The 62,353-nt window shown below is 32.1% G+C and overlaps 3 protein-coding genes across 3 annotated transcripts; 2 read left to right on the plus strand and 1 right to left on the minus strand.

Annotated features, from left to right (window-relative positions):
• Positions 1-11,916: 11,916 nt before the first annotated feature.
• LOC139491373 (four-domain proteases inhibitor-like) lies at positions 11,917-30,300 on the minus strand. The gene is made up of 6 exons (XM_071279015.1): positions 30,185-30,300; positions 16,564-16,648; positions 14,377-14,508; positions 13,734-13,865; positions 12,555-12,677; positions 11,917-12,056 (listed from the first exon to the last, which is right to left on the minus strand). Exons 1-6 carry the CDS (start codon positions 30,261-30,263, stop codon positions 12,008-12,010), a joined length of 600 nt encoding a protein of 199 aa, XP_071135116.1. The 5' UTR covers positions 30,264-30,300; the 3' UTR covers positions 11,917-12,007.
• Positions 19,671-25,507, plus strand: LOC139491348 (uncharacterized). Its single transcript, XM_071278979.1, has 2 exons — positions 19,671-20,848; positions 24,122-25,507. Exons 1-2 carry the CDS (start codon positions 20,605-20,607, stop codon positions 24,721-24,723), a joined length of 846 nt encoding a protein of 281 aa, XP_071135080.1. The 5' UTR covers positions 19,671-20,604; the 3' UTR covers positions 24,724-25,507.
• Positions 30,301-36,249: 5,949 nt separating the features above from the next.
• LOC139491372 (serine protease inhibitor dipetalogastin-like) lies at positions 36,250-59,970 on the plus strand. The gene is made up of 17 exons (XM_071279014.1): positions 36,250-36,385; positions 38,451-38,537; positions 41,671-41,691; positions 42,858-42,878; positions 43,757-43,774; positions 44,553-44,570; positions 45,320-45,337; positions 45,482-45,499; positions 46,210-46,224; positions 46,716-46,797; positions 48,302-48,424; positions 48,634-48,765; positions 49,934-50,065; positions 50,996-51,127; positions 53,590-53,712; positions 59,131-59,190; positions 59,924-59,970. The coding sequence occupies exons 2-16, from the start codon at positions 38,480-38,482 to the stop codon at positions 59,183-59,185; spliced, it is 966 nt and encodes a 321-aa protein (XP_071135115.1). The 5' UTR covers positions 36,250-36,385; positions 38,451-38,479; the 3' UTR covers positions 59,186-59,190; positions 59,924-59,970.
• The last annotated feature ends 2,383 nt before the right edge of the window (positions 59,971-62,353 follow it).

Below are 62,353 nucleotides of genomic sequence, written 5' to 3' on the forward strand. Positions count from 1 at the left end.
TAAAATCTATGAATGGTTGGCACTGATTTAAATTAGTGTCTCCTTCACGACAGTCTTGAACATTAAAACTAAATATAAAAAAGACACTGCTAGATTAGTGTTTGGTACAGGTTGGCTGTCACAGTTCAACAAAGAAACCTACTAGAAAAAAACCCAGAGAACTCTCTATGTCAGAAAACACTGTCAAACATTCAAATATGCTATCCACACTGATTTGTGTCCACACTTGTATGCTTAAAAAAAAACTTTTTGTCTTTAAAAACACAAAGTCGAATAGAGGTACGCGACGACGATTTCTGAACGAAATTAACGGCATATATTATATATTATTTGATATGTAGTTTATTTAAAGTTTTTTTTTAATAAAAACTACTTCGTTCAAGAGATAGGGACCGAAATGTATGAGTTAGGAGCAACTTTTTTTCGAATACTTTTATTTGTTAAAAGAGGTGGATTATACTTAAAGAAGAACAAAAAACACAACATAAGTCGAAGAAAAAAATAAACAAAAACATGACAAATAACACATAAAAACGACAAAAAGACCAACAAACATCTGCAAATCACTACACACATACCAAAGACTGACCAACACATTAATGTCCTTGTTGTATGTATAGTACGGTGACAAGTAAGATAAATTAAAAAAATTAATGGACCGAAATACCTCACGGCTAATTTTGGTCTCATTTTGAAGATAAATATAATACCCTTCGATTAAGGCATTTCGTAGATACCAAAGTGGTGCAGATTTTTTATAATTGCGATCAAAAGGTAAAAAGGGGGGATTTTAAAAAATCAATTTGTTTGGAAATTTTTGACAATTTCTCGGTAGTCCCTCATGATAACTGAGAACAAATTTTCAATGGAAGCAAGCTCTGGGGATGCTGCACAAATTCAGCTTGTAATATTTATGCCAGATTGACATTGATAAGTGATGTTTTCCCCCCGCAATTTCTTAATTTGTAAAATGTCATTTCTTAATTTGTACCATGTATTTTATCAGTACAGAAAAATGACTGAAATTTTCAGTACTGAAAAGTGACTGAAATTTTAAGTACTGAAATGTGACTGAAATTTTAAGTACTGAAAAAATGACCGAATATGCAATTTATCACACGGTCTTGCTTGCTTGTAGATATTTCATATTTTTATACTTCAAGTTAAAATGCCATATTTTGATTGACGTCCATTATCACTGGACTAGTATATACATATTTGTTTAGGGGCCAGCTGAAGGACGCCTACGTGTGCGGGAGTTTTTCGCAGTATTGAAGACCTATTGGTGGCCTTCGGCTGTTGTCTGCTCTATAGTCGGGTTGTTGTCACTTTGACACATTCCCCATTTCTATTCTTAATTTTGTAGCATCATATGTGGTTATTTAAACAAGAAACATGATCATATTATAATAATTTAAAGTATGCCTGGACTTATAGATAGATGTCATTAGTCCCAGATCATGTAATAAAGTAGGTATTATAAAAATACAGTAGCATTTTAATGCTGAATATATATATGTTTATATATATAACAATGCCCTTTTTTTGGAAAAAGGGTAGGGGGCAAGGCTTTTTTAAAACATATTAATGGTGCGCGTTTTTTGTTCTTCGGTAGTGAGCCAGACGAAGTCCATTTCTGTTTTTGCATGGCTCTCTTCTTGCTCTCTTCCATCTTTTATTTTTTGGTAGATTGTTAAGACGACAGAGACACATAACAAACATATAGTGTCGTTTAGCCTAAATGATATTAATGAATTTATGAATGCAGATATATTAGAATGTGAGCTGTGTTATAAACGTTATTATGGTATGACAGCCTTAACTAGTATGACATCCATGTAGGAGATAAGCTGAATAGATATAAGAACTACACCGTCGGACAATAACAGTTAAGGGACAATTATTTAATATTCTAGGGAAGGGATTTTGATTGATTGGTGTTTATCGCTACCTTCAACACTATTGGGCTATTCTGTAGTGGTCAGTTTTAATTCATAGATGAAGGATGGGGAAGGGAAGAGATGGCATTATTATTCATTTTTTATCTGTCGCTAATCATGCCTGTTTTGCAGCTTTTACCAGGCAACCATATTCATATATGAAATCCTTCTGCACCCACCCCAACAAATAAATAAATATCAAATGGTTTTCCACTTATTTAACACAAATTTAAATTGCTTGATTGTTTGTTGGTCATTTGTAACGCCGAGTGACAAATAGTTCGTGCTTAGAAGTCAGGTATCTAATATAAAAACGAAGAGATGGGATATGATTGCTAATAAGACAACTATCCAACGGAGTTCAATATGAAGTGGATATAAGCAACTATAGACAATCGTAAGGCCTTCAACAATGACAAAAACCTGATAATGTAAAGTCGTCTATAAAAGGCCCGACATGAAAAGTGTGAGCATTTGAAACGAAAAAACGAACAGCCTCATTATACATAACAAAACAATTTACAAAATATCAAATATGAGTCGAGACATGAACCAACGACAACCACTTGTCTCTGTTTCAAGACGGTGAATTTTTGAGAGAATATAAATTCTCCCTAATCGTGCATCTCTTAATTTTTGACCATTTGTTAAAAATTTAAATGACATTTTGTCGATTATGCGTCGTATAATAATTTAACATACTCAATGACCTGGGTTTTCAGTTCAGCCATGTAAAATGAATCTAATTGGCAGTAATGTTGAGTATTTAGTTGTCTTGTGACTTCTGTTATGTAGTCTAGCCTGTCTAAAATAACACATTTGAATTTTTATCTGCCTTTTTTATTACTATTGTTTCATCATTTTTCAAATTGCGTAGCGCAAGTAAGATTGTTTTTTACATTTCTTTTTATTGGTAGAAAAGACAATTCAAGCTTGGTTAAATCTATATAATTTTCCAACGTATGGCACGTAGAGGGAGGTTTTGCTACGAAATGGATGAAGGTCAGTTTTTTCTTGACTCAACATATACCTACATCGTATTTTTCTAGCAAATTCATTGTAGTCTTTCAGAATAGACATTTTCGCGTTTTTGCTTGATGGTGTTGGTATAAATTTCAAGCCTTTCTCCAACAGAATATATTCCTGATTTGACAATCTGCGTTTTGATAGATTAATTACTTGCTTTTCCGCATGTGCAGTCCTTTGCTGCATATTGTATTCATTCCGTTCTTTTTTATTGTAGAATCAGAATTTTTGCTTTTTAGCATTTCTATTAAAACGAAGTGCCTTTTTTGGGGTTCACATTGGGTGATTCTCTTAGCTACGTGCCTTTGTTAAACTCACATTGGGTGGCTGAAGAATTTTTAGGTTTAAACATGTTATAAACCTTGAAAGAAGATCCGTCCCCATTCACGTGGGTTGATAGGCGGGGATAAGATAGCAGTGAGAAATTGTCCATGATGATGATGTGTAAATTAGTCATTTTGTTTTGTGGAATTTTTCAAAGAATTTCAGGCCATCAAGTATTTTTAACTCAAGGCTAAAAGCTTTGTCCACCGGAAATAAATTAACACTGTATCCCATCAAACAGGAAATGCGGATCGTTCTCAATGCAGAAAACGATTATCGGTAAGGTGCAGTAGGACAGCCGTCTTTAAATACATTTTGTTATGGGATGCGTGGTTGCATGGGTGTTTTATTATAACAAAATCTGAGCTATCACCCTCTCAGCTATGTAATATTTATAAACTGTTGTCTTTTTACAAGTAGTTCATTTAAAAATTGTTTACGAGTTGGTCGAATCTTTAATATGTTAAATAGTAAAAAGTATAAGCGATTAAAACAAAAAATAAGACTATGACTATACATGATTCTATGCACAAACGTGTATGCAATAACTTATATAGAATACAATTACATTTATGGGACGTCATTCTTAATTGCAGATCTTTCATCATATATGTAAATTTTTTCCAACATTGACTTTTAACCTAGACAAAAATAAAGGACACCTTCTATTATGGTCAGCTGTTGATGGATTTTCCTTTCTTTGTTGTGCCGTTGTGTTTTAATCTAATTGATATTAACTCTTTAAGAAATACAAACAAAAATCAGTGTTAAAACTCTGTTGGAATCGATCTATCTCATCATTCATTCTAAAAGATGTGTAATGCTGAGCAGATTTCAAAGATGAAGAGTTCATTGATTGACAGTACAAGTAGATGAAAAACGAAGGTAACTACAACTTGCACTTATAAAAACAGCTGATTCAAACACCACTCATCTTTTGTGAGTTATAAAATGTCCAAAGATGTTTCATCGCATAGAAATACAACTTTGGAATTTTACAAGTACAAATACACATCGATAGCGGTCAAATTAAACTCTGAGGAAGAACCGAAGTGAAGGGAGGGACATAACATAATTTTATTAAAAGTTTATATCACTAAAAGTGCGAGGCATATAAATGTTGAAAATATTCCGCAAGGCCCATTATTTAGGCTTTGAAAAACATAGTAGAGCATAGGCACTTTCCATTCTATGATATTATGTTTTACGCAACTTTATAGCACAAGTGCCACAGTTTTAGCCGTAAAAGGAGTTCTTATAGGAAATTACTTTGTCTATATTTACCGAATTGCAACCTAACGAGCTTTATTCAAACCTCAATATTGATTCAATAATTCAAGATGATAAGTGTAACACACATTATTGCTTGGATGGAACGAAGAATGCAAATTAACCCTTCATCATTGAATTTGTTTAACAATTGTTTACTTTTAGTACAATTAACGGATATTGTTTCGTTATTTCTTAAGGGCATATCCAACAGTTTATTTCTTACGGTGAGATTTTTTTTCCCTTTGTGATATATAGGCTATGTTTACCTGCTTAAATCAAATATGTAATAAAAAATATATACCTTCATGTGCTACTTTTTGAGTAAAATGACGTCGAAGTTTCAGATATTGGTTCAAAATTCGGATTTGTGGACGTATTTTTCCTCCCGACAGAAATGCATAACTTTTTTGTTTTAAAAGATAAACACACACTGTTTTTGTTAAATTATTCATAATTTCTCTTTTATATAAGTATCCTATGCAGTATATCTATCAAATTTAAAAAATTGCATCGTTGAATTTTTCATAAAATTTGGTACAAATAGTCTTCTTACGTAATTAAACCGTATGGCATTTTAAAACAGAGGGGTCCATGAACTCGTTTAAAAGTTAAATCAGTTTAAGTGATAAAAATCCGTAAAAAAATGCCTCTTTTCCCGATATGTCACAGTTTGACGTCGCGAAAATAATATTTTACGTTAACAACAACATAACCTCACCCGTAACTGTAACATATGCCCTTAAACATTTATACTAACTTCATATCAAACTATGGTATGAACTATTGCATATTTCACTGATGATCATTAAAGTCTATTGAAATATTTGAATTTATCGCTATTTTGTGCATTTTTCTTTTGATCTTTTTTTGTGATAATTTTCATATCATGCTTCTTGCTTGAGATGGAAAAATTATCGCTAGAAACTAAGGAGGCCACGTGGCGTTGCTAACGAAATTGACATAAAATTGACAACGTCGTCATAGGTAAAATAGCGATAAACAGATTATCATTGGTCATCTCAACTCGATTGCTTTTCTCACTTTCGCTGTACCAGCTCAAGCGAGAAAACCAATCTCGTTGAGATGATCAACGATAATCTATAAATATAAGTGAGTTATAGAACGTATAGACGTTACGCACGATATTGCGTCCCAATTGGTAACGTCAAAATTTGACGTTTTACGTCTGTAATCTGTATACATTGTTCGTTTTGTTTGTAATCATTTTTGGTCGATATGGATACTTCAAAGTCTTGAATATGTATGAAATATTTCCTACTGGTAGTTACGCAAGCAAAAATCAGGGGCGGATCCAGCCATTTTAAAAAGGGGGGTTCCTAACCCAGGACAAAGGGGGGGGGGGGGGTTCCAATTACATGTCCCCTTTCAAATGCATTGATCGTCAAAAAAAAGGGGGGGTTCCAACCCCCGGAACCCCCCCTCTGGATCCGCGCCTGAAAAATAGACAATACAAAATAGGTATTCAAATTTTTCTCATTTAATGTCGGGAGCATTTTTAGAAGTATCTAATTCATTGTCGTAGAAGGACAGTTTTTCGACTCCACATTCCTTGCAAGACCGATTTAAACACTTTGCGTCCGGTGCAGTCTTATTGCATAAAGTATCAGCACATATGTCATTTAAATGTTCAAAAACTGTACCTCTATGTGCTGCCGACAACAACATGTATTGCGATGTTACGAAAAACGGCTTGTAACTTTCAAACAAACGTTGTGATATTTTAAAATATGGGTATTTTGCTTGAAACTCTAAAAATACTTCAGTTTGGTTTTTTCTCCTTTTGAAATTTTTTCCCCGCTGACCGAAGCCGATATTACATGCATAGCATTACGTGCATCGTAATTTCTTTTCTGTTTTGTTTCATGTATAAATCCCTTCATGTTTTCTAAGACCTTTTCAGAGAGAGATGAACTCTGTCGTTTTAAAGATTGTTTTGCTGTTGGTGTTGTATTTTTCTTTATATATAATGTAACTTTTATTTTTCTGCTCTTTTCTTTTTAGTTTCTTCATCTCTTTACAATATTCAATTCTCTCTGTCTCGGACAAACAATTTTTCTGTTCTGCAATTAATATTTTACCTATTTATTGACAAATTGCCATATGTTTTTTTTTCTTTTTAGATAATTATTCATTTTCTATTTGATTATAACTACTATTATATATTACAGTTCTTATCGTGGTTTCTATGATTCTATCTATTTTCGAAATTTGTAATTTGGTTATTTTGTTTTGTCCTCTTATCTTAAAACATGAAATCGAACCGTACTTTTTATTTAAAAGCAATGAAATATCGTTCATATATCACGAACTGCTTTCAATTTCGATGGCCTAGAAGGGTGATTGGCCTACTGAGTTCATATAAAGTGATAAAAAGCCTGGCGATTATAAGATACGCTCGTGGCGAGATTTGTTCGACTCCGATCATAATCGACAGTTATTGCAAATATTTTAACTTAAGGTAGCCTGATGTCCGGCTTCTCCTACCTATGATGACAGGTCAATAAAATACAACAAATGTCGTTCATACATGTAGTGGTGTTTAACACCAAAACAAAGAACAAACTTCTAGAAATAATTTGAAAACACATATATGTATAGCGTCCCGAATCGAAAACGTTCAAAACGTAAGAAAATTGTTCAGTGGACAAACTTGCAAGACATTTGATTTGTTAAAAAACGAAGTCATTTCGACTTAACAGCTTATCAAAAAGTATGTTATCGTAATGTGGGGTGAAAGCACAATTACGCAAAAGCACTATTTTGTATGCTATAAATTGAATATTTAATATAATGACGTTGAAACTGACAGTCTTTTGGTAAAAAGCGGCGAAATTCGACATTGGACAATCTTGCAAGACATTTTCCCGAAGCCAATGCGTTTTTACTTGTGGTGCGAGTGCTGTTAAATTCCGGATTTAAAATGGTCTATCTAAGCACTTTTGTAGGAATAATTTCTGAAAACAAAATTTTATATCATCTGATATTTTAAAAGACGATGACTTTTGATAACTTACCATTTTCCGAAACCTGACCATAGCGAAGATTATTCATTTTTGAAAAACATAGCTTTGACCATTCTATCAACACAAAAAACAGCAATGACTTCATAAATCATATATAACGTTTATCATTCATGCGAATTTTCGCGGATTTTAAACTCTTTCTTAGACCTCGAAAATTCCCGCAAAAGTTATTTTGCGAATAATTTGTTACGTCTGACACGCATATTTTTGACGTTTTGGCAATATTTGTATCATTATTTGAAACTATTACGAAAAGTTAAAGAATATTATTTTATATTTTTGGAAACAGTAATACTTGCCTAATCTTTGGATATAAATTTCATAAAGCTGAACTAATTAGATTTCATAGAAGAGCTATTTATCAAATTGCTCTGTCGCATTTCACGGCATTGACGCAATAACGTGCTTAACGTCATACCAATTTCGCATAAAAACGCTTTAACTAAAATGAATTCTGACGTCAGTGTTTAACAGTTTTAATAGTTCAGTTTTTTTAGCTTATTATTGTAAAAAGATCTTTTTTTTTTACTTCTTCCTTATTGTTTAAGGAGCTAACTAATAATATTTTTTTATAACTTCAACCGTAATTATAAACTACAGAGTAGAAGAAATGATAGGCAGTACTTACAATTTTCAAGTACAATGATTATTTCAAGTTACTTCCGCGTTTTCACCTACTGGGTATATGCATAAAGATTTTTGCAAATCTGCATAAAATTCCAACGAAATGTAAAGCAAATATTAAACTTTAAAATTTCCATTGTAGCATTTTGCATTTGTCTTATGTACATCCGCCATTACCATCATAAGACGTATGCACTAATTAAAACGTAAACATTAATTTGACAGACACTGAAAGAGACATCTAACAAAGCGTGATAAATCATACATAATTGAACTTGGAATAACTATAGTATTTAACATGCCTTTGAAATTATAAATGCGACGTGTTTAAAACAGGGTTATCTCCCATGTACTAGGAAAAACTCTATATAATTGATTCTTACCATTGCAATTATCTCCGGGCAAACACAACAAATATCTAACAATTGTATGACAAAGTGCTCGTTTTGTCACCGACCATTGCAAATCTGTTTTATATATTCCCTATAATAGGAGACATATTGACGAGCTTTCGAGCAAACATTAATTTGGCCAAACAATGAAAAAAGATGATTAACAAAGTCGCCAGATAATTCATGCTTGAATGTACTTAGCATATGTATTTTACCATGTCATTGTAAATGTATAAAGGACATGTTTCAGGGTTATCTTCCATCTACTGAAAACATTTCGCAACTTAAAATTATAAATGCTTAATACGTTCCCCGCAATTTCTCTATCAACTCCGGCTTCCTCAATTCAATAAAGCTGAAAGAAGCGTCAAGCACTATAAAAAAACAGTAAGTCAATCGAAGAATATTATTTGCGTTTGGTCAAATTCTTAAGGGTAGCGTATCACACTCGAGTGTAGTAGATCGTAACCCCGGTTGGGTTCAACCTAATATTTCACAATAGATAAATGCTGCTTTTCTGTTAAGCAATCGGCATGAAAGAATAGGGCAAATAATAGTCTTAAGAATAATGTGTGTGGATAGTGGGAAATGTCTTATAGCGGTCTTATAGCGGTCGCGAACTAAAACTTTTAAATGCGGCTTAGCGTGTCGGCCTATGATATAGGTATGTTACAAAAACATATCCTATTTCGGAATATACAATAGAGAATAGGAACGGGAATGTGTGAAAGAGATGAAAACCCATCCAAAGAACAGAAAACAAGCAAACGCTACCAATGGATGTTAAACACAGCGAATAGTACCGCAACCTGATGGGCTGTAGTTGAAGCACAACTTGGGAAATACAAATATACAAAGCGGCCAAATTGTTAATCAAAATAATGTCTGCTTTAACTGTATACATTACATTTGGGTCCTCAATGATTTTCAACGTCGTATTTTATTTGACCATCTTAAACTGTTTGATTTGTACATCACTGATGAATCAATTGAAGTTTTGAAAACGAAACGCTCGTCTGGTGTACACAGTTTAAATCCTGGTATCTATGATTAGTTTATATCCTGCGTCTCCCGTATATTGATGAGTTCAACTACCATCAAATGTTACAGTCGCATGGATATGTTAATTCATAATATTGGAATGTTTTTTGACTGGACTGACTTTTTTAGGTTGATGTAACACTGATGTTTACAATAAAACCATCAAGAATGTCCCTATGGTTACTGCTGCCTCCACTAGTTAACCTAAGTTATTTCTTATTTTTTAACGGTGGTTGATGCCTAAAGTAAAGTTATCTGAATGTAACTGTTGGTAAACGTTTGACTTTTTGGCCATGGTATCGCTGCTTTGCCAGGGAAGTTATCGATTTTATTTCTTGAATAACTTTCTTTGCAATTTACACAATCATTCAATCATCTTTTGATGCTGTTATCGGTTTTTATGAAATAAACCACGAAGCGTATTGCCGTCTATTTAAAAATCTGATTTTCAAGCATGCATACCATTTTGTCTTTAATTCAAATAAAGTAATATCCTGACTTCTGCTTAAACAAATTAACATACATTTAATTGCAAATTTTAGCCTACTAGTTGCTTGAAGTTGTGACTTTGAAAATGTTCTGATCTGATATTTCATTTATGTTTTCAGTATCTAAAAGTAATTTTCACCAAGGTTCTAAAGTAATCTTCAGTTCTTCAGCTTTCATTTGGTAATATCATTTTACGTATACGAAATGAAAGCTATACCTGAGTTATAAGGAAGACTAACTAAGTTTTTTTATAAACCAGACTACTGTTATAGATTCACGAGGAAGGAGTTATAAGTTTTGCAGTCTCCTTCCCGAATTGGTTAACTGATACGATGTGCTTATGTCTCAACTCACTAGCGACATGTGTTTATGTTTTTAGATATTTAGATACACAAATATAACAGTTTAGTCGTCTGATATGGGGGTTTTACGTTTGTTTCTGTTACTGATAGTTACATTTTAAAATGTATGAATCACCCAATATTGCTCCTTTTGAGGTTCATATAATTCTTCAGTGTCTGTGTAATTACCTTAATTTGTTTTCCTCATCGAACACGACATTGGAACATCGGTAGAGTTCTTCCGCCTTAAATTGACACAGACATGAAGTCATATTTATTCCCTTAATTTTTCAGATGTGCCCTTGTTTTTCCACATAATTATTATGACTGGTCTGATATTTTTAGTTTGCATAAAAGTAATAATAAGTTCATAATCGTGTAGAATGTATTGATTTTATATTTACTAAATTTCTAAATTTGAAGTTTTCAAAACATTCCTTTTGGACAAAATGTGAATTTGATAACAATTACAAACATTTTTGCGCCTGTCCCAAGTCAGGAGCCTGTGGCCTTTTTAGTCTTGTATTATTTTAATTTTAGTTTCTTGTGTACAATTTGGAAAATAGTATTGCGTTCATTATCACTGGACTAGTATATATTTGTTTAGGGCCCAGCTGAGGGACGCCTCCGGGTGCGGGAATTTCTCGCTACATTGAAGACATGTTGGTGACCCTCTGCTGTTGTTTTTTATTTAGTCGGGTTGTTGTCTCTTTGACACATTCCCCATTTCCATTCTCAATTTTATTGGATGATCAACTTAATGTCTACAAAACTTTTATAGCTTTGGATAAGGAGATAGCTTTGGATAGCCAATTGATATCTCGATCATTCGCAAACAATACGTCATATTTACTGAAAATGACCTTAGCATTTTTTAACCGACTTCTACAGCCTCCGAATATTATATCTGGTTTATTGTGTGCATCTTGAATATATCTGAATATGCTACCATAAAATCTCGACAGCTTGTTTCTTTTAGGTAATATAAAAACTCTTGCGGCATCGTTGAATTGTGTCTCCGAGGCAAATAAAGCAGGCTGGTTATGATTTTTAAATTCTATAATTCGGTTGAATGTCTTGTCGTGAATCTGTCGTTTGACACGGTAATGACTGCTGTATCCCTATTTTGACAATTATGTCTGTTTTGTTCACGCATCGTTAAAAATATAATGGAATTTGATGCAACTTTCGTAAAAGTGAGAGGTTTAGCGCTATAAAAACAGGTTCAATCCACCATTTCCAACATTCGAAAATGCCTGTACCAAGTCAGGAATATGACAGTTGTTGTCAATGCATTCGTTTGGTGTGTTTTATCACATGCTTTTGCCATTTGATTATGGACTTTCCGTTTTGAATTTTCGTCGGAGTTCAATATTTTTGTGATTTTACTTTTTATCATTGAAATGAAAATAAAGAGAATCCATTATGTGTAAATTAAAGCACGCTTTTATTTTATTATTAACCTTATTACCAATAGAGTGTACACAAATTCATTATATAATTTCTTTTTGTTTCTACCATCTTTGACATGGACAATTAGGAATACAAGACACATCCACATTTCTGGAACGAAAATACAAATATATGAATATATTTTCACAAAAACAATTTGTTTTTATCGTCTGACTTTTTTAAAATAATTTATGTAAAACTGTAAAATATTAATATACAAAATATGAGTTAAAACTGCACTATCATATGCCCATTACAAAACACTATTAGATAATAAAAAAAGTCGGCGTTCTAATCAATCAGCTAAACTGTCAAACTACCGATGAGTGTTGACGTTAGACACTTAGAGTTAATATTCAAACTCCCAAACATAATCAGGCATCTTACACAAAATAGAAATTTAGTAAAATAAAACTGCATGAATCCGTAAACTTTGAAATGTGAACAAATGTTTTTTTTATATAAAGACTATATAATCATTTTCTATTTTATCTGGTTGCCCTTAATTTGGTGGAGTGCATGGGAAATTATCATAATAAACAAAGATTCGACAAACTACAAAACTTTGGTTTATGTGTAAATGTGGTGCAATCACGCTCTCATACTTACGCACATTTAGCAAAGCACATGTTTTTGTACTGTTTGTTATCAGCACCACACACTGGAAATGGTAGATTTGGGCACTTGCATGCTTCACATGGGCAAGGTTTGTCACATTTAATGGTCATACCTCTTAAATTGAAAGCAATTTATGTGTAATTAGAGGTGAATAAATAAATAATCATAACAGCAACAGACTTTCGAAACAAAAACAAAAACCATAAACAAAGCAAAGATACCATGCTTAAAATTGAGTACACCAGATGCGCTTTTCGTCTACAAAACTAATCATAGAGTTAAATCCATCAATCGTGTACTATTTAAACTTATGATAACTACTGCAGAATGATAATAAGCTTGCCATATGATGTCCTAGTTTCAGTAATGAAGTCAAAGATAAAAAGGTCATACATTCATTTTTTTCGGAATTTTTTTGCATTGGTTTCTGTTTACTAGTATATCTAGATCAATAAAGCTTATGTGTCGCTATACCTATACAAATAAGAACAGAACATCCACCTTTAAAGTAAAATAGAATACAATTGGCTTCAAAATTTTGAGAACAACAATATTTATTGACGGTATAAAAGTCAGAAATGGATTTTTGGTGGTATAACACACCTTGACATGTCTGGATTCTTCAAACTAGGAAGTCTCGACTGTCGGCTGTTGTCTTTCATTTGAACATTCTTGACACCCTTTCCCAACTTTGTTGAATTATACGGCAAGAAAAATGTATAACTGATCAGCGTTAAACTTCCATATTAAAACTAACTTATTGTGATAACTGACTCCTCAACAAAAAATACTTCAGTTTAAAACCACCGATTCATAGCCTTATTTCTTTCTATGTTAAATTCTGTTATTTCAAGCATTAATGGCTACTTTACAGGCAATTTGATAGTACAAAAACAGGAACTTCTGATCTGAACAGCGGGCCAAATGTGCCCTCCTATAAAAATGTCATATTCTTCTTTATTATTCGAATAAACCTTTCAACAAAAAGTCTACAGTGTTCCCAAGTCCCGAAGCTTTCATTTAATGCCATGACAAATATACACATATGCGTAGGAACTATTTTGTTTAAAATATGTACCACTTTCTTGTATATTCTTTCCGATCGGGCCTGAATTAGTGGTTCTATACCATAAATGTTTATGCTTCATTTAAATAAGTGTATATACTTACGCACATCTAGCTAAACATTCGTTGTTGTAGGTTGTTCCGTCGCTTCCACACACTGGTTTATAATTGTCTTTACAAAAGGATTTGCAAGATGTCTCGCATGGACATCGATTTTGACACTTCACTGTAGCAAATCTGAAATAGTTAAACGTGTATTCGTTAGTATAAAAAGACATTCACTGTTTGATAATTTAGAAAACCAGCTTTGTACATGTATGTGATATATGAAAGAGTTTTGTACTGTCACCTAATATTATAATTACAGTGTAACCTGTCTTATCCAACACACTGAGGGACAAGACAAAAATGTCAGATAAAGTAGGGTGTCGAAATGCTCAATTTTGTCTGCAAAACTAGGCATATGTTGGGACCATGAAAATATGTCGGTTAAAGCAGGATACTCAGGTTTCGGATTAGGCAGGTTACACTGTAGTATACACATTGTTTAATAGATATAAATGAATTAGTCATTTGTAGATGCCAATTGGGGTCAAAATATATTTACGAAAACTGACTGAAAATTGAGTGCTTGTTCTGTGGGAAATAACTCAACATAGTCAGGACAAAAATTGAATTGAGGTAGTAAAGATATTATAAATATATAATCGTTTTTTTTTTCTTTTTTATCTACAAAATTTATACTTACGCACATCTTGCATAGCATTCATTAAAAAATGTTTTTCCATCTCTATCACAAACTGGTTGGTAAGTATTTGAGCATGATGATGTACAAGATGATTTACAGGGGCATTTCTTATTACACTCTATTCTTGTATTTCTGAAAATAAGTGAATAATAATATATAAAAATTATCCGTTGAGAGGTTTTTTTCCTTAGTTTGAAACTGATTCCAACTCCTTCAAGCAAATCTCCTTTTTTGAATGATGTTGATCTGTTGAAATCCCTGTTCTTGCTGCCAGGCATAGATGACCTTGTCGTATTTGGCTTAACTTTTTGAAATTTTGGGTCATCAATGCTCTTCAACTTTGTATTTATTTGGCTTTTTAACTATTTTGATCTGAGTGTCACTGATGAGCCTTATGTAGACGAAACGCGCGTCTGTCATTTTAAATTGTAAGCCTGGTACCTTTGATAACTATTTAAGCGTGTTAACATCTGTATATATTTCTGGCTTTTAAATAGAGAATAATAAATGGCAAAATCCGTGTCATATGTCGTGTCATCCCGAGACACCGATATCAGCCCAAGGGCCTTTAGGGGACAATTATAGTATATACATATTTCGGAATGACACGATGTTTCATAATTTTAGTGTCAACTTTATATGTTTTGCATAAGTTAAAGTAAACAATTTGTCACTCAATATCTCTTTTAAAACAATAAATGAAAAATAGAAAAGATATCTGATGTCAGTAGGAAATCAAAATAAAACTCATATCACCATTGACAAAAGAAAAATATAAAGACAACAGTCATATAACATTCAATTTAAAATACTCCTGAATAAAAAAAAAATGACAAGGCATTGGTCGGGAATATAAACTTGGATTAAATTGTTTGCTCTAAAATAATCGGCTTATCTAAATTTACATCATTCATGTTATTCCTGTTAAAATACGTTTATACGTCATATTTGTGAAGGGGATTAGGAAGTTGTTTTACTTTTATCCTAGTATTTACCAAATCAATAACCCATTTGCAATTGTAGAGGTCTAACCTTAACACGTAAACAAATGTTTGAAATGTATAGAATAAGAGCGATGGAGTTTTTTCAAGACAAAAATATCATAATATCAGACAAAGCAGAACGTCCTAAGGGAAACAGACAAAGACAGGAATATGTATGATTTTGCATTACATATGAAATAAGACTAATATTTAAAAAAAACATTTTTGAAATAGATCAAATCATTTCTGAAAAATTGTTTACAAATAAAGCAATGATAACATTTTGATATATTCAAAGCTATTGATTTCCTTCTTTTACTTAAGTGCTGGATATCTTCCTAACTGAATGGACTAATTTTCTTTATCACATATTTGTTACGAATACGTTGGGTTTTGCATATGCAATAACCTCAAAATTGCCCGGGGCAAAAAAAACTATATTGATATTGTGCCCTAATTCAAAATGACGTCACGTCATTGCGTCCTTGACGACACTCTTGTGATACAAAGTTTAAAATTTAACCTGTTATGTTTCATTAAATTGGTATAATTGAACTTTGTGTCTCTATTCTGCAGAACTTAGATATGTGATAAATAGATTATAACATGTCTTTTCCATATTGGCCCTGGTATCATCCCTCGACCCATATCGGCCCTCGGCTAAAGCCTCGAGGCCGATATGGGAGTCTCGGGATGATACCAGGGCCAATATGGAAAAGGCCATGTTATAATCTATACTTCTATGTTTGCAATGTATTTGTTCCTTGAAGCGAATTTATTGCTTAAATGAAAGGCAAAGTTGACCTTTGATGGATTTGACCATTTTTTTCCCGCCATTTCGTAGTCAAAAAGATCTTCAACTGTTCCCATACATCCTTGGATTTCAAATATTCGACTTTGGGCTTTCCGGATGAAGGTAAAACTTGAAAAGCTCGTTGGACGCATGCAAATGATAACGTGTAGTTTTCATGTTTTGTAGGTAATCATGTTACTGATATAGGCATTCACGAAATCAGAAAACTAAACGCTATAAGATTTATTGTGGGAAATCTATCGAGTATAGTTTTCTCTGTCCTTATTCGTTACTCATGCTATATAACTTGTTATTTCAAATGAGGAAGCAGATAAAAAAAAATAAAAAAGGGAGAAAAACAGAACAGAGGACGAGTACCAAGTATTTTAAAAATAACATTAGATTACTTACGCTCTTCTTGCAAAGCAGGCATTACGGTATGAGTTGCCATCTTCACCGCAAACAAATTTCACCGATGATGGACATGTTAATGGAGCTTAAATATATATATATCAAACTCATAAAGCATATATTGCGGTCTGTTAATAAGAGTAAGATAACCATTTTGTTTTACAGCTGTTTGACTACCTTCAATATATGTAAAAATCATGCATGCCTTTGTGATTTGGATTGTCTTAGCTTTCCGTCAAAGACGACCCCGCATTAAAAAAAAATATCCGGTTCCGGCCTTAGTATGTGTTGACCGTCTTCAAAGATTATCATATCAGATAAACAAGTGTAGAGGGATTCGCATAAAGATAGATACATCTGGCAAAACCGTTTCAAGCACCGAATAATCTGACTTAAGGGGGTACAGAACACCTAAGAAAAAATAACTCTTACTCATAGTCTGATTCATTGCTGCGTTTTAAAATTATGTACAATATGCAAGCGTTTAAAAGATCATGATCAGAATGTTATCATGTTATAATGATACATTATTGCTAAGACCAGCTGTACACCCTTTGTTATTAATTTAATCCTTAAAAATCATTTAAAGTTAATCATTTTCAATAAAAGAATCTTCAATGAGACATAATATGGGGACGTAGTCCCCAATAACAGTAGAAAATTCAATAAAAAAAAAAAATTCGGGAAAATTTCCCGAATTTTTCATTGTACTAATGAACTCAAAATCGTTCAATTTTTTTTATGTCATATTTTGAAATCCCAGACCTGCGCAGAAATGTACAATGTACTTCCTTTTTCCGGTCTCGTTTGTATGAATCTTTGAGTAAAATATATATTTGTCAGTCTAGTATATATAAATAGCAAGGAACGCAATACCAATTTCATTTTTAATAATTCCTTGAAATGAAAAAACGTTACCTGATGATAGCGTTTCTTTGTTTATATTGCATATGACGTCATAACTTGAATAACGTCACAACTTAAATCCCTAACAACAGAACCAAAATCGGAAACGTTACGGTATTTCCGTGTCTTGTTTTAACAAATATTTAAAAGTTACAAAAATAATTCATACAGACTTCGTCCCCATTTAAAGGTAATGCCTGCCTCATATATGGGAAATTTCAAAGTGAAATAAATTTACCAAAAGAAAACAAGGACGTTTGAAAAGGAGGGAAGCAGAAAGAGAAGGGACCATAACTGTTTTCGTTTTTTACTTGGCAATGCCTACATGTAGGTCTTAAATAAAATGAGATAAAGTGCAAAAAGTCTAAGGATGCTACCATTTGAAATTAAGAGGGGGGGGGGGGGGGGGGGGGGTAGGATTTATAAAACTTTGTCCTGCATTTTTTTTTATAGTTGAACTCATCATTATATTGTCCTGCATTTTTTTTTTTCATTCTATACGGACCTGTAATTTTCATTAGTTTTACTGAAATTGTTTTCATAAATTGTCATCCTGTTATGCTAAATTACTGATCCTGCCTTTGTTTGTTCCAAAGCCTGTCTTGCCTTTTTCAAATTTCATCCAAGCCCCCCTCCTCAAATGAGGGTGGATATGACCTTTATCGGGACTCCGGGATAGAGTGTTTCTAATGTTAAGATTTAGGGATTGACCCTTTCGAGATCCGAAATTCTATTTTCGGATATCGGGATGTCGGGATTTAAATTTATCTTAATTCGGGACCTCCGGATTTCATGTTTTTAAGCCGGGATTTCGGAATCAGGACCCCGGGCTCCTACCCTCCTCTCAAATGGTAGCTCCCTCCGACAATAAAATTTTAACCAAATAAATAAGAATCCCTGGACAATTACACAATCTTATGTTTGTAGATCTTCTTATCAACTTGATTAAATCAAAACTGAATTGACTTCTCATACTTTTTTTTTTGTTAAACGAAACTGGTATTTTTAAATAAAATACACTATGGCCTTAGTAATACATGTAGTAATGTAAAAAAAGATAACGAATTCTTCATGATTTTATAATTGCTGTCATATTATTTAAAGTGCAATTGAATATTTTTTGAATGATTTATATTCATGTAAAAAGTTTGAAGATACCCAGAGGGATACTCAACCACTAGTCCAAATAATTATGACGTTTGGCAAGGCTATTTTAATTTTTTTCTGTGAGGAAGGCGTCCTAGTCCAAATAATTATGCAGTCATTCCCAAAAAATGGGTACAATTACAAAATTTCCACAAAATGCAAGCTTAACATATGTCACAGATAATCTTTTTTGTGTGCTAAGTGATTAATATGTATACTAAAATAAAATTAAATTCTTTTGTGATGTATATCGTAAATATATTTGTGTGATTTTCTATTCAATATACGGAAATCACACGAATTCCGAATGTCGCCAAGAAAAACTCCAAATATCGGTGTGAATTAAAATACTTTATTTCATCTAAATCATGATTAGATTTGCTTTTTTTATTTGACACTATATTGATTTTTATCCACAAAAATATTTTAGAATCAAACGTTATAATATACACTTTGATTTACCCATTAAACCAATGTCGCCGATAAACGTATAACCTACCGTAACGTATCTTTAGGTACAGTCAAAACATATTTATATGATTGGAAATCATGCCCAATGTGACTTTAAGCAAAGTTGATACATCAAATTTCAAAATCCTGCCTTTAACTTTTATTGCAATGAAACGAAAAATAAAAAAAAATCTTCTCTTTCTCTTTTTTTCGATTGTCGCATATAAGAATCCAACCTACGTAACGCGTATTTTGGAACGCACTAACCAAGAACTTATCAAAATGATGATTATTTCATTGAAAGCACCCATAAAGCTTCTCAATAATCAGTTTTGAGAAAGCAACTCAACAATATTGTTACATATTTCCATGTATAATGTAAATAAAACTAACCTCCGTTTAAATTACCTCCGTGACGCAGTTATTTACAGTTAAGTTGTCAGACTTTTTTATCAATATCAGCGGCTGTCGACACTGCCGAAAGTCATTTTTGTAGCAGACATCATTTATTATAAAGAAAACAGACAAACAAAATACAGATTTTGAGAAAAAAATTGTTGTTTTGAGAAAGGTAGGTTAACTTGTTTTTTCCCTATTATTAAGATTTAATCATTAAGCATTAAATCAATTTAATAAATTAAGATTATCGTCTGCTAAACTTGAGTTATCTTTTCTTTAATTTTGAAGGACTTGAGCGTCTTTCATTTACCTACATAATTTCATAAGCGGTTTTCCCGCTTTTATTTGGTATAAAATTGCATGCTTTTCGTGATTTGTTCATTGCGTGATTTGAACTGAAGGAACACAAAAGGATAGGCTGATTCAGACATAAGATAAGTACATATGTTTTATTGATAAATAGATATAGTTATTGCAGTTGAATTTTCTGAATGATTTTATTTCTGTATTTTGTTAAGAATAATTTTATTTTATTTTAAAGTTGTTATTGCAATAGTTTGATTCTTAATTCAATGTATCGCGTACTTGGATAGCATTTATACGAAGTACATGTAGACTATTATTTAATAGTTACATTTGTGCACACATATATTAATCATTGAATAGCATTTAAATAGCTTTTAAATTAAAATGCTTTGATACAGATGATATATTTGTTTTGATTGTAATGTATGAGCGATATTCTTTAAACAGGTAATTACATGTTTGTAGTGTAAGCCGTATTAACATTTACATGTCCGCTAATGTTTAATTTGATACACGTTCATCTTTTATAAGTTATTAATTTGCGGATAATTAAATCAGCTTGGTAATTTAACTTGCTGTTTATAACGACGTTTTATTTGGTTAAAAAGAACATTGCACTTGTTTTAATTGTGTTTACTTACAAACTTCAGTTGTTTAATGCATTCAAATGTATTAATGTTATTGAAGACAACGTAGTGGGTTATATGTGGTATTTAATTTATCTAAATTGAATGATTATTAAGAACCTGAAATTATATTTTGAAATATGATTAAGTCTTTTAATACTTGATGTATGTATCTAATCTGTTTTTATAATTATAATAGTGTATAACAATGCCAAGGGGTAGAGGCAGACGTCGTCGGCAGGACCCGGTTGTAGGAGGTCGAGAACTTCGTATTAGAAGGGCTCCTATGGAACAACAGCAACCACCAGTTAGGAATGAGAGAAGGCGTCCCCAAGTTGAGGTTGATGAAGATGCCCCTGTAGTAAGAAGACGGAGGGTTGATGAACCTCAATTAGTTGCCTTGCAACCAGATGTAGAATTGCAGGAGAATGAACCTCAATTAGCTGCCTTAGGTGAGGTTATTGATGTTTTTGATGAACCTCTAATGATGCCTGGTTTTAATGAGGTTGATGTATTTATAAGTCAAAAGCTTAAGGATAAGATTTGGAATTTTGAATATATTGATTTGTCCCTTATGCATCGCAACAATTTCAACAGTCAAACAAATGAAAACACCATTGGCATTAATGACGGTATGCTGGTAATACAAAACAAAGTTAAGAATAACCTTACTATTACTTCTGTTGAGAATTGGACTGATTGTTTTATTGCTTATGCCCAGGTCCTTATTGAAAGGCATCCTTGAAAAGCAAGTGAACTTTTCTCATATATGTCCATAATAAGGGGTGCAGCGACTGATCACCCTGTTGCAAAATGGTATTCTTATGACCAACAATTTCGTTTGAGAGTATCAAGGGATCATACAAAAAAATGGTCATCCATAGACGGTTTTTTGTGGTTGCGTATTTTAACTAACAATTCTCAAAAACAACAGCAGGCTAATGTTGGTTATAAATGTTATGATTTTAATTTTAAAGGTTTTTGCAATAAACGCAATTGCCAATACAGACATGCATGTCTCAAATGTGGTTTTAATCATCCTGCTTTACGATGTCGTCGCTATATGGACAATGAAGGTAATACTGGTCCATCTAGGTTTAAGAGAAATAACATTACACCTTTCGTAAACAACTCTGATAATAGACAAAACCCAAAAGGTGGTTTTAACAAGAGATAATTTACAATTTTTCAGAACTACATCCAGACCAGTTTAATATTTGGGCCTTAGGAAAGTCTCCGGTTAATGTAAATGAACTATCTAAGCTTCTGGAACTATATCATGATAAGCAAAGCGCTGTTGAACTTTTGAATGGATTTAAATATGGTTTTAAAATTCATTACGAAGGTCCTAGACATTCATGTGAATATAGAAATTTGTTGTCTGTTTTGAAAAACCCTATTGAAGCTCAAAAGAAGTTAAATAATGAGATATCATTAGGTCGAATGGCAGGCCCATTCAAACATAAACCTATTTCAAATCTTCGGTGCTCTCCTATTGGTTTAGTTCCTAAGAAAACTGGTGGACTTAGATTGATAACTCATTTGTCTTACCCACCAAATGAAAGTATCAATGATTTTATTGATACTCAGTTTACCAAGGTCACTTATTCATCATTTGACAATGCAGTCAAAATTGTTAAACGAATGGGGAAATCGGCTTTAATGGCAAAAATGGATATTAAATCCGCATTTCCTTTACTTAAATGTTATCCTGGTGATTTTGATTTACTTGGCATCAAACTAAATGGTCTTTACTATATCCAAAAAACAATGCCCATGGGATGTTCTATTAGTTGTGCTACATTTGAAAAATTTTCAACCTTTTTACATTGGTCAGTTAAAAATAAAACGCATTCTGAAAATTTGGATCATTATCTTGATGATTTTATATTTGTTGGAGAAGCTTATAAAGATGACTGTCTTTTTCTTATGACTGCATTTTCAAATGTTTGTTCAAGCTTGGAAGTTCCTATAGCAAATGAAAAAACTGAAGGTCCTTGCACAAAACTAGAGTATTTAGGTTTGTTAATTGATTCAGATGAGATGTTGGTTAGAATACCAGATGATAAAATTGAAAAACTTAAAGATCAGATAAATTGGGTATTGGAAAAAAGAAAAATTACTCTGAAAGAAATGCAGTCTTTAACGGGTTCGTTGGCTTTTTGTGCAAGGGCTCTTCCCTCTGGTAGAGCATTTTTGAGGCGTTTATATGGTTCTTTTAAAAATGTTAAAAAACCTCATCATTTTATAAGATTGACCAAAGGAATACGAGATGATTTGCAAATGTGGCAATATTTTCTTAAAGAATTTAATGGCTATACATATATCCAAGATTTAGACTGGGTTTCAAATGCTGATTTACATTTGTATACAGACAGTGCAGGTGGTCATTCACTGGGTTGTGCAGCTTATTTAAATGGGTCATGGGCAATTTTACAATGGCCATATAATTGGGGCAAAGTTTTATTAAGTGACATTACTTATTTGGAAATTATACCTATTGCTTTGGCCATCTATTTATGGAAAGAAAGGTTTACGAATAAGAAGATAATTTTTCATTGTGATAATATGGCTGTTGTTGCAATTTTAAATTCAAAATCTTCAAAAAATGACAGGGTTATGTTTTTGTTGAGAAAAATAGTTTTGTGGACATTATTATTCAATTTTCAAATTAAAGCGTTGCATATTTTTTCAAAAGATAATTTTATTGCTGATGCTTTATCTCGTGGACAGATGAAGAAGTTCAGAGAAGTAACGAGCAACGCCGACCCGACGCCACAGACAATTCCACAAGAATTCTTAGATCTTTTGATGTAGAAGCTTCAAAATTGTTGAATTATTCAATTTCTCAAAGTACCAGAAATGTTTATGAAAATGCATTGCATTCGTTCAATATGTTCAGGGTGGAATATTCTATTCCCCTTAGTTGGCCACCAAGTAACAGACAAATTATTCGTTATATTGGTTTTTTGTCACTAAATCATTATTCATCATCTACAATTAGATCATATATATCTGGAATAAGTTACAAATTAAAAATTCAAGGGAATGAAGATTTAACTAAATCTTTTATCATTCAGAAACTTTTGGGTGGTTGTGATAGACTTTACAAGTCTAAAGATCTTCGGGAACCTTTGACTATTGATATTTTGATTAGATTAAATGTGGCTTTGAGGCACGTGTGCTCTTCAAGATATGAAACAATATTGTTTCAAACAGCATTTAACTTAGCTTTTGCTGCTTTTTTACGTGTGAGTGAATTTGCCATTACAACGAATGTTATGCTAGAGCATGTTTTACATAGGCGGGATGTTTATATTGACCATGTAAAAAATCAGCTGTTTGTTACGATAAAATTTTCAAAAACTGATCAAAAAGGGAGATCCACTACTTTAGTTGTGGAAACAAATGAATCAAATGAGATTTGTCCTCTACAAAGTTTGAAAGCCTTTTTGCAAATTAGACCTGGAAATGATGGTCCTCTTTTTTGCCATATAAATGGGAAATCATTGACAAGATTTCAGTTTCAGACTGTTTTAAACAAAGGACTCAAGTTTTTGAGTTTAAACACATCTAGATTTAATACGCATTCGTTCAGAATAGGAGCAGCGACGTCAGCCTTTATGTCTGGTAAAACTGAAAATCAGATTAAAACCATGGGTCGCTGGATGTCGTCATCATTTCAGCGCTACATTAGAATTCCTAATATTTAATTTTGCTTTCAGCAAAAAATGACATTTGGATCATTGGTTCATCTTTGGTAAAAAAGGCATCTGAACACACTCAAACTAGAGCAACTGGTATTGATCTGGGTCTGGAAAAACTTGGTTACAGTATTGTGTGGATAGGTCATTCAGGAATGTTATGGGACATGGTTCCTTCTATTATAACTGCATTGTTGAATTGGAGACCGCCACCTTCAATAATTCTTATTCATTGCGGTGGTAATGATTTATGTAACATTCAAAATGGTAAACTTTTATATAATATTAAGGACACTTTACGTCAGTTAATGTCATCGTTACCAAACACAACTGTTATTTGGTCATACATTTTGCCAAGGCGAATTTGGAGGAATGCCATGAATAAAAAGGCAATAGAACGGTCTAGAGCCCGTGTAAATAGGGGTGTTAGATCTTACCTACACAAAGTTGGGGGCAAGGCTATTAAACATACTGATTTTGATGATATCCATCCAACTCTTTTTGCTGATGATGGCGTACATCTGTCTTATATTGGCAATGACATATTTATTAATGCTATTCAGTCAGCATTAGAGTTGTTCATTAAGTATCCAAACAGATTTTTATATCCAGTTGAACTTTAAACTGTTTTAAGTTGTAAGCCATCGTGCATGTACTCATGAAGTTGTATGTCAGTTGAATAATTTATTCAGTTGTTAAAAGCATGTATCAAGTTGAAAGCTCTGTTGAAGATACAACAATTTTGTTGTTAGTTGTAAATACATAGTGAATAATTTTTTGTTGTTGTGCAAGTTGTTTATACTGTTGTACAGTAAAGTTGATTACTTCGTTGAACTGTTGTATAGTATAGTTGATAAACTTCGTTGAACTGTTGTAAGTATAGTTGATATACTTCGTTGAACTGTTGTATAGTATAGTTGATATACTTCGTTGAACTGTTGTATAGTATAGTTGATATACTTCGTTGAACTGTTGTAAGTATAGTTGATATACTTCGTTGAACTGTTGTATAGTATAGTTGATATACTTCGTTGAACTGTTGTACAGTATAGTTGATATACTTCATTGAACTGATGTTTAGTTTTTGAACTCTGTTTAACTTGAGATGTTTGTTCAAAACCTAGGTTTTTTCATTTGTTTTGTGTGTTAAATTTTTTTGTCATGGATTGATAAATTTTGTTGGCGATGCTTACAAACAAGTTTGTTAGCATTTGGCTGAATTTATTACAGTTGGCGTCTGGTAGCCCAGTTGCCATTTGGAGAAAACATATGATGGTTGCCCTTCAATGTTTTAATCTTGGACATTAATGAGACATTGTCGATGAATGCAAATTCATAGGCCGGTTGATAAATAGTTGTACTGTCCTAATAAATCCATGACAAAAAATTGCCAAAAATTCAAACTTACTATTTGTTGTTTTTTATTATGATTATTATTTAGTTTGTCTTACAATTTATCTTCATTTGTATAACGAAGGTAATCTGGAGTCATTGGAAATATTACGAGTGATTTCAATGAATTTGGGTTATCTTTTATCTGGTATATCGAATTCCTAAATCTATATCTTTGGTTTCTTTCGAATATTTAATAAGTGAGCAACATTATAACGTTATATCAGCCATTTTCTTAGATTTAAAATAATCTACAACACAACTTGTGTAATTACGACGACAATCATAACTTTAACAGCGGTTTATGGCAAACATTTTCAAGATGATTTAGGACTCATCAATGTAACGGAGGTTATGCAAATAAAAAAAATCTAAAGATGCATGTAAACACGATCATACCAATTGAAATTCTTGTACATTGTTATAGATACCAAATCAGTTCATCAATTATCACTAATAAAAATCAAAAGGTGATGTCAATCATAGACGACATCATTGATTTACGTTACGGAGGATAGAAATTTAAGGAAAAAAAGTTTGTTTTTTTCTCTAACAGGACTTTACTCTTTTTAGATAACGATTTACTAAGAAAAATGTTTAATTCTGTTGTCTTGTTTGTCATTTAATTCCAATATTTACATTCATTTATATGTTTGCTGTTGGTAAGAACTGGAATTGTCCGTTATGGAGGTTTTAAATGTCGTTACGAAGGATAGAAATTTTCGAAATGAAACTATTTTGACTCCAAAACTTCATAGTTGAGTATAATACATACATTATGGTGTGAAGGAAGATGACATTATCTGTATAGAGCTAATACAATTAAGTTGAACAGTATTCGGTTTAGGTAAAACATATTTTTGAGTGAAAGTTCATGAATCGTTACGGAGATTTTGACAAGAACAAGTCCATTTGACTAAAAGAAACATATAACTTGAGAGAAAACAGTTTTTTAGTTTGTAATGTCAATAAATTGTTTAGAAAAGCTAGCATTAAAGAGTTAAGTGTTACTATGTATCAGCATTCAGATACTGGTTTGATATCAACCTCCGTAACAAAGATGGGGGTGTGGATTAATACAAGCATAAAAAATACATACAAGTGATTCAAAACATAAATAATAGGGTTTTTCCTGAAAAGCTGTATTATGAAACTAAAATATTATACAGCATAACATTTCACTAGTTTAAATTTATTACTAAATAAGTTGTGAAAACTACTTATTTGAATTATTTTTTAAACACTATATTAATTCAGACCTTAAAATTGGTATTTGCTTTCAATATATACAGAATAATACGTATAAATCAGTTTGCTATGGTGGTAAATGTATCCCATTTCACATAAGCCTGGATGTAAATCTTGTGTTTTTCTCTAATGCAATTTTTAAGATGACTTTATACAACACTAACCTCCGATACGTTCATACTTACCTTGTCTTACAAAAAATGCTAAAACTAGAAAACAACTAAAATGGTGTAAGTAAAAATTTAAAAAAATGACAGACTAGATATAGACACAGAAGAAAACAACACTCTCTCTCTGCTCAGTTGAAATTTATTTTTTAACAGTGTCTACATTCGAATTGTACCCATTTTTTGGGAATGACTGTATGACGTCTTGAAAGGCTATTATAATTTTTTTCTTTGACGCCTTACGTCGATGTAAGGCGTCAAAGAAAAAAATTATAATAGCCTTTCAAGACGTCATAATTATTTGGACTAGAAGGCGTCCAAGAAAAAGAAAAAAATAGCCGTCCCAGACGTCATAATTATTTGGACTACTCAACCACCAGTGCATCATTAAAATGTCACGGAACAAGGCAAAAAGAAGAAAAAAAACATCTCATTCAGTCCAAAAAAAACTACACATATTTTTGCTTTCTTAATGCATCTAAAAAAAACTTTATCTTTCTAGTATCTTTTTCCAACCTTTATCGTGACATGTGTAGAAAATTAACGGGTGTCTTCTATTCCGTCCGCAATTTTAGGGAAAGTAAAGTCTATATTTAGAATCATAGTTGAAACTGAAACTACACATGTATGATATAAATAGAACATGCTATTTTCGATTTATCAAACTTCAATTTTGAAGGGATAGCAAAATTTGTTATTTTCTTTTGTTGTTCCATTGTCATGTTTGTGTATCTTTCGGATTTTTTTTTATCAAGTGCAATTGTGAAATAAATATAAAAAAGAAAGTGTGATGTTATTGCAAGTGACAAGTGAAAATGTTTATTTTCAAGTCTCAATTCAAGATTATTACCGAATAGAGTAATCATTTTCTATCATAATAAGGGGCCCAAAAATAATGTGAAGCTTGTAACTGCCGTGCTTTTAACTAAAAATCAGTTGTATCTAATTGTCATATTTATAAACCTCTGCAGAAATACTAAAAAATGGTCTATGTTTAACGAACTTGATTTAACAGTATAAGGATTTTGCACAGTCAGCTCTATTTCATCCCTCATAAGCCGTAATTTCTTTGCACCAATGGTTTTGACGTTATTTTTTTAATCGTATATGTTTGAATCTGGCCAAACGACCAATAAATTGAAATCTTGCTCATGTAAAGCATCTGCCAACTTTAAAGCTTTTGCCTATGTATCATGTGTACTTTTGGTGTGTCATGCTTTTAATTTCAACAGCTCGTATCTCAAATCAAAAATCAATTACATCTTTTTGTTTCCCCTGCAACTGATTGTCGGTTTGGGGCGGGGGGATTTTTTTTTACCCCTGTCCGTCTGTCCCTTTATTGGTATATATATAGTTATTTGGCATAACTCCTCCTATTGTTTGATTCCTAGAAATTTTTCACTTCGCTGTCTGTTGAGTATTTATTTAAGTACGTACACTGCGCTTCAATAGAAACGATTCCCTTTTCAAACAATTCTATGTGACTACATGTCCATTATGTATTCCGTGTGCATTGAATGGCTTGAAATGTCATAAAATGTGTCCATATTGTTGTATGGTCGATTAAAGCTTTTGTTATATGATTTTTTTTAAATAAATATGAATTCATAACTACATGAAAGTTATGGCCTGTACAAGTGTTTCTTACCAAAAAACACATATATCGTTCTTGAGGTCAAAGTTCAAGGTCATATGAAGGTCAAAATTTTAAGAAGGCACACCACCTCATGGTGATACATCCACATGCCAAAGATGTAAGGCCTAGATCAAAAGGCAAAGAAGTTACGGCCTACATGGTTGTGTTTTTTACGGAAAAACACCCATAAAGTTGACCTTGAGGTCACATTTGAAGGTCACACAAAAGTCATCATGATGCAAGACACTTAACCCTGTGATGATACATTCACATGCCATATAACTAAGGCCTAGTTCAAAAGACAAACAAAATAATGGCCATTATGTACTTTTTGAATAGATTTTGCTCTTATTTAATGAACCAATTTGAGGGTGGGGCCTAATTTAAACTTAAATTCCAAAAATTCTAACGGTTAAATTTTTAAAAAAATTTGCACGAACAACCGACTAGTATAGCACTCCAAATGCTTAGTTTTACGAAAAAATTAAACGACACATTTTTTTTCAAAAAAAATATTCTTCTTCAAATACTAGTTATATATATAGAAGCACATCATTCACTTTTAGGGGCTAATTCTGATACCCCCTATTAAAGTTCTGGCAAATGTTTTTAACCGGAATAAAAAACTTACAAGAAGGGGGTATCAGTGAACTAACATTCTCCTCAGCTATCATTATTAGCTATGCTATTGTCAATTTAGGATTAAATTATTTTATTTTTTACAAATTCAACCCTATACCCATATTTCAGAAACTTCCAATTTTGGCCGATACTAGTATGTAAAAGATGCCATATTTGAATTGCCAAATCTTTTAAACCTATGGTTCAAATCTTTTAAAATTTTTACAAGATGTTTAGGTTGGCCTAGTTTATCAATGAAAAAATTTTAGAAAAATTAAACGACAGGAATATTTTGGGGTATAGTGTTGGGTACCCCCTTAATAACATTGTAAAAGTAATTCATATAAATTTTGATGATAGGTCACTTAATAGAAGAAGAATGTGATTAAAGTATACCATTGTTTAAAAAAAGGCAATCGGAATTTCAATATAGATTTCACTTTTGTACTGTTTAAATTTCCTACTCCGAAAATATGTTTTAGGTTAATACTGATATTGATGTCAATTATATATAACAGAAAATTGAGGAAATGAGACAAATATTCATCAGAGAAAAAAATGGAGTATAAGAAAAGAAATTATAAGACAAATATAGCTTCAACAATGATGAAAATCCATAAGGTATTTTCGGCTATACGAAGGGTTGTTATTAGAGTATAAAAATGAATGATTTACATATAAGCAAATTCAGTATTCTATGCAGCTTGTTTTTTATGATTGTGACCCAATTATTCTTTAATGAAGTGCTATCAGATATTGCTTTTCGTTGCTGTTTTGTGGGCTTTGGTTTTGTTCCATTGATGTCTTAGGGACATTCAAATTTCATTCATAGTAGGTTGTCACCGCGAACACAAAGAAATGAGAAGAAAAGATTATGCCACTTTTCTATCTCGTGATGAATTTGTTCAATATCCAGCCATACTTAAAAACATTTTTTTTTATAAATTTGGGTGGTTTTTTTTGTTAATCATGCGGAACGTTCTGTGCAGATTATAGTAAAGGAACAAACTATCTACTCACGTGGCCAACGAAGTTGAGCTGATATATTTACAAAACATAAACACAGAATTAACATGACGGCACACGGGTTATTCATCATTATAGATAAATCAGTTCCTACAAAAGAATTTAAAATAAACCGTATGATCAAAGAAAATCGCTTCTTGCACAAATTATGCATTTGAAACAAATATGCAGCTACACATACCTCGTAGAGTGAGAACATATGTAAACCGTTAGGATTTGCATTGTATGTTTGATGATATCGAGTAAAAACATATGGATTTACATGAAATTTGAATACATTTTTAAGATGTTGCAAAACTTTTCCTTTGTTTTCAAATTAAGAAGGGTCAAACATTTCTTATGTTAATTGAACATGTTGAAGACGTCTATCATAACAATGTATTCAATGAAATAGATTTAAAACTTTCGGTCATCAAATTGTTATGAAGACGTTAATTAAACTCATCATAGATACCAGGACTAAATTTTGTATATACGCCAGACACGCGTTTTGTCTACAAAAGACCCATCAATGACGCTCGAATCCAAAAAAGTTAAAAAGGCCAAATAAAGTACAAAGTTGAAGAGCATTTAGGACCAAAATTCCTAAAAGTTTTGCCAAATCTAGCTAAGGTAATGTATCCTCTAATTAAGTGCCCGACCTACCTATTAACTTATTGTATTAATAAAGTGAAGTTATTAATCAATACAATTGGTTTTCTGTCAATTTAAAAGCATATTCAATTGACCCTTAATAAATTCACAATACGTCCGTTTATATACCTCATTGACACATTACTAGTTCAAAATGTGCATGTAAACACAATCTTGACTAGGATTGTCTTCTTAAATCGAGATCTCCCAACAACCTTTGGATGAATAGAACCTGAGATCGAAACCACGAAAGTTAGATTTTAACCATTACGAATTGACCTGAGCGTCACTGTTGAGTCTTATGTAAAAGAAAAGCACATCTAGCGTATTTTATTATAAGCCTGGTACCTTTAATAACTATTGGATGACACTTTTTGTCTGAGCTCAATTTATAACAGATACGTTTAAACGGTAATTTCAATGAAGATATCCGAACAGTTATCTATCCTGAAAAAGTTCTGAGAGTATGTCACTTCCCTTAGCCTTGTTGACTTATATTGGATATTGTATACCATGTCGACTAGCCATGTATCGATCAGTTATGTAACTACATCTATCTAGGTTCGTCTCTTATTTGGTATATTTCAAATTAGTCAAAGCGTTTGGAACAACATGGTCAACAAACTATGTCTTATTTACAATAAATTTGTTAATGAATTTTTTATGTAGCTAACAAGTAAAATCACAAAAATACTGAACTTAGAGGAAAATCAATTCGGAAAGTCCATAATCACATGGCAAAATCAAATAATAAAACGCATCAAAAACGAATGGACAAGAACTGTCATATTCCTGACTTGGTACAGGCATTTTCAAATGTAGAAAATGGTAAATTAAACCTGGTTTTATAGCGCTAACCCTCTCACTTTGATGACAGTCTATTGTTTTCACTAAACTTTGTTAATTCAGTACAACACTTTCTCCCGTTGAACTAATCTAGACAGTGAAATTGTATTCCATCCTCCCTTTTATCCTCAAGTATTGAGGAGTTGAACTGCAAACCTTCTGAAATTATTATTTTGACAGAAAACATATCATTCACTGAATAAAGTTAGATGGACATAACATATATATCAAATACTTATAAGACTTAAGATACCTACTGTTGAAATCGGTACAAGTGGCCGTCCTTAACCTGCGTGTTGTGAGCTATTAGCTGTATCAACTGAAATTTATTGCTAAGTTGAACACGTCGGCGTATTCAATTATAATCCTAGTACCTTTGACAACTATTAAATAGCTGTACGAATTACATAATAGATGATTAAAGTGTAATTGATGAGAACAAAAGCATATCGCTTTCTATGGAATAGACATAAATTAAACTTTCTTACCTGCTTAAATCAAAAAGTAATTTTGTATGCAAAAAAAAGGTCCAAGAACTTCCTGTATTGATTGTTTGATTTATAAAGCCGATTTAAACATTTGCTAAACGTAAATCATTTTTATATGCAGATTTAACCATAAAAGGTCTACATATATTTATTATATATAAAAACTAGTAAGAATAATTTAGTGATCATAGAAGAGATCAATAGAAGCAAAAGTTTTACATAAAGAAAATAAGTGAGTGTATGTCATTGTTCCTTGCTATCATAGGAATCTTTCATGATTAACAGATTTTTCTTCTATATATTTTGTTTCTGTAAGATTATCATCAACACTTTGGTTACACATATACATTTGCATCAATCTTCTTTCACCGATTTTTTTATCATATTTTATTTACCCTAGACCTAGGTCGTTAGTGACTTGATACATGGACACATCGTTTCGGTTAATCAATTTATGATGGTGACAGCAAAACTTATAACTCCTTCTTCGTGTATCTGTTAAAGCAGTTTTGTGCATATATCAGACACAGTATTATTTAATCGAGGAGAAAAGTATTGATGCAAAAACTTTGTTGGAAGTAAGCTATAGCATTTTCAAGGGCACTATGTCTTTTATAGGTTAACATCTATATTTCGATTAGATGGTTTCAATTATGACAAATACGGGCAATTCGGAAACCGTAATCGAAAGACGAATAACGCTTTGTTTGATGACCTCGGTTTCCATTGATCCTTTTCTGGTTGTTTTTTTTAATTATATTTTAAGCAAATAACATTCTTAATAAAGTCAATAAAACTTGTACAATTATTAATTTAATATGTTCAAATACTAGCAGGATACATACCTCTGGGCATCACTGGGCAAATTGCAGTTGATTATGTAGTTTGGTCTAACAACTAAAATGTACATGTAGGTGACAAGGACACATTCCTCTTTGTGATATAGCATCTCATATGGAAGCATTAAAACGTGATTATTCAAAATAAACCTTTTAAGACAACAATAAACACAACGCGTATATTGATTGATTGCTCTATGATTTTATCAATGAAAACTCGATAACTACCACTAGCAAACCGCTTTTGATATTAAAAGGAAAGATATAGGTATTTAAAGACTAAAAAATACAAATGCAATTTTTAACAACAAGCAATCGTCAACAAAGTAAAAGAAATAATGAATAATTTAAACGATTTTTGAAATATAAAATAGAGGATATGGTATGATTGCTAATTATAAAACTCTCCACAATAAACCAATGACACAGAAATTAACAGCTATAGGTCACTGTATCGCCTTCAACAATGAGCAAAGCCTGTACCACATAGTCAGCTATAATAGACCCTGAAATCACAAATGTAACACAGCAATACACGACAAACACTGAATTAAAGGCTCCTAACTTAGGACAGTCACATACATACAGAATGTGGTGGGTTTAAACATGTTAGCGGGATCCCAACCATTCCACCTAATTTGGGACAGTGGTGATACAGTATAACATAAGACCAAAATAAATGTTTTACTAGTAGTTGAAAAAAGATTAACTCATCAGATGGATACAAAAAGAAATACATTTGATAAAAGGAAGTTTGCTTGTAAACATTTAAACAACTACATTCCGAATGTGTCAGAAAACCTTTAATGACCATTGATTTATGTATGCCTTTTTTGTTTCCTTGTGTTGTTGTAGAATAAACCAGTTAGCTGGTAGTTCTCTGTGTTATTGGTCCACATTTTGTTATCCTAGTGCCTGTAATATCTTCTATACAAATACAAATGATATCGGATATGTTCCTTACGTCGTAACTACAATCCCCTTCCCTTTCATGAATATGACCTACCGAATTAGACTATTTACCGGATTTGTAATCACATAAGCAACACGACGGGTGCCACATGTGGAGCAGGATCTGCTTACCCTTCCGGAGCACCTGAGATCACCCCTAGTTTTTGGTGGGGTTCGTGTTGTTTATTCTTTAGTTTTCTATGTTGTGTCATGTGTAATATTGTTTTTCTGTTAGTCTTTTTCATTTTTAGCCATGGCGTTGTCAGTTTGTTTTTAGAGTTTGACTGTCCCTTTGGTATCTTTCGTCCCTCTTCTATACGTTTCGTTAATGGAAAGTTGTAGCATTGGTATCTCTCATTTTTATTGTTGTAAGAAGGGTTTTGAGGAGGGTAATAAAAGGTATGTTTTGTTAAGAAATCTTTGGTAAACCAGTTCTGTAGGTTATATGTGTCGATTTTTAGGAAAAAGGCAGTTGTTATCTTATAGTTCGTTTCTGTTTGTGTTGCATTGCCGTTTGATTTTTTTAACTTCAGTGTTTCTGTTGTTTCATTATTTTCCCCTTATAGTTGGTGTGTTTCCATCGGTTTTAGTCTGTAACCCGGATTTGTTTTTGTTTCAATCGAATAATGACTTACGAACAGCGGTATACTACTGATGCTTTTACTTTAATATCAATATTTCCAAATAGACTAGTCATAGATACCAGGATGTAGAGGATTGCTGTTTACAAGGAATATATTATTGTACAAATGCTTGCTCCGTTTTTTATCGATTGAGACGACACCAAATGTGACTCATAATCAAATTAGTACTTACCATGATTTGGCCCTGCTTACCTCTGTGAAGCACATAAATCACCCCCATAGAGTTTCTTGTTGTTCAGTCGATCGTTATCTATGTCTTAAACACATCTGTAGGATTTTTGTTTTCGTTGTTTTGTCTGTTTTTCCTCGACATATAAGATTTCAAAGTCCTCTTTGTATCTTTCTCTTTTTATTTCTAATAGAATAATACATATTTTTTTACAAAATACATTAATTGAATGATTTTAAAGTAACCGGTTGCGTCTTCTTCTAGTAAAGGCTGCTGCTTAATATATTAAATCAGTTCACAGATCAACTCGCAGGCCCTGTGTTAATTGAAAAATTATGAAACAAAATTAAAGTAGACTTATTTCGAAACATTTTAGGCAAATCCATTGTATATCTTTCTTCTTTTGTACGCATAATATTATTGACCGTCAATAAAATTTGAATTCACAGACTATTATGCAATATTCCTTACTGCACTTCATGTTTTTAAATATTTGTATATCTTTCATGTCTGCAGACAAGATTCAAATATATACACGATCTCAAGCGTTGCGATAAAAAAAAAATTCCGTTTGTCGACATGCAAACTTTCATACTCCAGTGGTTGGTGCAATGTATATTTGTCTAAGAACTAAGTCTTATCGTAGATTATGGCAGATGCATTTTTATTGATATAGGATAAAGCAATAATGATTGATCGAAAACGGAATCAGACTTCTTTTAATTGAGTTTTGTGTGCGTACTACTATTTGTTTGGTTTTTTTTCGATATTGAATAGAGGTGTAGTGGAAGGGATAAAATTTCACAAAACATATTTAACCACAACGCATTTTTGCACCTGTCCCAAGTAAGGAGCCTCTGGCCTAAGTTAGTCTTGTATGATTTTTAATTTTCGTTCATTTATATGATTTGGTGTTTAGTTATGACGTTCAATTTCACATCACTAGTATACATTTTTGTTTTTGTGCAAGCTGAAGCGTAGTGCGCGATTTTCTCGCTGTGTTGAAGACCAATGAGTGTCTTTCGGCTGTTTTCTTCACTTTAGTCGAGCTGTTGTCTCTATGGCACATTCCCCATTTACATTCTCAATTGTATTGGCTACTATTTTAAGGTCCTGTTTAGTGATGATAGCTCTTCAACAGTCAGTTCTAATACATCGTTTGCTTTCAATATTCAGCACTGAGTATTTCATGGTAAATAAATAAATTGCGCTCCGGTCGCATGCAATTTATTTTCAATGTATCGTTTTTATTTTTTGTTATGGGTTGAACTTTAAAAATTGGGAACACATATCATAATTATATTGCTTGACTTAGAATGTTAAACAGACCTAAGAATGAGCTGCACTTATGTCTTTACATTTAATCTAAAACGATTAACTTATATTTTGAACTTCCGCATTAAAATGCAACTACTCATAATCTTCTCTGAAAAACTAATATTATTAATAAAATATATATTTATAAAAACGTAAACGCCAGATGTAAATACTTAACAAGAATCATGCAAAGCTAGATCCGTTCGCTTGTATAACAATTTAGAATTACAATGGGAGAATTTTGAACGAATGTTTACACAAGTCTGAGCTTTATGTAAAACAGTTGCAGGGAAAAGCATCTTTCTGAGGTAGGCTGTTGTGAATGTAAATATTAGTGTTCAACCTGCATTTCACTGTACACATGCCACACAATTAAAGTTAAAGTAAAATTTAAAGTGAACTACACAGCTACTTTAGTACAAGTAATCTTGATGTACAGTTCGAAAGATGCATAGACAGCTTTACAGTAGTTATCAAAGGTACCAGGATTATAATTTAGGACGCCAGACGCGCGTTTCGTCTATATAAGACCCATCAGTAACGCTCAAATCGAAATAGTTATAAAGCCATACAAGTACGAAGTGGAAGATGTACATTTGATATGCATCTTACCAACTATTAAACCAAGAGTTCCAAATGGTGAAGTTGAAATCATCCCTTCGTAAATTTTATGGACGCCATGCGAGTTGGTTGACCGTTATGGAATAACCGTTTCACAAATGCTATCGGATATGTTCCTTACGTCGTAACTACAATTCCCTTCCCTTTCATGAATGTGACCTACCAAATTAGACTATTTACCGGATTTGTTATCACATAAGCAACACGACGAGTGCCACATGTGGAGCAGGATCTGCTTACCCTTCCCGAGCACCTGAGATCACCCCTAGTTTTTGGTGGGGTTCGTGTTGTTTATTCTTTAGTTTTCTATGTTGTGTCATGTGTACTATTGTTTGTCTGTTTGTCTTTTTCATTTTTAGCCATGACGTTGTCAGTTTATTTTAGATTTATGAGTTTGACTGTCCCTTTGGTATCTTTCGTCCCTCTTTTACCAACTGTACATCAATAAAATTGAGAAAGGAAATGGGGAATGTGTCAAAGCGACAACAACCCGGCCATAGAGCAGACAACATATTACTTGTACTAAAGTAGCTGTGTATAATAGATTAGAGATTCGTCTACTAAATATAAAAAATGGAGACGAAAGTAAACAAGGCTTCGAGTCTTAAATTGAGAATATATATCATAGAAAAGGTAATAGAAGTGTTAAAACTCAAGATTTAAAAATAGTCAATGACGATTAATATCTATTCTGCAAGATAAAGCCTAGAAGGTATCTATTAAAACGGATGAATTTAAAGCTGTGTCTTAGTTTATCTTGAATATTATTATCTCAGTACTTATGTTATATCAGTACTAATATATTAATAGAATAAATGTTCGATTTTCCCTTTATTGTCCTCTCGATATGTTGTTGGCCATTGTAACCTTAATTTTTTGCAGATGTTTACCGAAAACTTGTTATAATATATTTAACGGGTTTGATCTTTGTTGATTGTTTTAAAGACATACACTAGGTTGGTGGAACGTAGGTTTTCGTCTTTTTCCTATATTAAGAAATCGGCAGCAAATATTAATAAAAGTTACATATAGATATTCAATTTTGCATGGTATGGTTGTTCTAAATATCTTAATTATATTATGTCGCAACGATTAATAATATTTGTATTAATGTTGTAACATTTGTCAATTTGGTCGAAGTAATATTCAATCATTTCTTATATTGGTATTGGTTTTGCATAAACTTTACTTTATATTGTATTTATTTTTCAAAGCTGATTATAAAGATTGTATATGTATATGAAAGTACCTTTTATGCATTTACTTATATGATTGGAAAATTAGCATGTGCATATTTATCATAAAGTTTGAATATACAGAGATTGAGTTGGGATCAAATGAGACAGCAAACCAACAACACAAAATAATTATTGAATGCCATATTGCCTATTATATGTAGAGTCTGTGATAATTTAATCTAATTAATTAATTTAATTGATACTCTATTTTACTAGGCAAATAAGGTCTCCTTTCATGTAAAGATATATAACGCATTACGCTAAACTTTTCAGAATTTCAAGAGCCTCAAAATAATTCATATGTTTCAATAGGTGGTAAGATCCAGGTTTTTTTTTGTTTAAGCAGTAACTCTTCGCACTAGTATGTAGTTGGCCTGTTCTTTTTAATTATAGCAAGTGTAGCATGAAATATTGCTCGTTGGTTTAAACCCCATATATCCTTTCATTCCTATGCATAGCTTTGTTTTGATAGTTAAAAATGTATTATAATTCATAAATACATGTCATTTTGCAGGCCGTTATAACTAGCAGTAACATAACATTATGTATTGTATTGGTTTAATTCTGCTTATCAGCTGTAGATTTGTGCTTTCACAGAACGGTAAGTATTGGTCATTTATTAAGCTATTATACATTGTAAGTGTTGCTTATGAACTTTTTCATATTTAATAAGCATTATTGGCTTTTCTTTAAGATAGATTATCGGCTGCTTAGAAGCAGACAGTATAAAAACATAATTTAAGATATTTGCCGTTCACAACGGTCTTCTATTGTCAAGATTTTGTTTATACTGAAAAAAATATGTTCTGGCATTTCTATAAACGGCAAAATTGCGATAGTTTTGTTCGAGCGGGGTGTTTTTTACACTGCAAATTTCACTCTGAGTCCAGACCAACCTGTGCATCTGGGAAAGTTTTAGAGCATGGCTTTACCTAGATAAATGTTTTTATTTATTATTTTAGAATTTCAGAAAACTTTCTATTATCTAGGTTTTGCTATTCTTTTTGTTTCGTTCCTGAAGAAGGTGCCAACATAAACTAAGTTGGAAAAGAATTTTGCAAATAACATAAGCAACACGACGGGTGCTATATGTGGAGCAGGATCTGCTTACCCTTTCGGAGCACATGAGATCACACCAAGTTTTGGTGGGATTCTTGTTGCTTAGTCTTTAGTTTTCTATGTTGTGTCTTCTGTACTACTATTGGTCTGTTTGTCTTTTTCTTTTTAGACATGGTATTGACCGTTTATTTTCTATCTATAAGTTTGACTCTCCCTCTGGTATCTTTCGTCCGTCTTGAGAAGCTTCCCTTATATAACACATGTTGATAGCTGTATGCATTAAATGGACAATAGATGAACAATAGGTATCTACTAACAATAGGTGAGTTGAACTGAGTGGACCGTATCAAGTGAAACTCATGTCTTTATTTTGCTATCTTCTGCAGACAGGAACAAATTGCACATCACACTTTAGTTTATTTTTTTATTTTTTTAATCATAGATTTCTTTAACTTTTATATATCTAGCTCCTGTCACGCTTTCCTAGATGGATGAGTTTATCTTTACTCAAAGTAGATTTTGTGGTGTTAATACGGCTATATTTTTCAATTCCTTTAGATGAATCTTAAAGTCGTATTTTGTATTCTGAATCATATTTTCTTGTTGGCTGAAAACTTAACAAAAATCTTTTTTAACATTGGCAACTAAAGTCGTTTCTTTGTGATGCTTAAGTTAAACAGGCTTGCATATCAAACGAACTTATATAAAGGCAGTTTGAACATTTTTCTATTTTATAACCTATCTAATCAACATGATTACAAATGGACATGCTATTGTATGTGGTCTTCGCCCTGTAATAAACACAAAACAAGTGCATTTGAATTTATATGCGTTATCAAGTGGTACACAAATTTGTATTTTTAATGTGAATTCACTCAAATTGGAACCGTACAGTTAACTTTATGACCTTCAGTTTGTAACTTTTTATTTGTATGGCTTCACGTTTAGACATGACGTCTTTGCGCCCAAATCGTTCTAGAAGTTTTGAGGAATTTTATTTTATTTTAAATTTATATATTTTTCAAGCCCTTACGTATTATTTCGTTTTGTAAAGCATTAAATTCGATATATCCGTACTTAAGTTGAAGAGTTGCCAACGTCAATTTGGCTATACGCGTCACCAGTTAAACTACATTTGCTACCGTCAAATCGCCAAAAAGTAAAATCACAAAAATATTGAACTCCGTGGGGAAATTAAAAACAGAAAGTCCTTTTTTTCAAATGGCAAAATCTAAAGCTCAAACACATCGAACGAGTTGACAACAACTGTCATTTTTCCAGACTTGGTATAGACATTTTGTATGCAGAAAATAGTGGATTATGAAAACAATGCGTGAACAAAACAGACAGACAGAATAGGTGAAAATGTCAAAAATAGGGGTACAGCAGTCCACGTTATGTTATTATCTTAATCACTATAAAAACAAACAGATATATAAACAAATATTTACCATGACACAATAACACAATGACGGTATGTATAAGTACAGAGTCACGTCACCTGCATGAAAAAAACACAAAAAGTCACATAGACAAACGATGACAACTCTATTACTACAGTACTTTTGTGCTTCATCAGGATTGAACTCTTTGCGTGTGTTGCATATTGCACCAGTCATATTCAATGATAATACCGATATGAAAATATGTCGGGACGGCAGCGGACCATTTAGCGCATTGCAATTACCTGTTAGCGAGAGAGAAAAATATGACGTTAAAGCGCCAAAGTAAAACCCACAATTAAGGTGTTAAAAAAATTCAGAAAAAAATGCAATAAACATATACATGATATATATGTTTGAATATATTGTGAAATTGTAAAATGCATTGCACAATAAATGAATTTTAAATGAAAATAAAAAGCACACCAAGATTGATACAAAATCGGTGCATTCGTAGCTATTTCTTTTTAAGTTAAGTTTTAAAAAAGACTTGATGACTAGCCCTGCAAAATTCAACATACCTTTATTTAAGTATTAGAGCGCACTGGTTCCCAGAACTTCGGTAGTAAACAAAAAGGAAGCTATGTTCAGAGAATTATAACAAAATATATATTCTCCAATTAAATTTGGTTGTAACATCACCCAGTAATTAATATATTGTGTATTGCTTACTCTTTCATGCGGGTACATTTGGTTTTTCTAAATTTTTTTGTAATGCAGCTTTATGGCCTGAAACTAGAGCAATAATCTAAATTGAATATATTAAATACTTAAGGACGAGACTGATTTCCTTGAGCCGCAACTTCTCTTTGATCATGCAAAATTGAAGATATGTGTGATACAAGTATATGACGTTTTAATGTAGTGTTTAGTACTTCTTAAATTTGTCCTTAAAAATTCTTTATCCAAAATATTTCAATTCGGAGATCTTTATTCATCCGCACTTTTACGCAAGGTCAGTCGGCGTACTTCCTGCAAAATTAAAAAACTCTTTGTCTCAACACTTGCACTTGCCCTGCATGCCCTGCACTTGCAAGAAAATATTTCAATTTGGAGATCGTTATCCATCCGCACTTTCAAGCATGGTCAGTCGGCGTACTACCTGCAAAATTTTAAAACTCTTTGTCTCAACACTTGCCCAATTGATTCCGAGGGCATCTTCTAGTTGACTTTAAAGCAGTGATCTCAAAAGTTCTGTATGTGTGTTAATTACAAAACATGTTATCTTTTCAGAGAGACTTGGTCCACCTCCCCGTAAGTATATATTTTTCTGATTGATTCATACAATATACAAAAGTTTGATCTCCAATTCACCATAAAACAATATGTATAAAACTATTTGTAAACTAGAGATTTGCGGCGATACGAATTGCCAGTATTACATTTTTGCAAAATTGTAATGATTTTATGAATAAAAAAGGATATTGGGTGTATGAATTGTGCATATATAGATCTAAACATGTGTATACTGATCAAAATGTACAATATGCTTGTGTTTTAAAGCTACTAGATATATACGTGAATAGACTGTGGTGTAGCGCAATGAGATAGGACCGCGACGACACAAAAACAAAACAAATAATAGACATCCAGAGTGGTGTCTATACAATGTTTCAAGTTTAAAATAACCTCGAGTCTTGAAAAAAAACTGATTTTATAATGAAAATATGCCTATTTAAATTTCTTTAGTATTCTTCAAATATTCAAACGAAACTATCCACAAGAGTTATATAGAAATCTCAAACTTTCATTAAGGGTTCTATAGTGTTCCCTAGTTCTTATGTTTTCATTTGATACTAATTAACTCGAATCGTTTACTCATGAAAAAAGTTATAGCTATACATAGGAACTATTTGATTTAACATAAAATTATGTATTTCTGCCTTGTATTTTTTTCTGACCGGGTCGAATTAGTGTTTCTACGCCAAAAATCAAGTACTTCAAACCGGTTGTAACATTAAACAGTAAATAATATATTGTGTATTGCTTACTCTTTCATGTGGGTACATTCGGTTTTTCTAATTTTGTTTAATAATGCAGCTTATTGGTCTAAAACTAGAGCAGTAAATTAAATTGAATAAATTAAATACTTCAAGACGAGACTGATTTTATTGAGCCGTAACTTCTCTTTGACCATGCAAAATTGAAAATAATTGTGATATATGATGTTAAAGTGATTAGTATTTCCTGAATTTGTCTTTAAAACAATTATTGTTCCATAGAAAACGCCCTTGATTTAGAAAGTATTTAATTCGGAGACCGTTATCCATCCATACCTTATACACTTTTGCGAATTGTCAGTCGGCGTACCATCCCCAAAATTTCAAAACTTGTGTTTCAACATTTGTACCACGACTCCGAGAGCATCTTCTAGTTATGTCTGTGTATGTGTGTTAATAACAAAATACGTATCTTTTCAGGTCCACCAATTCCCCCTCCCCGTAAGTATATATATATTGTAATTGCTTCATACAATATACAACAGTTTGATCTCCAACTCACCATAAAATAATATATATAAAACTATTTGTAATCTAGAGATCTGTTGTCGATACGAATTGCCAGTATTACATTTTTGCAAAATTGTAATGATTTTATGAATAAAAAAGGAAATTGGGTGTATGCACTTTGTACATAAAGGTCTCAACCTGTGTATACTTATCAAATGGTGCAATTTGCATGTGTTTGACAACCACTAGATATATAAGTGAATAGGTTGGGGATATAGGACCACGACGACACAAAAACAAAACAAATAATAGACATCCAGAGTGGAATCTATACAATGTTTCAAGTTTAAAATAACCCTGAGTCTTGAAAAAAAAGTGCAACAATAAATGTTTGCAAGTGAAATTTCGTGTAGGCAAATTTACTGTGTGGTTTTTCCACGTAGTTCAAAGAATCTTTTTAAAATTGTCATTTCATAAAAAAACATATTTGTCTGATGCAATTTGCAGCAGCACCTACATCAGTTGCAGTTTTGATTTAAACATAGAAAATTATCAACAACAAGAAGACTCGTTAGACGCAAAACACGTATGAAATAGCTTTACCTCATATTTGGTTCAGTAAAATGATACAAGTATGGCCTTCTTTAACAGTTAATTAAAATATAATTTTATCTTAGGACCATAGCAAATAATCATTTCCTTAGTGAAATTAATAATTTTGGACATTGGCCATGTTGTCTTTATATGAATTGTCTTGTGTACATTTTACAAAAGAATGACGATGTTCATCCCTATGTATATATGAACCATTACATCGAACAATCAACTGTGTTCAAATCAGATTTTGTATTTTGTTTTCGTGATTTCAGGTCCACCGATTGGTCCCGGTAAGTTAATTTGTTTCACTCAATAATTAATGGCAGGGATTAAAACCTATTCAATAATGATTTTTTAGCAATGTTACAATATGCATAGATATTTGGTTTGTTTAAGTATTTCTTTGTTTAGTCGACTGTTATATGTTATACCTGTGTCGCTGATAAGCACACATATTTCCAAATGTCATTGACCAATGTCTCCCTCTTATCCTAATTTGAGACGAGTGCCGCATTGCTCATATCTTTAGATGAAATCGCCAGGTATAGGATTTTTGAATCATGGATCCTCAATGCTCTTCAACTCTGTACTTGTTTGGCTTTATAAATATTTTGATATGAGCGTCACTGATGAGTCTTATGTAGACGAAACGCGCGTCTGCTGTACTTAATCATAATCCTGGTAACTTTGATAACTATATATGTATAGGATAGTGATTTATTTTCGCTATGGAGATATTATCAAAAACGGATATGCCCTTTTAACGTTTCATTAAGAGGTCTGTGTATGATAACGTCTTCATAGCTCAGGAATAATGGATTAACATTTAAAAGTTTAATCTAACCACCTTTGAATTTTCCAAATGAAAACCAACATGACAAGTGTAAAACCATTCACATAGGAAATCCAACGGTCTAATCTGTATAAACACGAGTAATTAGAAACACGTATCAACCACACCAACAAACATCTTGTATCTTTAATAAAAGAATGCCGTTGTTCATCACTTCTTATTTATAAACCAACTGTTTTCAAATGAGTTTTTTTATTTTATATTCCTTATTGTAGGTCCGCCATTTGGTCCCGGTACGTATACTTTATTTCTCAATAATTGACTGACAGCTGTTAATACTCATTCAAATGATGATTTTTAATAATATGTTTCATTATTCATGATCATTTAGTTTTTTAAAATATTCCTTATTTTAGTCAACCGCTATTTACTACCTGTGTGATTGATGAGCACATATAAAGATTAGTTTTAACTAATGGGATTATCCTCTTGAAATACAGATTATTTATCTATATATGTATCTATTTACACATATGTTCCTATTTGTCATCGACCAATGTCTCCTTCTCTTCCTCATTCGAGACGCGTGTCATATTGACCATATTTTTTAAAATACAATCGCCAGGTATAGGAATAGTGATATCACCTTTTTATTTTCTCTAAGGAGGTATTTTCTTCAATGGATATGCCCTTTTAACACTTTACGGAGATCTATGTGTAAGATAATGTCTTGATAGCTAAAGAATAATGGATTTACATTTCGAAGTTGAATCTAACCATCTTTTTATTTTTTTGTTATGAGAAGACTAAGCGAATTTTCCAAATGAAAAACAACATGACTAGTGTAAAACCATTCACACAGGAAAACCATCAGTCTACTCTGAATAAACACGAAAAGAAAAGAGAATTACTTATGAACCACATCAACATACGACTTGTATCTTTTATAAAAGAATGACGTTGTTCATCACTTCTTAGTTATGAACCATTAAATACTCAACTGTGTTCAAATGAAATTTATATTTTGTTTTCGTAATTTTAGGTCCACCATTCGGTCCCGGTAAGTATATTTTATTTCTCAATTATTAACTGACAGCGATTAATAATTATTCAAATGATGATTTTTAATGATATAAACTAATGCAATAAAAAGTCAACTGTGTTGAAATGAGATTTTTTTTTAATTTTTTTTTCGTAATTTCAGGTCCACCTGTTGGTCCCGGTAAGTTTGTTTGTTTCACTCAATAATTGATGAAAGCAATTGAAACGTATTTAATGATTATTTTTCTGAAATGCTTCCATTTTTATGAAAATTTGGTTTATTAAAACATCTTTTATATATATGAAAAAAGAAGAAGATAGGGTATGATTGCCATGAGACAACCCTTCCACAAGAGACCAAATGACACAGAAATTAACATCTATAGGTCACCGTACGGCCTTAGGTTAGTTGTAGAACACTTACTGAAATATTATGTGTTTAACAATACTTTAGTTTAGTCGATCGGTTTGTTTCATAACTAGTTAATATTATCTTTATTATTACTACTTTGCTGGCGGAAAATTTAATCTGATAAACTCACATACCATTCATGTATTTGAAAGAGTAATTTTTTTCAAAATTGTGTTGACAGAATAGATAATGATGGGGAGGGATAACGAATAAACAAATGGCATAAATATCAATAATAATGAGATATATTGGTTGCTCAAATATAATTTAAAAAAATGAGAACAAAGGGCAAAAAAGAATACAGAAATATTACCTAAATATAAAAAAAAAACAACTCCAGACCAATGTAGTATTCTTTTCGGGTATATATTTGTACTCGTATTTATTCAACTGACACTTGAACCGCATCTGGTGCAAGAAAATTGGTACCGTTAATTTTATTGAACCATTATATAGGTGTCATTTTTGTATAATTTCAGGTCTTCCACCTCCTTGTAAGTATAACCTTTTCAGAAAAATCCATCAATTCTAAGAAGTCGAAGTTTTAACTTTAAAATAGAAAAAAAATCGTTTCAAATGAAATTGATGTTAAGGTTGAAATGTTTAAATAAAATGAAATAGTAAATGTATCTGCTGAAAACCAAATTAAAAGAGCCACACAAAGCATATATAAGGTTTGAAGTTGGAAGTTATATACGAATTTACTTTTTCATTTATAATTGCACCTATTCATCATTGTATAAACCCGTCTTTTACTTGCTTCTTTTTATCTTTTATCTCCCTTCCTTCCCTTTTGTTTTGTTTTGTTTTTCGGTTTTTTTCTCCCTTTATTATTTGACATATTTCTACGTTTTCTTTGAGAAGCGTTGAATACTTTGTTTTATTGTGTTTCTTATAAATTGATGTATAACTTTCATTTCTATTTGTTATTCTTATAGTCTATATTTACCTCATAATCCTTTTTCGATATCATTTTTTGTTACAGGGAGGAGATGTTCTAAAAGGGCACGACCTGTTTGTGGTGCTGATGGAAACACACATTTAAATCTATGCGTAGCCAGACGATTGTAAGTGTTCATTTATTGGTACATTTGTGTCATCTAATACTTAAAATATATTTTTAATCATCGTGTTGTCTACAACCAAAGATTAGGTTGTATGTAACTACAATAAAGTCCGTGCGATCGCCGTCTCCGATTCTCTAGTGAAATAAAAATAAATATTTTAGTCACCAAAATTACATAGTGGACAAGATTATTCTGATGAGATAGTAATTCAATGTTGCATCTAATCCCATAACGACCAAACAAAACGGTGATTAAAAACAATGGTATCAGCGACATCAGGCAAAGTATATCTTAGAAAATCGTTTGTCTTAGCAGAGAGTTAATAATGAAGTGACCGTGATTTTTCATTCTAAATATCAGATATATGACCAGTGGTCAATGAAAGATCGACATCTTGCCTAGAACTAGATAAAACAAATATGTAAGGATCCGTCATGTTCTTGCAGTTCATTTGAGATATGACCTTGTGTTTATTGTAAGATGACGTTCAGTGAGTGAACAGTCATATAAGATGGGCGTTCTTTTACTTTTAAGTGTACAGAGAAGAGAGGCGAAAATTACCAGAGTGACGTTCAAACTGATAGTTCGAAAATAAACTGACAGAGCCATGGCTAAAAAAGAAAAAAAACCAGACAAACAATAGTACATAAAACATAATATAGAAAACTAAACACTAAGCAACACAAACCCCACCAAAAACTGGGGGTGATCTTAGTATATATACTCCGATAGGTTCTTTGTGGCACTCGTCGTGTTGCTCATGTTATTAAAAAGACAGTAAATTGTCTAATTCGGAATTTGTGTTATTTGTGTCTGTTTTTACGAATATCAATAGATTGGTAAAATAGCGCAGTATCTCCATTGATATTTAAGAATATGAAAATGATGTTAAGTTTACCTCGAGACAGCACCACACAATGAACATCTAGTTGGGGTAATTATACGGCTTTAAACCCACCAAATATAAAAATCATTTTTGAAAAGACGACAAAATATTTTAGTAAAAGTAAACATATGTGCCCACATGTGTCAAATTTAGAACAAACCTGCTAAAACACAAGGCTCTGACAAATAGAAGGCTAAACAGACAATAAGTAATTTGATGATTTATCTTAATCCGTTAAAAGATTGAATTATTTTTGTTTCATATTCATGTTATTCATTCGTATAAGCTGTAATAACCTATTGTAAACAGATCAAGTTTGATGATTGCAGTCATTTAATAAGCCAGCGATGATTGCTGCAGAACAAGTTTATATGGTTCTTACATTTCCGTTATTACAAAATCTCAAGCTGCACTTATAAAATACGCCCGAACGCTTTAATACACTAAAAGTGCATTATAAAGCAAAAAAAAACTCTTTTTCAAGCTTGAATAAAGATTCACAAAACGGTGTGGTATATTGGCAAGAACACTTTATCATTTCTCACTATAAATGTTAGTTTGTCTCGTCTACTGTTGAAATATTGTAGCATATTAATCGTTCAATAACTATGTTTTCAGAGGAATAAAAGTAAATTGTAGAAAGGCATGTCCTTGTCCATGTAAATGCCACACAAATAGTAATCCAGTGTGTGGAGTGGATGGCAACACTTACAAAAACAGATGCATTGCTGTACGCTGCAAGTACGATTTGATTTTAATCGGTACCTCATATATATGTATATATTTTATATAAGAAAAGGAAAATAATGAAAAACACACACAGCCTTAAACAAAAGCTATACATAAAAACAAATAATAGCAAAACGAACTTAATTGGTAGAAACTGGATGTAGGTTTAAGTAATTTTGTCGGTAAATTCATTTTCTTGTTAATCGTCAATCTGTTTTTAGGAACGCCAAGATACAATGTAGGGGACAGTGTCCATGCCCTGGCAAATCATGTAGAAAGTGTTCAAAACGAAGAAACCCTGTGTGCGGATCTGATGGACAGACATACCAAAACGGATGTAGAGCAAGATGTCAGTACGTACAAATTCTCCAACCCCTTTAAAAAAAAGTTACAGAAACTCTTTAAATGAATTCTCCGTAATCTGATTTAAGGCAATCTGATTCTTCTGTATACCTTTATATAATCTGTTGTACCTCAATGAACTGACCACTTATAATGCTGTCCTATGATCTATTCCTAGCTTTTGGGATTATGACCCGTTATTCATCAGCCATTTATGTTTCTGAATGACAGTATCAATCAGTAAGAATAATCCGAATGGCAACACGAACTATGTTTCTGATTGTTTTGTTAAAGATAAATCACTTCAGAGTATCCTCTTGGTTGATTGTCGAACGGCGAAAAAAGTTCTAGAAAGCACTCGACTCCGTCAGTTTGTCTGTCTGTCTGAACGAAAACGTTTTTTTTTGTTTTTTTTTGTTTAACACATTTTTGGTATAGGTATTAAATCCTTTAAAAAACATATCGACCATAAGGATCTCATTTCAAAGTTGTAACACTTTGAGACAAATCAGATTATAGGACACGAAATATGAAAACCTCCCTAAATAATGTCCTGAGACATATCTTAGGACATATCCAAGGATATTTTCATTGAAATGGCCCCTGAACAACTGAACAAAATAAAACATAGTTATCTAACACGAAATTCTAAAATTCAAGAGATTCCATCAAGTAATATGCCTTGGATGATATTACAACACGCACATAGGTTTTTCAATGTTTTGAACTATGTTATGGATATTCACTTAAGTATATCATTAATAATTACACCTTATGTAAGAATCCGGGGTTTTGATTGGTTAATAGCCAGTGTATTTTTCACCAATTTACTGTTTTCAAATGAATATCGTTCATTTTTAACGCCGCCGGGATATTTGCTAAAAGGATATGCCTTTTTTACCCTCTCTGCCGTGGTATTTGCCAAAAAATACTCTATCCGACTGGACGCTTGTAACGTCATGATCATCAATGCGTTTTAGTACATTAACATTCGGTGTAATTAAACAGATATATCATGTTATTGAGGGGTATTTGCGAAAAATACCAGTCTTGAGAATGAATTTCCCTCGCCTTACGGCTCGTGAAATTTTACATTCTCTCGACTGGTATTTTTTGCAAATACCCCTCCTTAACATGATATATCTGTTCATAATGATTAATATACATTTGTTTTGGTAGGAATGTTAAGATTAAATGTAATAGAAAGTGTCCATGTAACCCCAACTGTTCCAAGATAGGTTGTCTGGTGCGTAAACCTGTTTGTGGTGTTGATGGAAGAACATATGCTACTCGATGTGAAGCAAACTGCAAGTAAGTCATTGATAGAATGCATATATGGTGGATACACTAATAAAATTGATTCCACAGTTAAATATTTTTAAAGGCGAAAATGATAAACAGACAATAACAATAATAGCAAATATAACAATTAACATGGAAAGAAAATACAAAAAGTTATCCATTTTTTAGATTTATAACCAGTTTGTCCAATATTTTGATTGGTTAGAAATAGTCTTTTATCCTTTTCTGTTGTTTAACTTTTTAAAGAAAACATATATGTGTGTATCATTTAAGGGCTGTTTGATTAACTTATAAAGTGTATTTCCTGTTCATGTGTTATGTTATGGATATTCACTTAATTTTTCTGGTCGAAAAAAACGTATATTTGCTTTTTATCCACCAAAAATATTTGGATTGGTTCTCATGCAAAATCAATATTAAAAGAGATGTGTTGCAATTTAAAAGAGATAAGTTTTCCCCTATGCAACGACTATATATACTTGCAAATAGATTTTATTAATGGCTTCAAAGATTGATGCCAGTAATTCTTTTTTTTTTTATTAAATTTCTTATACAACTGACTGTCACTTCTAGAATTAATACTGTATAAACATAGAAATACAATCATATTTTAAGTATAATTACGTGTTAATTGACGAGGTGTTTCAGTGCATTGCAATGTAATCTATAAATACAAGCATCGATCAACATTTAATGTCGCTTGTAGAAGTTCTATATAATGTAACATTTATATTGTAAAAGTCAACCTAAAATAAATGATATTTATATTAATGTCTTATACATTATGTATGTATTTATATTGAATGACACTTCTCTACGGTGTTGGTGATGTCTATTAACTCAGGTTATGTTGTTTGATTTCTTTCTTGTTGACGTTTACTCATCAACTGCTCTTATTCTAAATAATTCTAATGAACACATATCAAATTTTTTTTGTAGAGATGTTAAGATTAAATGCAATAGAAAGTGTCCATGTGACGTCTCATGTTCCAAGATTGGTTGTCTTTTAGGTAGACCTGTATGTGGTGTTGATGGAATTACATATGATAGTATATGTGAAGCAAACTGCAAGTATGTCATTTATCAGATGCATTACTGTAGATACATTATTTTATATTTCAAAAATATGAATCCACATACAGCTTTTACAGTTAAACAGTTTGAAGGTAAACTATAGTAGACAGACAATAACAATATTATTACACAGTATTTATAACAGCGCATAATATAATAATACTATTACCCTAGATGGCTACTTATTTTAGGTATTTTTGTCATATAGCTCTTAAACGGTTTTGGTACTTGTACATCCTCGGGTTTTAAATTTTGTGGACTGAGCGTTCCGGATGAAGGTAAATCCAGAAAAGCGCTTCGGACGTATGAAATTATGAAACGTGTTGTTTTCAATTTGTTTAACATGTATCAAGTCCGATATAATAAGTATTACCTACAAATAGAAAATCCATGATAAACATTTAGCATATAAAAAAAAACACTAATAACTTTTAAGAGATGAAAAAATGATGTTATAGAATAAATACGATTTCATATATATTGCATACAAAACTATATTTTCTGCTAATGAATAAGTTAAAAAAAAAAGGGGGGGATTGGAATGGTAAAATGAAGGAGACAATAAAACCGTACAAGTTAAAGTAAGTTACAATTCAAAAATATTTAGTCATATATTCAAAAAAAATACAATGACATAGAAGAATAGAAGAACAGAGAAAAAGCATGTCTGAATAAACGAGTTTTCGGGTTTTTCATTAAAACGTTCACAGAACGGATGTTCAGTAGATCACTTGGCAAATCATTCTACAAAACAGCTGCTGCTTTGTCGAATATTCTTTCCCAATATTTGAGATCTTAATGTTAAATATACATGGACAAAACATACACTGTCCAAAAAACTCATCCAAGATAGTAGACTTATTGATTTGGAAAACAAACACGTACATGTCTCGTCTAAATAATACTCATTAGTGGTGCTGAAAGCATAAACAAAATTTGCAAACCAAAATTAAATAAGTAGAAAGAAGTAAAATCACAAAAATACTGAATTCCGAGGAAAAATTCAAAACGAAAAGTCCCTAATCAAATGGCAAAATCAATTGATAAAATACATCAACCGAATGGAAAAGAACTGTCATATTCCTGATTTGGTACAGGCACTTTCAAATGTAGAAAATGGTGGATTGAACCTGGTTTTATAGCGCTTAATATCTGTAAAATAAACGTTAAAGTTATCGAAAAATCAGTTGTGCCAATAAACACCTTGGTAAATTATTCAACTGGTATTTGCATGACTTCTATATTTGAGACTCAAACGCGTTGAAAATTGCACAAACTTATTGCATTTTACACAAAACCGTATGTATGGAATTTGTAACCTTTAACAAACAACTAATCAAAATCGTTTTTATACATATATTGATATAAAAACATACAAATATACACTGAAATTCTGTATTCCTGCTCTGCGTAATAAATTATTATGATTTCATGAGTTTTATTGTAGATAAGCTTGAAATATATTCAATCTCCATAATATCTGCATACAACAAGTTCTATACGATCAATTTTATTAAGAGATTTGACAGCTAGGGCAAATATAGGCAGCAATCAAACCATTATACTCCTTGAAAGTCGTATCAAAAAAACTTACAAAAATACAAAGTCTCTGCCTTCTGCAATTTCATTTCTCAAATGCTTAAAACATATAAACATGTCTTTACAATATCCCAAACAATAAATCGTCCGTTGAAAGATAGAAACAATCACAGATCTGTCACCACCGCCAAACTGTTAAAATAACAAAAAAGTATAAAAAGTAAAACAAAAATACTAATACTCCAAACTCTAAAGAAAATTTAAAACGGAAAGGTACTTATATATCTTCGGATTTCAAATGTTTGGCTTTGAGCGTTCCTGATGAAGGTAAATCCAGAAAAACGCTTCGGACGCAATAAATTATAAAACTTGTTGTTTTCCATTTTTTACATCACTGGGTCGATACCTCTGCTGGTGGACTATCAGTCCCCGAGGGTATCATCAGCTCAGTAATCAGTGCTTCGGTACTGACACGATTTAACAAACTTTACTAAAATTGTCTGTTTATAAATTTTGAAATTATTATGAAACTAAGGTTTCAACTCCCTCAGGCAAAGTTGGCTTTAGATGAATTTGGCTATTTATTTTAGGTATTTTTGACATAAAGCTCTTCAACGATTTTCGGTACTTATATATCTTCGGATTTCAAATGTTTGGCTTTGAGCGTTTATGATGAAGGTAAATCCAGAAAAGCGCTTCGAACGCAATAAATTATAAAACTTGTTGTTTTCCATTTTTTAATAACAGTTTCGCAGTCTTTCTGAAGATCCTCTTTCACTTTTAAAAATGTGACAAGCTTGAATTTGTTTGCTTGGTATCTTATCATTTTCCTCCTAATCTCGAATAAATCAAATTTAGTAAGCCATTCATGTATTTAAAACGGAAATTTTAATTAGATTTATCATTATGTCCACTTCCAGGAATGTCAAAGCAGAATGTGCTGGTCGTTGTCCGTGCAGAAAATGCACATGTCCGAAATTGAAGTTTCCTGTTTGTGGTTCTAATGGCAGAACCTATGATAATAAATGCAAAGCAGGGTGTGCGTAAGTATTCCTTTATTATATAATTCACTAACAAAAAACAATTATGAAGCTTAGAAATGGAAAAATATTAAATACTAAACTTGTTCAAAGGGTATCTACACGTCTCAATCTTCAAAATCGGTTATCTAAAAATACTACCATCGCTAACATTTTTAACAATAAAAATCGTGGTTACCCTTCTATCGATAAGTGTCATGCCAAAAAATGACTTACATGTCCCCGTCTTTCCACCAACAATACAGTAAGGTCCACGTTTATTGGTCGCACATTTTCTTTGAATTTTGAAACTGATATAACTTGAAAAACAAACAGTATTATTTATTTACTCACATGAAACAAACCGGGATGTGGTGGTATTCAGTACGTAGGAGAAGCTGGACGATATTTATCTGAACGCACTCAAGAACATCTGTATCATTTTAAAAGACCCAATAAATTCAAAAGTATCATTTACCAACACCTTAAGAAGCACAACCATCCTTTTAAATATTTAGCAGTTCAACCTTTAGAAGTAGTAAATAAGCAACCTGGGGAATCTCATTCAAAGTTTGTACGATCACGGAAAATAATTGAATTAAATTGGATTAAAAAATTACAGACAGTCTACCCTCTCCGTCTTAATGATAATATCATGGGAATTGGTAATATATCTGGAACCGATTCCGTTAACATTTTGGATATAGTTTCTAAAACTAGCTGTTCGTAAAAACCGTTCTCACGGTCGTAGAACAAATCGCAATCAAAGAAAATTTCGGACCAATCATACCAATATTTCGGACCTAATTTCTATTTCAAAAAACAACGGCAGACATTATCTGTTAACAAAACTCTGTTCATTACCGGTTAATAAGTTAAATAAAATTTTGGAGGATTGCAACACAATTTCATATAGCAGTCCTAAGTATGAAATTGTTCAAATTATTATGGCATATTGTTATTCTAAACTATTTCCCAAAATTGATCGCCCTGAAGATCATAAAAAAACACTTTATTAAAATAAAGTATGTCAATAAAGGTTTTGATTTTGAAAATATTGCCGGTATTTTTAACGACCATTCTGTTAAAGAACAAATTCCTGGATATCTTAACAATACTGAGCTACCTCTAATTTGTTATATTTACAAGAAATCTACCCGGAAACTTGTGTTTAATTATAGTCAATTGTGTAAAGATGTTAATATCAGTGAAAATACACATACTTCATGTAATTGTAGTACCTCCGAATATATTTATGGACCCATTTCCCATGTTATTACAGGGGATCTTAACATCGTTCAAGACCGAGAGTTAAAATCATTCCTCAGTAAAGGACCTAAATATCGTCCCCCGTTAATTATTAATTGGAATGAGTGTCGTAATATCATCCACGACTCACTCCATACTTACTGTATAAAATGGATAAAACGGGAAAAAGCTGACAAAAAATCTTTGGACTCTTTTTTTAATTCAGTAATGAAGATAGTTGATATACGTATTCAACATTTTAAAGAACATTTTGTTTTTTACTATTAACAATAACCACAATAAACCTATTTCTCGTATCAAACATAAACTAAAAGAACTAGCCAAGAAATTTGTTTTTGTCCCGGCCGATAAAGCTGCTAATAATATTATTATTGTTTGACGTAAATTTTACATTGAGGTTCTGAAAACAGAAATCACCAATGCACCAACATTCCAACTGACTCCATTTTCAGAAAACGACATCTGTAACAAACATAAACTTTTAGCTACCGCTTTACAAGCATAGCCAAATACAATGAAAGTCCCAACTATATATTGGCTTCCGAAGCTACACAAAACACCTTACAAATATAGATATATTTTGTCTTCAAGCCATTGTTCCACTACTAAATTGTCTATTCTTCCTACCAGCACACTTGGTACTATTAAAAACCTGATAATATATTGTTCAAATAAGGCCTTCGAAAATAGTGGAATTAATTTCTTTTGGAGTGTCAAGAACTCGTTGGAAGTACTTGATAAATTGCATGCTTATATTGGTGATTTTAAATCTGTTCAAAGTTTTTGAATTTTCTACCCTGTATACCACATTGCCTCTCATTCTCATTAAGAAAAAAATTCACACACCATATTAAATGGGCATTTAAAAAGTCAGAATGTGAATATATATGTTCAAACTCTTTTAGGTCATTTTTTAGTAGCAATAAACAAAAAAACTATGTCATTTGGACATGCTTTGATACTATATATGCCCTTGAATTTTTACTAGATACCATTTTTGTTCGCTTTGGGGATTCCGTATATCGTCAGATTATCGGAATTCCAATGGGGACTAACTGTGCACCACTTATTGCGGACCTGTTTTTGTATTGCTATGAGTTACAATTTTTGACAAAAATAAGCAAAGACCCATCGAAACAACATCTGATAAACAAATTTAATAATACTTTTAGATATTTTGATGATATTTTGGCTCTCAATAATGACGACTTCAGTATGTATATTAAAGAAATTTATCCTGTTGAACTTACTTTAAATAAAGCTAATACTAACAATGACCACTGCCCTTTCCTCGATTTTGATATCTATATCACTAACGGAAAGCTGAATACTGAAATTTATGATAAAAGAGAAGATTTTTCATTTCCTATCGTTAATTGTTCATTTTTAGATGGTGACGTTCCCTTGTCACCATCTTACGGTGTTTATATATCTCAACTTGTACGATTCGCTCGTGTATGTAACAATGTTTTAGATTTTAACGAGAGAAACTTATGTATTAATGAAAAATTATTACACCAGGGTTTTCGATATCACAAACTAGTCAAAACATTTACTAAATTTTATCATCGGTATAAGGACATCATTCGTAAATATAGCTCAACTTGCAGACTTCTTATACGTTCAGGTATTTGAAGTCCAATTTTTTATGGAAATATTCTTTATAAAGCACACAGGTGTCAGTATTCACCTCAAAAACTAACAAAACCTTTGAATAGACTTATTAAGAAGGGATATAGTTACGATACTGTTGTCAGGTCATTAAAGATTGCATATTTTGGTGTTAATATTGATTCACTTATAGGGTCTTTGCATCGGAACTAAACACATTTATTCATTTATTGGTTGGCATGACACGGGTTATGTTCTTCTCATATATGTAAAACATTTTTGCGCCTGTCCCAAGTCTGGAGCCTCTGGCCTTTGTTAGTCTTGTATTATTTTAATTTAAGTTTCTTGTGTACAATTTGGAAATTAGTATGGCGTTAATTATCACAGAACTAGTATTTATTTGTTTAGGGGCCAGCTGAAGGACGCCTCCGGGTGCGGGAATTTCTCGCTACATTAAAGACCTGTTGGTGACCTTCTGTTGTTGTTTTTTTTTCTATGGTCGGGTTGTTGTCTCGTTGGCACATTCCCCATTTTCATTCTCAATTTTAGATACATGTTATGAATTGTTTAATTGCATTTTAAGGGATAGAATATTACTATACACCGAGAATATATTCCTTTTGGTTTATAGCTCTTCATATTTTTAATGAGCTTGAGAGTTTTGAAATATTTTGGCCTCGAGCATAACTTAAGAGACATTGATTGTCGAAATGCGCATCTGATGCAGAAAAATTGGTACTGTTTATGTTATTCCATGTGTTGGTATACAACATTCTTGAGTCCAAGGGAGATTTTCCGCAGTTAAGACTTGGTTCCTTCCTTTCCCATGATTTGTTTGAATAAAGCACTGACTGTTAATACAAAATTTGACAGCCTTTATTTGTAAATTGAAAGGGTAAGGTATTTCCAGAAAAAGACAATATTTTTTCAAAAGTCTATTTGTAGCAAGATCAAGAAAAAGTAACGTCACATGCTTTGGCTTCGAAAAAAAGAATTGAAGAAAATGTTAAAATATGTTTTTACACATGTTACATTTGGAGTTATATCTGGTTCAACGATTAAAACACATTTTTAGCTAATCTGGTCCAAAGGGCCCAGTGAGCTTTTCTCATCACTTGGCGTCCGTTGTCCGTCGTCCGTCGTCGTCCGTCGTCATTAACTTTTACAAAAATCTTCTCCTCTGAAACTATTGGGCCAAATTTAACCAAACTTGGCCAAGATCATCACTAGGGTATCTTGTTTAAAAATTGTGTCTGGTGACCCAGCCAACCAACCAAGATGGCTGCCATGGCTAAAAGTAGAACATAGGGGTAAACTATAGATTTTGGCTTAAACCCTTAAACAAAAGCATTTAGAGCAAATCTGATATGGGGTTAAAATGTTTATTAGGTCAAGATCTATCTGCCCTGAAATTTTCAGACAAATCTGACAACCCGTTGTTGGGTTGCTGCCACCGAATTAGTAATTTTTAGGAAATTTTGCAATTTTGGGTTATTATCTTGAATATTATTACAGATATAGAGAAACTGTAAACAGCAATAATGTTCAGCAAAGTAAGATCTACAAATAAGTCAACATGACCAAAATTGTCAGTTGATCCCATAAGGAGTGATTGCCCTTTATAGTAAATTTTTAACCATTTTTCTAAAATTTTAGTAATCTTTTAACTTTTACAAAATGTTTTCCTCTGAAACTTCCGAGCCAAGTTCATTATAGATAGAGACAATTGGAAACAGAAAGAATTTCAGTTAAGTGAGATTGACAAACACATCATCATTACCAAAACACAACTTTATCATGAATTCTATTCTCGTCTATAATTTGTGTCCTTTGTTTAATATGTTGCTTGCACATAGACCAAGGTGCGCGACACAGGCTCTTTAGAGCTTCTAGTTAATTAAGTCATGTCTTTAAAATCTGCAAAGATTTCAAAACAGAGTAACAATAGATTCCAAGTAAACAAAAAAATTGACACACATTTGATAATGTCTTGACATAACTGATAAATAAAATATTGATCCAAATGTCTTTTCTAAATATGTCATAACAACAAAAGTATCAACAACAGAAACAATTTTCTTTTTTATTCCCTAAAAGACAGAATACATTCAATAGTAATTGCAGATACCATGCATCTATTCATTAATTTCTAATTCTGCGATATGCTATTTTCACATCATTTTGATTATAGCGGGAAATGACTTTTAGTTTATATGATGGAACAGGCCTTTACTGTATGTACTGTAAGAGAAGTTTGTTTGGTCTGAATCCAATTGTGAATGTCGGTTTTGATTTGTTGATAGAATATTAGTTTGTAAAATTGTATTGAAGTTTCGTTGTACAATTGGCAATTTGAATAATTCAGCAATCGGATACTCTTATGCACAGAAATTCAATAAAGAACATTGATACAGTGTGAAATGATAAAGTTGGATTAGCGCATTGAAAGCAATCATCTGTACAACATCAGAGGTATTTCTTGACAAAAAAACTAGGTATTGGTTAAAAAAAAAAGGGTATACACTGTTTCCAACTGATATAATAAAATATGTTACTTTTCAGGAGAACAAAAGTATCATGCTTTGGTCGCTGTCCTTGTCGACGGAATAAAAATTGAAACAGGCAAGTTCCTCAAAATATAATTAGGTATACTGTTTTTTTTCTTTATATCCAGCAAAATTAATGTCTTGTATCACAGCAAAAAAAGTACAGAAATAAAAATAATTATTTTTCGTCAAAATACACATTAATTACAATAACAAGTGATTTTGGACGTCACCACTTTATACGTTAAGACATGTAAAGTTTGCTAGTCAGAGCTTTTGATTGCACGACTTCCCATTTCTTAACATTAACATACTCTCTGTATCGTCGTATATTTACATATTACAATTGATAAATTAGGCTTGTGTATGTACACACTAAATGAACTTCATTAGCAGGGCTGTGCTCGCTACCCAAATACTGCACAAACTGAGTTATAAGGAGGAACAGCTGTAATAGACAATACATAAGTAGTGTGTTCGCCATATATTTATAGTGAGTAAAACATAGATGAATTTCGTCCGCATGTCAGCAAAAAATGTGTGAAATATGGAGAAATTGACCCCTAAAACAGAATAGAGTGGTTGATCATTGCAGGAAATTGTTCATCATCATTTGAAAGCCAAACCGGTGCGAGCTTTCATCTAGAAAACAATAGCCAATAACACATTTGAAATAATGCTTGTTGATGAAGCGAGCTTATGATACGTATTTCAATTAAAATTGGTATAATCGGAAGTAATAGAATCTGCTAAGATATACATCTTAATTGTTAGTTATGATTAGTAATTTATTTCTTTTCTGATTTCAGATTATTTTGCATACACAGATAGATTAAATAAAGAAATGACAAAGCAATACTTTTACTATTATTAATTTCCTTATTAAAATGATATATTCTTATATAACTCAAGGTCGGATGTTAAACTAGTTTTAAGACACACAACAATCCCCTGTTAATTTTAGTGAAATGAAGTTTTGAAGACACACGTTGTTTAGATGTTCCAGGGAGTTTCAGCTTTTAAAATAACATGAAATGAACTTGCACATAAATAAAAACTAAGACTGCACGTTACGAAACCAGTTTTTATGTTTATTTGCTCCCTTGTACCATATGTTGTAAATATCGTCACGGTCAAATAATATTTGTTGGGGTAATGTGAGAAGGAATTGCCATCAGTACAAAATGTATCAATATCCTTTCCACACATGCATACAACAGTGCACAAGCTGAGATTTCCGGCCTTCTTTACTGAACATGTATTTTATGTTGAACTCCTAAAATATAAGATTTAAAAACACTGTCAACTAAGCTAAACATGATTCAGGAAACTTTGGTCAAGGTCACTCAGGTAAACCAAACTGGAAACACATGTACACCTTATAATCAGGGTATGTACTAAATATTGTCGACATATTGCATATAGTATCTAAGAAATATACATAACTAAGAAATTAAACATTGATAAATGAACCATGAAAACAAGGTCAAGGTCAGATGACCCCTTCCATACAGACATGTACGTCTTAAAATCATTACTTGCTTTTTGTTAAGTTAAGATATTACATACATGTAGTATCTAAGAAATAAACTCAACTTAAAACAAAAATGTGTCCATAGTACACGGATACCTCACTCGCACTATCATTTTGTATGTTAAATGGACCTTGAAATTAGGGTCAATTTTTTTAGTTTTGCATTTATTTAAGAAAGATAATATCTTAGGGAACTTGTGTACTAGGTTTTATGTTGATTCGACTTCAACTTCATCAAAAACTACATTGACCATATACTTTTACAGTAAGTAGGACAGACATACGGACAGACGGACGGACGCACGAACGGACTAACAGACCAGAAAACCTTCAAGTTAGACATGTACACATTACAATCTTTCCATACACCAAATATATTAGACCTATTGTTTAAAGTATCTGAGATATATAGACATGACCATGAAAATTTAACCTTGTTTACTGATCAATGAGATGAGGTCGAGGTCAAGCAAAAAATATATGACAGACACAGAGACTTTGCAAGGTACGCACATACCAAATATAGTTATCATATTACTCATAGTAAGAGAGAAATTAAGAATACTGAAAATCATCAACTTTTTTTTCAAGTAGTCACTATGCTATGAATTTGAGGTCAATGATAATGGACATAACACAGATAGAAACGTCATAACACAAGACATCTGTATATATAAAAAGTATGAAGGATCCATGTCTTCTAGATTCTGAAATATCAAGCTTTTATGAAGTCTGTTAACGACGCCGCAACCTGATCACTAACCATATTCTGAAAGTTCTGCCACAAAAATCTTGTCTCGACAAAAACGATCACAATGTTTCAACCTAAAATGAGAGACAACATATACAAAATGATCCCACCGAAAACGTAACATGAAAGATCGCAGATAAAATTCTTTAGCGATCTAACAACTCATTATGACATCCATAAAATTATCGAAGAGATACATTACTAATTCAGACGAAGACAAGTTATAAATTTCATGCATTTTACTGAAGTGTTAAGAAAACTAATCTTGTTTTGGTAACTCATAACCCATAGGTTGAGATAAACTCACAACGCTGTGGCAAAAAAAAAGACAAACAAGTCTAACAGATGTCAAACAGATGTCAAAGCAAAATGGCAAATCAACCCGTAATGGATCTATACATTCAACTATTGTAGCTTCATTGTAAACGGCAACTGTTTTTCAAGGAAATTCTTATAGAAAACCCAGGCTTGTATAGCGTATAAACACTATATACAAAGGATGCCATATAAAAATGGAAAGCTCAAAATAGGAAAGAGGATAGGATTGTATGTACTCAAACAGATCTTTGAAATTTGATAGTATCGATATATAATTTTGAGATATCCACGGTAGGTACAGTGTCCAGCTAGGATCGTGGTTTTTCGAGTGATTCGGTCCGTTTTTTTCAAGTGTAGTTCGGGCTTTTTCGAGTGAAAAAAATATTCGATAAGGTCAATAAACTGCTAATCCGTAATTATAATAGTTTTTTCATTACCATCCATTTTATTTTGATAATTATAAAGGTTTTGATTTACAGAGAAGCACAATTTCCTTGTATCTAACAATAAAAATGAGTGTTTATTATTGTCCGGGCTTTTTTGAGAGCAAGTGTGAAATCGTCCGGGTTTTTTAAACAAATGGTCCGGGTTTTTTAACAAATGGTCCGGTTTTTTTCAAAGAAAATTGTGATAAAG

This window comes from Mytilus edulis, chromosome 10 (assembly GCF_963676685.1).
Source record: "Mytilus edulis chromosome 10, xbMytEdul2.2, whole genome shotgun sequence".
NCBI lineage: Eukaryota > Metazoa > Mollusca > Bivalvia > Mytilida > Mytilidae > Mytilus > Mytilus edulis.

Coding starts and splice junctions, on each gene's coding strand:
- LOC139491348 (XM_071278979.1), top strand. CDS start 20,605: ATGCCAAGGGGTAGAGGCAGACGTCGTCGGCAGGACCCGGTTGTAGGA. Junction 20,849..24,121: donor ACCTCAATTAGCTGCCTTAG/GTGAGGTTATTG, acceptor TTTTGCTTTCAG/CAAAAAATGACATTTGGATC.
- LOC139491373 (XM_071279015.1), bottom strand. CDS start 30,263: ATGATGAATAACCCGTGTGCCGTCATGTTAATTCTGTGTTTATGTTTT. Junction 14,509..16,563: donor GCCTGCTTTGCAAGAAGAGC/GTAAGTAATCTA, acceptor ACTTATTTTCAG/AAATACAAGAATAGAGTGTA. Junction 13,866..14,376: donor GAATGCTATGCAAGATGTGC/GTAAGTATAAAT, acceptor TAACTATTTCAG/ATTTGCTACAGTGAAGTGTC.
- LOC139491372 (XM_071279014.1), top strand. CDS start 38,480: ATGTATTGTATTGGTTTAATTCTGCTTATCAGCTGTAGATTTGTGCTT. Junction 48,766..49,933: donor GGATGTAGAGCAAGATGTCA/GTACGTACAAAT, acceptor TTGTTTTGGTAG/GAATGTTAAGATTAAATGTA. Junction 53,713..59,130: donor AAATGCAAAGCAGGGTGTGC/GTAAGTATTCCT, acceptor GTTACTTTTCAG/GAGAACAAAAGTATCATGCT.